The sequence below is a fragment of the Acomys russatus genome, chromosome 11 (assembly GCF_903995435.1).
Source record: "Acomys russatus chromosome 11, mAcoRus1.1, whole genome shotgun sequence".
Classification (NCBI taxonomy): Eukaryota; Metazoa; Chordata; class Mammalia; order Rodentia; family Muridae; genus Acomys; species Acomys russatus.
Window position 1 is genome coordinate 39027558 of NC_067147.1, and position 62178 is coordinate 39089735.

At 51.9% G+C, this 62178-nt stretch overlaps 1 protein-coding gene across 1 annotated transcript; it reads right to left on the reverse strand.

The window, feature by feature from the left end:
• Positions 1-3506: 3506 nt before the first annotated feature.
• On the reverse strand, positions 3507-36961 carry Pald1 (phosphatase domain containing paladin 1). The gene is made up of 19 exons (XM_051153113.1): positions 36726-36961; positions 33569-33671; positions 32045-32224; positions 31232-31396; positions 30071-30231; positions 29849-29924; positions 28902-29053; positions 28511-28610; positions 28156-28260; positions 25238-25321; positions 24786-24917; positions 24246-24362; positions 24003-24158; positions 23516-23698; positions 22284-22424; positions 22015-22086; positions 18726-18866; positions 6401-6556; positions 3507-4008 (listed from the first exon to the last, which is right to left on the reverse strand). The coding sequence occupies exons 1-19, from the start codon at positions 36908-36910 to the stop codon at positions 3856-3858; spliced, it is 2562 nt and encodes an 853-aa protein (XP_051009070.1). The 5' UTR covers positions 36911-36961; the 3' UTR covers positions 3507-3855.
• Positions 36962-62178: the final 25217 nt, after the last annotated feature.

Below are 62178 nucleotides of genomic sequence, written 5' to 3' on the forward strand. Positions count from 1 at the left end.
GAACTAATTTCTAAAAACTGCCCTCTGACTACCACATATGTACTGCAGCACATGGGCACCCCCATACCCACACCACACACACACACACACACACACACACCAAGATAAAGAAGGTCTTTAAAAATCATCTTTTAAAAACTATATAAAAATCACCTCTACCCAGATCTAGCCGATGGACAGGACATTCTCCACAGTTGAGTGGAGAGTGGGGTATGACTTTCACACGAACTCTGGTGCCTCATATTTGACCACATCCCCTGGAGGGGGAGACCTGGTGGCACTCAGAGGAAGGATAGCAGGCTACCAAGAAGAGACTTGATACCCTATGAGCATATAAAGGGGGAGAAAGTCCCCTTCAGTCACAGTCATAGGGGAGGGGAGTAAGGGGAAAATGGGAGGGAGGGAGGAATGGGAGGATACAAGGGATGGGATAACCATTGAGATGTAACAAGAATAAATTAATAAAATAAAAAAATTTTAAACTATATAAATATTGAGCATGAGGCGGGGTGTGGTGGCACATGCCTTTAATCCCAGCACTCAGGAGGCAGAGTCAGGAGGATCTTTGTGGGTTCAAGGCCAGCATGGTCTACAAAGTGAGTCTAGGATAACCAAGGCTGTTACACAAAGAGACTCTGTTTTGAAACAACAACAACAACAAAAAAGACCAAGAGGATCATGGGGGTTGCTAGCTGCCCAGCCTGACTGAAGAAGTCAAGCTCTAGGTTCAGCGAGAGGCCCTGCTCAAAAGAACAGGGCAGAGGGATGAAGTGTCCCTCCAGCCCCCTCCTCTGGCTTCTGCACATATACAAGTACACACACACACACACACACACACACACACACACACACAACCTCATACACACCTTAGTTTGGTTTCTATCACTCCGATAAAACACCACAATCCAAAGCAATTTGGGAGAAAAAGGTTTATTAATTAATCTTACAGCTTGGAGTTCATCATCTGGAGAAGTCAGAACACGAACTGGAGGTAGGAACCTAGAGGCGGGAACCCGGAGGCAGCATCTGACACAGAGGCCATGGAGGGGTGCTGCTTACTCGCTTGTTCCTGTGGCTTGCTCAGTGTGCTTCCTTACAGAACCCAGGACCACCAGCCCAGGGGTGAGATCACCCACAGTGAGATGGATCCTCCCACATTAATCACCAACCAAGAAAATGTACCACAGGCTTGCCCTCAGGCCAATCTAGTGGGAGAACTTCCTTGAGGTTCCCTCTTCATGGTTATACCCCTAAAGGTTGCTAAGCCCCCCACACACTTTTTTCTCTAATTTTTGTTTTAAGATGTGTGTGGATATGTGTGTGTGTGTGTGTGTGTGTGTGTGTGTGTGTGTGTGTGTGTGTGTGTATGTATGTATGTATGATGTATGTGCAGGTATGTATGTGTGTCAGGAAGGATTTCTCGCAGCACAGAAACGTCCCTAGCAGCTGTCAAGGACAGCGACTGTCAGAGAGATGAAAAACAAGCCAGTTTGGACTGTGTGGAGAATGAAGTACACCGGTGATAAGGAAATTTACACAGCCTCCTGGAATCCAGGATAGAGGCTGCCTCAGAAAGCGCAAATGTCCTAGTGATTCTTTGTATACATTTATTTCTTTTTGTCATGATAAAATACCTGACATGATGCAACTTAAAGAGGATTGTTTGGGCTCACGGTTTAAGAAAGGATGTGGTCCGTCATGGTGACCAGAACAGCAGGAGCCACTCACATATCGTCAGAAGCCAGGAAGCCGAGAATAGGCAGGAAGTGGGGCTGGGCTGTAAGACATCAGGGCCTGCTCCCAGAACACTCCCCAGTTGAGTCCACTTCCTCCAAATGAGGCACCATCACCCAAAGGTTCTGGAATCTTCAGAACACAGTGCCACCAGCTGGGGACCAGGTGTTCAGACACATGGGCCTATGAGGAGTATCTGACATTCAAACCAGGTGGCATGAATGAAAAGGAGATGGGAACAGTGCCCAGAGGTGCTGGGCAGGAAGGCTCATGGGTGACTGCAGAGGAAGTTGGGGGGGGAGGGTGACATCTGTCCTCCTTAACAGGCCCTAACTCCATTTTGTGTGTCTTTCTTTCCTAAGATCTGTAACAAAATCTGCAGCTCTGCTTCATCACAAGGCTAGTCCTGGAATTCTTCGTGTGTATCTATAAATGTGCTGGTTGGTTCTATGTCAACTTGACATAAGCTACTGGCATTTGGGAAGAGGGAGCCTTAAGTGAGGAGATGCCCCCGACTAAGACCCAGATTGGCCTGAGGGCAAGCCTGTGGTACATTGTCTTGCTTGATCATTGCTGGTGTTTATTCAGCAGGGGAATCTAGTATAAGACAGTGGGCTGTGACTGGTGACACAGTAGGAGGGATGTCGGTAACACCCACAGCCTCTAAACATCTGCAGTGCCTGTAACAAGGACTTTGCATTCACCCTGCATCTACCCTTACTCTGGAGGAACAGAGAACCATCTCTCTGTGTGGCTTCCATAATGCCTGCCTCACACTAAAGATAACTGGCGAAGAGGCATGTTGCGTGTTTAAACTGTTTTTAATGCTCAAAAGCTCTGTACAAAAACAAAAATAGCTCCCCTCTTCAAAAAAAAAAAAAACCAAAGGATTCCTCACAACACCCCTGTGAGGTAGGTAGGCAAGTATTATTCTCCCATTTTACAGATGGGGAAACTGAGGCAGAGAGGTACAGTGATCTGCCACTGGTCCCAGCATATTTCCAAGTCAGTGTCAACCATGAGAGTGTGAAGGGTCTCCCTCTGGTCTCTGACTCCCTGGCCAGACCTTATCTGAAAAGAGCTGACATGCGCAAAAACAGGCACCAGCAAACCCAGAAGCTGTGAACAGACATCCAGCAGCTTGCAAAAGAATTCAGCTAAGAGGGTCACTACTTCACCGGGCCGGAAACAACTTTGGCCTCTTCAAATATCACAGCTAACAGCTGACAGGTCCTTCCCACAGAAGGACAGGAGCCCAGGGGACTCAACTCTGTCCCCCAAGGAGTCAAGCAGGCAGCCAGGCTCCCAGGTGTTCAACCACTGGTTACATCAAAGTGCTTCCCAGCCTGAGACTCACTGCCTAACCCCTCCTCCCACTGTGTGAAGGAAACTGCTCAGTGGGGTCCCTGAGAAGCAGCCCAGGGATCCTGGCAGAGGATAGGCCTGGAATCTGAGGCCTGACAAGGCGCCAAGGCCCTCCTTCAGCCTCCACTGTTTGTAAGAGTCTCTCCCAAGAGTCACCCTAGATCCTGCCAATAGGTTTCCAACAAACAGATCCTGCCTCTTCACTGCCTCATTGTGGCTTTCACGTTCTTTCCAGCTCCAGCCCCTCAGACTGTCCACCTCTGCCAGCCTAGGGAAGGAGGAAGGAAGGGCAGGAGAGGCGGAGCCATCCTCAGTCTTCCAGGCTGGTGGACACTCATTTGCTGGGCAGAGCTGCCTTACACATGGACCCGCCCAGCTCCCCATCCTCAGCACCTACCTGGGACAGCTGCCTAGGCTGAAAGACTGAGACGCAAGAGCAAGCCAACTGGGGGAAGGGGGTGAAAACATGAACATGGCCGGCCTTCTGCCCACGTAGGCAGTCTGATGCCCAGCAGTGAGAGGGGACAGTGATGGTGACTGGCTGTTTGGAGAGCAAGCTCCCTGGAGGCTGTGCACTTGCTCCTCTGGTAGGTATCTGAGGCCATTACAAAAAAATGGTTGTGCTGTCTACGCATCGTACGGAAACCTCTTTCCAAAGGCTCTCAGGGCCTCAGTCTCTCCAGGACGCTGGCAGGTGTCCGTCTGAAGCAAAGAGAACCTCAGGCCGCTAGCCCACTTGGCAAGGAACGAGAAGGCCTACAGGAAGTCCCCAGCATCACAGGGCTCTGAGTCTCGGCTCTGCTCCTGCCAGCGGTAGCGGAGCCTTGACAGGGGCTGGTCCTCTGTGCTCTCCAGCTCAGGGAAGCCCAGCTGGTTGAGGATCTCATAGATGCCAGCTTTGGTTGCCACCTGGAGAGGGCAGAGACGGGGCAAAGCTTCAGGGCAGGAGGTACCATCGGTACACTGTCCTCATACCACCCTTTCCTTGATGGGTTCTGACCCAGAGCTGCCCTCAGCCAGCTCAGCGGCCACCACAACCCTGCATGATCATCTACAGCCACGCTCTTATGGGGTCACTGACAGTCTTCTCTCCGGGGACAGCATGGGGCAGGCTGTGAAAACACACAAGGCACTGGGCAAGCCTAGGAGACCTCAGCAGCACTGGCATGGCCACTCCAGGGCAGCGAGGCTGCAGAAACAGTATGGATGCCAGAGCCGGCAGTTGCCCTTCCCTTCTGCTCTGGACACTCAACATGGAGTTGGTGGCCCAGTAGCCTAGCCCTTGGCCCCAGGCTCCAGCCATTCCCTACACCTTCCTGGGGACAATTCCACAACCTGGAGTAAAAAGATAAAGCTGTCCTTGCTGTCCCCAGGCATGCTTACCCCTGCCTCTGTCCATCCCAGGAAAGGGGCTCCTTGGAGGTTGATCTGATGTATTTTGATGCTAATTTAAAAAAAAAAAAAAAACAAAACCATTCCACCTAGGCAGGGCAAAAAGGAGATAGGTGTGGCTAAGGTTCCTGGGCTTAGAGAAAGGAATCCTGGGAAGAAAAAAGAGGAAAGATGAGAGGATAGGGTCCTGAGAGGAGGAGAAGGAAGGCCACCATGGTTTAGACAGAAGAAAAGCACATGGCCAGCATGGATGGAGATTTGGCCCAGATGAAGAACATTAGCAAGTATTTGGGATTATGGATGGGAGGTAGCTTGATAGAAATTACTAGAAGCAGATGGCATGGGATTGGGGCAGGTATGGGATACCTGCCCCACTATGAGAAGTAGTTTAGGGAATTAATGTCTGCCCTGCCCCAGGTTAACTAAGGCTATTTTAAAATATAGCAAATGTCTGTGTCTTGACTGATTGATTGATTGCTAGCAGGGCATACTGATAATACAGATAATTAAAAACAACAGGGGCTGAAGTCTCCTGAGTTAGAATCACACTCCTGGCTGAACCAGCAGCTCTCTCCCTTAATGTCCTTCCACACCCAGCCCTAAAATCAGCTAGAGATGGAGCCAGTGTGCCCCCAGCCCCTGGCTCCCCCAAGCTCCTCTGTCTAAGCAGACTGCAAGCAGAAAGTGTCTTTGTCCCCAGGCTGGGTATGTAGCTGTTAGGTAAGTGACTGCCTGGCAAGCAGAAAGCCTTCAGGTTTGAACCCCAGTAAATATATAAACCAACTGGGCATGGTGATAAGCCCCTGCCATCCCAAAAATGTGGGAACAGGAAGATCAGAAGTTCAAGGTCATCCTCAGCTATATAGTGAGTTTGAGGCCAGCCTGGGCTACATGAGACTCTCCCACGTATAGTCTACCCCAGGGCTCGAAGAGGAAGGCAAGCCTGGCCCTACTCCCCAAGGTGGTCTCAATATGGCCTTCTGACTCAGGTCTCCTGACTCAACCCTCACCTTCAAGTACAAAGATTTACTGCATAGGCTTTCCCACACTGACCCCTGAGACCAGCGCCCAGGAGCATCCTTAACAGCCTCTTGCCTCCCTGGCTCTGTTCCCTGTAGTTCTGGACCTGTCTCCATCCAGTCCTGGGCCCCTGCAACTGTCCTATACCCCACTGGCTGAGCTCCTGGCTCCTGGCTCCAGCCCTCCACCCACTCATATCCAGATTAGACCCGGCTGATGGATGACAAGGTTGGCAGGGGCCAGCTTCCCAGCTGAGGGCTAATTACAGGTTGCTTTCCTGGGAGGACAAGAGACCTCTCTCTTGACCACCAGGAGCCAGGTGGCATTGGAAGTCCAAGCCACCAGGGATCACAGAGGTCCCAGGGACCGAGGAGCCAGCAACCAGTTCCCATGACAACTGTGAAGAAGTCCCTGAACCTCTGCACAGATCCTCTTAACCTAAAACACACCTGGCTCTTGCCAGGTCTGGTAGAGGCACTACATATATGACACGGAGTCGCCACCACCTTCCCAGATGACACTAACACTACTGACATTATTCTAGTGCTTACAAAGCCCACGGTGGACGGAGACAGGATCAGGACAAACAACCTTGCCCTTGGCCTTCATAGGGGACAGATGGGACAGGCGTCCAGGCAGTGCTGACCCTGAGACACACAGAGCAAGCTCCCGGTAGGTGCCCTCCTCACCCTCATCTCTCCCTCCTCCATCCATTCATTACCAACTGTCTACCCAGTGAGACCCTAGGCAAAGGAAACAGAAGCTGAGTGGGACACAATCTCCTAGGGTGAGTAGCCCATCGGGAACTCTCAGGGACCAGGGGGAATGATACAGTCCTCCTTGTGAGCCCATCACCCCCAGCCCTATCCGTCTCAGCATCTTCTCTCACCTCCTGCATCCAGGTGCTGAAGGGCCTCTGCCAGGAGCTGGCCTTCTCCAGGCGGAGGTAGGCGTTAAAGAGGATTAGGTAGATGTAACGCTCCAGGTACTGCAGGCTCCGCAGCTGTAACCTCCTAGCCTCCTGTGCCTCTTTGGTGGCCTTTGCCTAGAGAACAAGGATGGTGTCATCAGAGAGATCCTCTCTCTCTCTCTCTCTCTCTTTCTCTCTCTCTCTCTCTCTCTCTCACACACACACACACACACACACACACACACACACACACACACACACTACCTGATCACTGACCAGCAGAGCAGTTTTAAAGGCAGGGCCTCAGATACTGCCTGGCCTGGTCACAGAGGAGACCCACAAGGTCCATCAGTTCCTGGGGGTGGGGATGGGGTCTCAAACCCATTTCCTACTGAGAAGAAAGGCCTCTATTTCCTCTCTGAAGGCTGCGCCAAAGCCAGGTTGTCTGTGGGAAAGCTAGGGACACCTGAGGTATAGATGATGAGATGTCCATCTCGTGGTCCTCTGGGAAGGATTCTATTGCCAACTCCTGTCAACACAGTCCCCAGTGTCCCAGGGCTGTCTCCTCTCTCCCAGGCCCCTAGCACCCCTGTGGAGGCATATGAGGCTCTGATCATGGCATGGCAAGGGACCAATGGCTTAGAGCTGACTTGAGGAGGCGATTTCTACCACCTCCTCCTCAGCCTGGGCTCACAGAAGCGGGAAGTCAGCTCCTTTCTGACTGGAAAAGGGAGAAAGCCCATCTCGGTGTCTGACCCCCCCACCTGCCTCCTATCTGACTTCCTTGTCTATTTCTCCATGGTGCTGGATCTGCAGTGGCAGGGATGGATGCTCAGCCCTTCAAGGTCCACCCTCACGCGCTCTAAGTTTGGGGACAGATAAGAGAGAGGAAAAGGACACCTAAAACAGAAGGGAAGTGAGCCCGGGTAGATGGAGTAGGGACCTCTGACTTTAGCGAGTCTGCGCCCCCCCCCCACCCCCAATCCCCAGCATCTTGTTTAGAAATGGTACCAGATTACATGCTAGAAAAAGAGATGGCGAAACTGGTGAATGGAAAGTTTCCTAGGGAAAATGGAGTCCATGTGGGCAGTGAGGACTTCATGGACCTGACAGTGAGAATGTACACCCAGTGAGGGCAGCAACAAGGTAAAGACAGTGACAAATATGTGTGGAAGCTGTGGTGCGCTAGCCTGGGAGGAAAGAGGATGCCACCAGTGTTATGTAGGACATTAATCCTATGTGTGGGGCTCATGGCATCCCTGCTCTTGAGAACCACGTGGCACCTTAAAATGCAAGCACCTAGGTTCACCCCAGATCAGCCAATGAGGGTCTCAGAGGGGAGGGGTCTGGGCACTGGGATTTACTCAAGGCCAAAGATGAACACCATGGGATTCAGCCTTGAGAGGCACTGAAGGTCTGGGAGTGCAAGTAGCCCGTTAGAGGAAGACACTGGGGGAGAATCGTGTTCAAGAGAAAGGGGACATTAAAAAGGGAATGCTCTTAAGGTTCTCCTCGGCAGAGAAACATGCCAGGGGGCCTCAAGATCTGGCACGTGTAGCCAACCTCTCCTGCAGGATGGTCTACCTCCATACCCAAGTCTCCTCTACCTGCCATAGACACGTTGCCCACACAGGCAAAGGAAGGAGTCCCAGAGGGAGAGGGTCACCATTCCTGTACTATCTCATCCTCAGTAAGCACCCTTGGGCCTTCACTCAGGCCCGAGGAAGCTCTCTGATTCCGAAAAATAGTGTGGCCCAAACAGTGGGGGTTGGGGGGGGTTCTTCAAGTGACAACACTATCTGTGGGAGGGCACAGTGAGCCCCAAGGAGCCAGAGAGGGCTGCTCTCCCAACAGCTGGGCCACAGATGTAAACCCGTCCACGGAAACACACAGTGCTGGCCTACATACTCGGGGAAGACTCCAGGGTTGCCCCCATCCCAGACATGACATGGCACAGTGCCCTAAAACTCAGAGCTGGAGAAAGCCTGCACAGTAACAATTGTGCTTTTGCAGCATTTGAGGGGAGGGCAACTGGCAACACTAGGGACCCTAGGGAGGGAAGCTGGAGAGCGGAGACAGTGCCCTGGCTCCCTGGGAGACTTTGAGACTCACAAGCTGGCTATAGTTTGGCCGTCGGCCTCTTGGCCTCTGTATTTCAGAGACCTGGTGAGAAGGTGCCCATGAGCCATGCTACCCTGAGGACTGATTAAACAGGTCTGAAGTCACCGAGATGGGTCCCACCTGCCTGCCCCACAAAGCAGTGAGGTGGCTATGTCAAGAAGACAGGGGTAAGGGCAATAGAAGGAAAGTGACCTTCAAGGTGGGTAAGGAAGAAGAGGCAGGGAGCACCAGGGAGTTAGGCTGGGGCCAGGAAAGAGGCATGTCCCCAGGGTAGGAATCAGGGCAGCTTGGACAGTCAGGGGCTGGTTAGGTTTGGTTCTGTTTTCAAGACAGAGTTTCTCTGTGTAGCCTTGGCTGTCCTGGACCAGGCTGGCCTCGAACTCACAGAGTTGTGCCTGCCTCTGCCTCCCTGGGTGCTAGGATTACAGGCACGCCACGGCACTTGGCTCAGGCTGGTCAGTTTTGGTTGCTATGAACTTGACCTGGAAAAGGAGCCTCAATAAGGAGTTACCTAGATTAGGTTGGCCCGTGAGCATGCCCGTTAGGAAATCCCCTACTTGAGTTAAGGGAGGTGGGGAAACCCACCCTGAATGTTGGTGGACCATATCATGGACTAGGCCCTGGAATGAATGGAAAGGAGAGAGCTAGCTGAGCACTGCCATGGAGTAATCCAATGCTCTCTGGCCCAACTGTGGCTGTCTTGTGACCACTTGCTTCACATTCCTGCAGCCTTGACTCCCCATAGCGGTAGACTGGACCCTGGGGGCTGTGAGCCAATTAGACCCTTCCCTCTCTCCCCCCCTTCTGTTTTGTTTTTTGAGACAAGGTTTCTCTGTGTATGTAGCCTTGGCTGTCCTGGACTCGCTTTGTAGACCAAGCTGGCCTCAAACTCACAGAGATCTGCCTGCCTTTGTCAGGCTATCTTATCACAGAAACAGGAAGAGACAGTAAGACACGGGCTCAGAGCTTGGGAGAAGACAAGTGGACCAGCGCTGCTTGCTGCAGAATTGGAGGGCTACATACTTTTTCAAGGATTAACTTCCTGTGCACACACACACACAAAAAAAATGTTTTTCTTAGAAACTAGGCAGTGATGGGCTGAGCGTGGTGGCGTATGCCTTTAATCCCAGCACTTGGGAGGCAGAGGCAGGCGGATTGCTGTGAGTTTGAGGCCAGCCTGATCTACTGAGTGAGTCCAGGACAGCCAAGGCTACACAGAGAAGAAACCCTGTCTTAAAAAACCAAAAAAAGAAAAAAGAAACTAGGCAGCAGATGAAAGGAAGAAGTGTGTGTGTGTGTGTGTGTGTGTGTACGTGTGTATAAACTTAAATGTAAACCATGTGGCCAGCTCAGTGAAGCCGTTTGCCTGCAGGGTTGTGAGCTGGCCCCACTGCATGGGTCAGGTAGCCCCCATGCCTCAGTCTGCTTCTCCCCTCCCAGTCTCCTGGATCCTGTTTTCAGACAGACAGGAGTCACTCACAGTGCTCCTTGGAAAAGCCATTTTAAACTGCTTCAAACCAAGGTTGGGATGCCTCGCTCTCACTTGGCAACAGCCACACCACACCAGCACTGTCCCAAGGATGAAGTCTGAAACGCATCCGCTGAAAGGCGTGCTACCACCAAGGGTAGAATTATCTCTAAATTCAGACGCTGTAAGAAGATGATGCCTGACGCTGCGAGAGGGTCCAAGGGACACATCCTGCCTCTGGCCACAGGGCTGTGATTTGAGACAATGGCCCATCTGCCTGTCACAGCCAAGCTTCCTATACTGGCACAGTTCCGGGAGGGGCACCTGGCCACCTCTTGGGCATAAAAATAGCCAAGCTGTTTTTAAATGGCCCAGCAAGCCAGGCTGTCATTAACTGCCATAAAGCTGGACAAAGGCTTCCTGGACCCCTGGGACTAAAACCTAAAATAAAAGAGGCCCAGGATGGATGTCAGGCCTGGGGGGACTGCAGGCTTCTCATACCTCTGGCCTGTCTCGCATGGGTTGTAGGTCTAGCTCTGTCAGTGTGTCTGGAAGTTCTTTGCTGAGCCACCAGGAAGGAGTAAGCAGGAGGCTACGCCTCTGTGCCTTTACCTACTCTATTCCTTCTTCCTAAATGGTCCTTCCTCTCCACCTAGCCCAGCCACTGTCAGCTTGTCCCTTGGGCCCTGGACAAGCCGCTCCAGGCCCTGGACAAGCCACTTCAGGCCCCCTCAGCCTCCTCTGCCCTCAGTCTGAACCTCAAGGAAGGATTTCTAATTGCTTCACCGAGGTGGGTCCTGCCTCCCCCAACAACTATCAAGTCCAAGATTGTCACTGGTTTTCTGCCTATCTGTCCCTCACTCCAAACCCAAAAGGTCTGCATTAGAGCGTGGGGTGCAGCACTTGGCAGGCCAGGGAGCACTTTTTCCCTGTCCATCTCCTCCTGAGGCAGTTTCAAAATGAAAATATAGATTCTAGAAAGATGCTGGGAAACTCTAATACACACACACACACACACACACACACACACACACACACACTTTCATACAGGTGCCCCGCACAACACTCCAATAGATATATCAGTTACCCCAATTCATCACTCATGTCCTAAGTCTCTTGAAAGCCCCCCAAAACTGTTACACTCATAAGTTTGCTATCTTAGTAGCAGCTACCTCCTTCTGGCTGCAGGGACTAATCTCTGGCTCCACATTCAATTCTCCCTTCTTTGATTTACATCTCAACCAGGAACTCCCACAGACTCCCCTTCAAAGCCCTTCCAGAGGCTGCCCTCCCCTCACCAGCTGCTCCTAGCCACCCCATGCCAGGACAGACAGTGCCTGCCTGGCCTCCCTCCATGCCTCAATGCCCTTTCCATAATTGGAGAGGAACGGCTTGTCCTGGAAGACCATCCCAGTGTGCTAAGCCAGAAGGGACAGTAAACAGGCAGATTTTCCTGTTCATGCAAGTATTTATCCCACCTGCCTTCTACCTCCCACTCCCTAAATAAGACACTGCGGGGCCCTGCTGTATCGAGCAGCGTCCTGGGAGCTGGGCTGTGGAAGTGGGCCTATGCAATGAACCAGGCACCCCCAGTGTTAGCTCCCCCCACCCCAGAGAGTAAGAGCTACAAAAGTATAGATGCAGGTGCCAGAGCCAGGGGATGCTGGAACTGACTCTGAGATTCCTTTAAGTCCAGTGGTACCCAGAGACCTGAAAGGCTTCCAGCCCAGCCAGCAGCGGAAATGAGGACTCAGCTGCCACCAGGGGCTGCCCTCTATACACAACAACAAAAACTCACTCATGATCACACTCAACACTCACATATACTCACACACAAACTCTATCTAGCAGCTGCACCAATTCGCTGACTCTACTGTGAGCTGCGTATGAAGAGCCTAAGGACACAGCCCTTTCCCTGTCACACCTTATATGACACTTCAACACGCCCCCCAAGCTACTCTAATGGCAGGGGCTGGGGGCCCCGTAGACTCGTTAGCTACTAAAATGAGGTCTCCCAGGACAGCAAGGACAGCATTGGCCTGCATCTTAGAGGGGCTCAGCACCTGAGTTACCTCAATTTCTGCTTTTCTTAGGAAATGATCTTAGTCCTTGGGGCACTGAGCTGGTCGGTCTCTCTGCCTCCTGGCAGCTCCTGCTTGCTCGGCCTATTCCACATGGCTTCCCCCACAACCCGTCCTCTTACTGATACCATGAGACTGTCCCCTGGGACCTGAGTGCAAACAAGTGATTCACAGATGGGTTAACCTGGGGGCTGGTGGCAATGCTAGGATACCTCACTCAGTAGGGCCTAGACTTCTCATACTGGTCACAGTCACCTCATGTCCACCCTATAGCTTCATGAAGTGGTTCATCTCAGTTCACACTCATGTCACACATGGAGGTGCACCATGAGAGAGGAGGGATTTCCCATTTTCTTACTTCTCTGAGGCCCTAAGTTCTTTTTTATTGCCAAAAACAGCACCCATGCCAAAAGCCAGCATGGGTTCTTAGCGGCTTCTGATTGACGTGTAAGTCGACTTCTGAGGCAGGGGGTCCGAAAAGGACTGGTTGAGGAGGGTGAGGGGCAGAAGCCAAGTTGCCACATACTGTTGAGATCTTCACAGTCTCAAGGCTGTGTTCTGCTGGAAAGACTTGCAATGAGGCAGACGGAGGAGGTACAGCCCAGCTAGGTCCTGGGCTCATTTCCACACCCAGTTGGGTGGCAGCATCCCCCATTCCCACCCCACCCCCACCCCATGGGCCTGCTCCTAGGCACAAAGCTTCCCGGGAACCATCATAAACCAACTAAGGCCCTCCGTTTTTAAACCAGAGGGCAGGAGCTTAACTAAACCTTACTGAAGGTGAGACCGGACTGCCACCCAGTTTCTAGGGATCAGATGATGGAGGTGAGTTGAGGAAGAAAGGCCCCTCCGTTGTAGAGCTGCATCGAGCCTCCCCCAGAGCCATCTAGAGATCCTGAGCTCAAAAGCAACAGAGACTGGGGAGGGGCATGAGGCTGGAGTGTAGCCTCTCCCACCCTTGCTCAGCCGCTAATTCACACGGAACTTTGTGTGGCCAGCCCTCCCATTACATGCACCACGGCCTCATCTATAAACACACATGGGATTCTGAGGGTGTTTTGAAGCTCAGAGAAGGTTAGAAGATGCCAGCCCTAAGATGCATACTCTGCTGGGCATGTGCGAGGATCTGGCCCTGCCTATAGCTGAGGATTTCCAAACACTGTGTGTGTCGTCCTGTCCCACCCCACCTCACCCCACCCACATGGAGTATGGTCCAGCCTTGTAGGTGGGAACATGAGCAGTCAGAGGCAGAAAATCCTCTCCTTCAGCAGAGCTTAGCTCCATCCCACAGCTACATCTGTCGGCCCACATCACCTGTTCTGGCTCCTCACCTCTTTCATGGAACTTGTCCCCACCTGTCCACTCTGATCACGGGTTTTCATGGTGCGGAGAAAGTGTGACTTCTCACAGTTCAGAAATGCCACACGGAAACCCTCTACTCTCGAGAATATGTAGAGCTGGCTGGAACCCCTCTTGTGCATGTATAGAGCTGGCCTGAGCACTGGGCTTCTGGGGTGGCTCAGAGGACAGCTCAGCCCACTGTAATCTCAGGCAGAACACAAGCCCAGGCCTTTCCATATGAAGACTGTGCAGAGGACCTTGGAGGAAGGACTGCCCTTCTTGCTAGTGGAGGGAACAGCCAAGTCTCCTCAAACCTTAAGGCCATGAGAAAGCAGGAATACACATTTCCCAGCACTGGCCTTCACATAGAGCTGACAGACTTTCTACTTCCTGGTCACTAAATGCCCTTTCTGTTGTGAAATGCTGACAGTTCAGATGAAAATTGAGGCTTAAAATTTCTGTTTCTTCCTCTCTTTAAAGATTTATTCTTACTTTTTTTTTTTTTTTTTTTTTAGACAGGGTTTCTCTGAGTAGCCTCGGCTGTCCTGAACTCGCATTGTAGACCAGGCTGGCCTCTAACTCACAGCGATCCACCTGCCTCTGCCTCCCAAGTGCTGGGATTAAAGGCGTGCGCCACCACTGCCCGGCTGATTTATTCTTATGTGTGCATGTATGTCTGTGTGAGTCTACGCCATGTGTGTGTGAGTACCACAGAGGAAAGAAGGAGATCAGATCCTCTGGCTGACCTTACAGCTTCTGAGGTCACAATAGTGATCTGGGGATGGTTGTGGTATGAGTGTGAGCAGAGTCAAACACAGGCTCTCCCCACCCCCCACCATACAAAGGCATACTGTCAAGATAACTGAGAACGGGGTGGGGTGGAGGGGGTGGCTGGAGAGATGGCTCAGTGGTTAAGAGCTCCACCTGCTCTTCCAGAGGTTCTGAGTTCAATTCGGAGCAACCATACGGTGGCTCACAACCATCTATAATGAGATCTGGTGCCCTCTTCCGGTAAGCAGGTGTACATGCAGGCAGAATACTGTATATGTAATAAATAAATAAATAAATCTTTAATTAAAAAAAAAAAAAAAAAAAAAGATAACCGAGAACACCTGCCAGGGCTTGTGCACGTGGCATTGTTGGTAGAGTACCAGCTTGCACACAACCCTAGGCTCCACCGCCGGCACTGCATAAAGCAGGTGCAACAGTGGACACCTGTGACCCCCCAATACTCGGGAAGTGGAAGTAGGAGGACCAGAATTTCAAGGCCATTCTCAGATACAGATGGGATTTGAAGCCAGCCCAGGATATGGAAAAGCCTGTCTCAAAGCGAAAGAAGGAGACAGGTGCAGTGGCACGCCTTTAATCCTAGGACTCAGGAGGCAGAGGCTGGTGGATCTCTCTGAGTTCAAGGTCAGCCTGGTCTACATAGTGAGCTCCAAGCCACCCGGAGCTTCATGAGTCCTTGTCTAAAAACAGAAAGAAAAGAAGCCAACACAAAAATAAGCACAATACATCATTCCATTATTATGGGATGCACTACACACGGCCTGCAAGGCATCATTCCATTATTATGAGCCGCATTAGGCAGACTGCTGTCTCTGTAAAAACCCAGACAAGGAAATCCAGAAAGACTCAACAGGAAACACAGAGCTGTTGGTGGCTGGGGACCAACAGCCACGGGTGTGAGGTTTCTTTCTATGGCCCTGCCCCTGCTCTAACTTCCCCGTGGCAATGGCAGCCATGGACCAGTGTACTACACACACACACACACACACACACACACACACATCTGGCAGTGCGTGAACTGCAGCTCCACAAGCTTGGTTACAACAGAGCAAGGCCCTGAGGTGGCCCAGGTCCCATGTCATTCCAATTCCAAGCCACAAGTACTGGTGCCTCAGAGCTATGGAGCATCCAGAAACTTTGGGATGGCCCCAGCAGTCTGTATTTTGGCAAGCCCGCAGCAGGGGAATCTGAGGTACTGAGGTAGGAGACCACAGCTCACCATAGCTGGCCTTCAGCCTTGGCTGCACCTTGGCCTCACCCAAGCAAATTTAAAAAATTAGACTCACAGGCCGGGCATGGTGGCTCACACCTTTAATGCCAGCACTCGGGAGGCAAAGGCAGGCGGATGGCTGTGAGTTCGAGGCCAGCCTGGTCTACAAAGCAAGTCCAGGACAGCCAAGGCTGTCTCGAAAAACCAAACCAAACCAACAAACAAACAATAACTAGACTCACACACTGGGCATAAAGCAAACTAAGCTTGACTCCAGGAGGGGGCTCAATCCTCAGATGCTAAAAGCCCCTCTGAGAGTCTCACAATCCCCTACTCTATGGTAGGTAGCTTTAAGAACTGTCCTAGGGGATAGGCAGATGGCACATATCGGAAGATACTTGCACAAGTGTGAAGTCTTGAGTTTGAATCCCCAGAACCCAAAAGGAGCCAGCAATAGCAGCCCTTGCCTTTATTTCCAACATTACTATAACAAGATGGGAAGGCGGAGCCCGGAGAATCCCTAGAAGCTCATGGCCATCTAGCCAATGAAAGATCCAATCTCAAAATGAAGTGGGAAGAGCCAGAAAGGTGGCTTGCTCAGTAAAAGCATTTACTGTATAAGCCTGATGGCCCAAGTTCATATACACACTATGAGTACGTAAGTACGTACGTACACACACACACACACACACACACACACACACACACACACACACACACACACACACACACACACACACACACACCCTCACAATGTTTCTGTTGTAGTTCCGTGGCAAAACATTTACCTAACACCAGTGAGGCCCTGGGTTCAATGGCAAGGTGTTAAGGAGGCATTTATCCTAACTTGGCTCACTGGGGCCACCTAGTGGCCACACAGATAACTTGCATCTAGCTTCTGACCCCCACCACCGCCGCCGCCGCCGCCGCCACCACCACCACCAAGGACTCTGGGATGGGGCTCATGGAGATAAGAGGTCAGCACCAGACAGTGAGAGACTCAAAGGTAACAAACTTAGAGGAACATGGTGTAGAGGAATATTAATTCAGAACATGGCTGCTCTGACAAGAGATCACACCCAAAGATCTTCTAGGTCTGTGTGATTCGACCGGAATACAAACATGCCTTTAATCCAGGAGACAGAAGCAAACAGATCTGAGTTCAAGGCCAGCCTGGTATAGAGCAAGTGTCAGGTAATGAAAAGCTTAGGTCCAGGCATGGCGGTGCATGCCTTTAATGCCAAATGAAAGTAAAGTTAGTTTGTAGAAGGAAGCACCCATGTTTGAAAGTGACATCTAATTGAGTGGCAGAAAAGGGGACTAATCAGAGAAGATTTGAAAAAATAGTATACACCTAGCTCTCATGAGAAGAGAGAGGACAGGGAAGCTACTTAAGAGGCAGTTTTACCAGGACAGTAATAGAGAGATGGCTGCAGAGAGAGAGAACTCAAGTGAAGACAGAAAATGAGAAGAAAAAGTAATAAAATAAAATAAAATGAGAAGAAGCCAGAAGATCAGAGCAGTTTGCTGAGTTAGTTTGAGGTCAAGCAGAGCAATTCCGGGCCAGGGGAGAGAAGCCATATTGAATAAGTCATCTGAGAGAAGAGTTTGAGCCAGAACAGCTGAGTTGGACCAGCCAGCCCAGAGCCCAGAAAGAACAATTAAGGGTGAGCTTATTAAGCAGAAAGTCTCAGGGGCTGAGAACATTCTAGGCCTAGGTTAGACTGTACGGAGCCTAGAAGCTTTCAGGACTAGGACTAGGTTAGCAGAAGGAGCCAGTAAAGCTCCCAAACAACAATTGAGCCAGGAGAATAAAATTACTTTTACAACCTGGAGATGGAGTTGTGCCAAGTCAGTTTTGAAACCTCCTGGTCCACCATGCCCTCCCCATGTGTGGCAGCCTCTCTAGTCTGAACTTTGTCCCAGTCTTACCCCCACACTCCCAGCCTGCCTCCAAACAGGGGCCTACCCTCTGACCCAGTCAGGATCTGACCCCCATGACTGCAAGCCAAGGCTGTTCTGGATTATTCTGGTCAAGTGTCCCCAGCAGAGGCTGAACAAGTGGCCTGACACAGCCATCATCTTACAAGCCACAGGCAGAAGCTGCCCTGAAAATCCTCCAGCCCTGGCGTACACTGCCACCCTCGGTACCAGGCAGCACTGCCCCTACCCACCTGCTACCGGGCTGAGAAGCAGGCTTCTGTCCCCACGCAGCTGCGAGTCACCACCTGCCTGGCCCTCAGGTCTCCTTAGGCAGAGAAGGGAACACTGGAGACCCGGGCAGACTCAAGGGCACATTCTTCCTAAATAGCTGAGGGCCCAGATTCATATCTTAACTCTGAACCATTCTGGAGACCTTATTTTTACAACTTAGTGAGTTATTAAAAAATAACTTGGCAGAGCTGTTACACAGAGAAACCCTGTCTCGAAAAACTAATAATAAGAATAATTTTTCTTTTTTAAGCTTGGGAGGACTGGCAATACGGCTCAGTGGGTAAAGGTGACTGTCACCAAGGCTGACCACCTAAATCTATTTTCCCCTAGCCCCATAAGGTGGAACCAACTCCGACAAGTTGTCCCTGACCCCCACACTCAATTTGTGCATACAAGTAAGTAAATATAAAATAGAAGTAATATGTATGTAAAAGTATATATGTAAAATAGCATAAACATATAAAATAAAAATAAATGTATGAATACATGCAAAATAAAATGTGTTAAGTATACATAAAATAAAACGTGTCTGAGCAGACAAAAAAATAAACCTAAATGGAGACCAGACCCAGATCCCAAATGGTGTACACAAACCTGTCCTGGGGTACCGCAGCCTCACTATGCAGTCTTGAGCAGTATCCTTGCCACCTGTCAGTGACACTGCCACCCCACCCTACCCCACCCCCGCCTGATTCTGCTTGCCTTCTGGGACCCCAGAATCACACACCATCCCACAGGAGTCTCAGGTGTTCCTCTCTACTCCACAGCAGGCTTCTAATAAGTATGTTATCGCAGGGGTAGGTCAGGGGGGAGTGGCTTCAGGCCGCTACTTTCTGTATCCAGATCCACATTCCTTTCGAAGAGGTGGGAAAGTGACAGACAGACCAAAAAACAAAAACCAAACCAAAAACCTAGGAAGAGCCCACAAGAACCCCGCTGCTACCCCAAACCTGCACCACCAACCTCCCCCACCCTCACCCCCAGCACGTGAACCGCAGCCCATCCAGCGACGGCGAGAGTTGGGGCGCCGGGAGCCAGGAGCTGGGAGCCAGGAGCCGGGAGCCGGGGCGCCAGGCTCACCTGTCGGTAGGTGCAGATAATGACCTCCCGAAGGTGGTAGTGCATGGGTGTCATGGTCTCGCTGACAGTGTCCAAGGCCGCATCCACCTCCTTCTTCACATGGTGGCCATCCGGCAGCAGCTGTACCACCTGCATCACCAGCTGCGGCCAGAGGAGGGGGTGAGTGGACAGAAAGCAAAGGAGAGCCTTAGCCTGAGCTCCCCCTTCCCCTCCTACCCCCCACCCCACCTCCAGGGCCGACCTGCTACTCAGGCTGGGGCAGTAAAGGGATGTGGCATCCCATAGACCCCCACAACCACATTTTCCCCCATTCATAAGCAAGATTTTGTTGAGTTGTTCTGGGATTCTGTAATGTACCTCTCAACGCATACATTACTCTCTGTGTATATGTGATATGTGTAGGTATGTGTGTGGGTTGTGTGATGTACATGAGTGCATGTGAGGACAGATGCATAGACCCGTGCTCCCATGGAGGCCACTGGGGGACATGGGGTGTCCTGCTCTCTCTCCACCTTATTAACTTTGAGGCAGGGTCTCTCACTGAGCCTGGCTCTAGGCTGGCCTCCATCAAACCCCAAGGATCCATCTTGTCTCTGCGACAGTGCTGGGGTCACATGTTCACAAGGCCGTGCTTGGCTATGACATGAATCATTCCATTAATGTCCTGTCCTTAAGAAAACACATCAGGGTCTGGGGAGACAGTTCAGCTAATAAAGTACTTGCTGCTCAAGGCTGACAACCTTAGTTCTATCCCCAGCACCCACATAAAAGGCCAAGCAGAGGGCAGGGAGGAGAGACAGGTAGAGCCCTAGGGTTCATCAGTCAGCCAGTCTAGCTGAACTGAAGAGCCCCAGGCCAGAGAGATCTTGCCTCAAAACAAAAACAAAAACAAAACCCAGGTAGCCAGTTCCTGAAGAATCACACTCAAAGTTGATTCTGACTTCCATGATTTTTTAAAAAGAGGCTATCAGGGTAAAGAGATGGCTCAGCTGCACTGTACCACTGCAGTAGAGGACCCGAATTTACTGTGTTGGGTACCTTACAAAAAGCCTGTAGCTCCAGTTCTGGGAACTCTAGTCCCCTCTTCTGGCCTCCACAAGCATCTGCACTCATGTGGACATAGCCTCACAGAGACCCACAGGTGCACATAATTAAAATAATGTCTCAGCCAGTGAGTGGTGGCAACACTTAATCCCAGCACTCAGGAGGCAGAAACAGGGGAATCTCTGTGAGTGCAAGGCCAGCCTGGTCTACAGAATGAGTTCCATGGCAGCCAGAGATACATAGTGAGACCCTGTCTCAAAAGAAATTATTTTTTAAAAATGTGCTTCAAGTCGGGCATGGTGCCCCATGCCTATAATCCCAGCACTCAGGGAGGCAGAGGCAGAGGGATCTCTGGGAGTTCAAGGCCAGCCTGGTCTACAAAGTAAGTCCAGGACAGCCAAGGCCACACAAAGAAACTGTCTCAAAAAAACAAAAACTAAAACAAACAACAAAAAACAAAACAAAACAAAAACCCAAAAGTGTATAGCAAGTACTAAAGTGCTGAGCTGTCACCTGTCACCTCAGTCACAGTTTAATGAAACACACACCCATAAGGGAATTCTCAGTCTTTTACAGACATTAACAGCAGGACTAGGAAAGCCAGACTCCTACAACAGAAGGCACACACAGTGCTAACAAGGAGAGCCAGGGAGGTGATGTGAGAGCCAGGGAGGTGATGGGAGAGCCAGGGAGATGGAGATGATGGGAGAGCCAGGGAGGTGATGGGAGAGCCAGGGAGATAAGGGGAGAGCCAGGGAGGTGATGGGAGAGCCAAGGAGGTGATGGGAGAACCAAGGAGGTGATGGGAGAGCCAGGGAGGTGATGGGAGAGCCTGTCTTTAAAAGTTCCAGGCAGTCTTCAAACTCACTGTGTAGAGTTTGGCCTAGAACTCCTGATCCTCCTGCCTCCTGCCAAATGCTGGATTAGGGGCACGAGACACCACTCCCACTCAGGGTATGTGATGCTGGGTTTAAGCCAGCACTTCACACATGCTCAATATACTCTATCTGAGACGCATCCACAGCCCCTCATTTCCTTTATGTCTTCCTATTGCGGTGGTTGGAATCCAGTCCAGGGCTTTGAACATGCCAGGCAAATATTGCACCACTGAGCTACACTCATTTATCTAGTTGAAACAAGGTTTCACTGTGTGGCCCTATCTGGCCTGAGAGCTGCTATACAGACCATGCTGGCCTAGAGTTTGATTTCCGTTACTGTTATTTTTGTCACATTAAGGCAAAGAAAAAAGAGGGGTTGGAGAGGTGTTTCAGCAGTTAAGAGCACTGGCTGTTCTTCCAGAGGTCCTGAGTTCAATTCCCAGCACCCACGTGGTGGCTTACAACCATCTGTAATGGAATCTGATTGCCTCTTCTGGTGTGCATGAAAACAGAGCAGTCTACCAAGAAGAGACTTGAGCATATAAAGGGGGAGGAAGTCCCCCTCAGTCACAGTCATAGGGGAGGGGAGTAAGGGGAAAATGGGAGTGAGGGAGGAATGGGAGGATACAAGGGATGGGATAACCATTGAGATGTAATAAAAATAAATTAATAAAATAAAATTTTTAAAAATGAAAAGAAAAAAGAAAACAGCGTTCATAAACATAAAATAAATAAGTAAATATTTTTTTAAAAAAAGAAAAAAGCATGAGCATCAACCATAAAAGGAAAAGTCGTTCGATAAGCACTGTCCAAAGGCCCAGAGGTACACATGATTGGCAGTCTTGACCTCATTCACATAAGTCAGGGCAGCAGGACTGCCAGGAGGACAAGTGGCAAGCATGTGGCACAATTACCAGGTGGATAGAAACCGAATGTGAAGCCAGCCACTGGGTCAGCTCTAGGCCAAGTGTGCAAAGAGGTGTCACCTGTCTGAGATGACACATGGCGTGGGGCAGGTAAGTGTTACTGGATCTGAAATGTTAATGGCTGCCCAGCCCGGAGCCTCTGAGCTGAAGCAATGAGGGGGACAGACCAGAGTAGGCTGCAGCCCTACATGGGGCACCAACCACAGCTGAGATACCACAAAGAACCCAACACCCTAGCCAGGCAGGGAAGGGTCCAGCCCCCATCCACTATGGCCGTTTGCAGAGGTTTAAGAGTCAAGCTGTTCTGAGCCATAGTCTCCCCATCTGGGAAGCAGAAAGCCAGGCTCACCCAACCAAGATGCCAGCAGGACCCAAGAATTTCAGCCTGCACATCAACTCCCAGGGACCAGGGGAAAGTAAAGGGGGGGGGGGCATACCCACCTGAAACTCGCCCTTGGTGAACTTGGCATCAGGCACGCTCACTAGCTCCTCCTCACCCACCTCGGGGCAGCCCTGAGGGATGACAGGGCTAAGACGGGGCCTTGTCTTTATTTTAATCCCTCCCCACACCTGCTGAGGGTCTTTGAGGACTGATGGGAGGGGGTCCCAGGATGGCATCAGGCATGACCTCTGACCCTCTACACTCACCATAGCCAGTACCCACTCCTGCCTGGGATGACCTCTGACTTCACACTGAAGGCCACACCTACCCCGATGTGCCAGCAGGCCAGTACAGCCACCACCATGGCAGTTGTGGTCCGGCCCTGGCCGTTGAGGCAGCTGAAGACAAAGCCTGTGCCTGGGTCCTTGGTGAGAGCAGCCTGCAGGGCCTCAAGCAGCCGGTCAAAGTCCTAGAGCGACAAGACCATAGTGTGAGTCTAGGGGTGTCAATGGCTGTCCAGACTCACAGAGAGGACCCCCATCCAGATGGTAACCCCAAGTTGCTTTCTCCAGGTGCCCCACCCACCACACACACAACCTTGTCCATGTGCACACGTAGCTCACTTAAGTTACACACGAGAGCACATATGTGTGAATGGCTACATTGTTGTGTGTGCCCATAACTGTCCCCATCCCAGGCACCCCGGACTAGGCATATGAGCAAACACAACACATTTCTGGGACTATGCCAACCCTCCACATGGGTCCTGCACAGATGTTCTCCACCTGGTGGGTCCTGCACAGGCATTCTGGGGACTTGGTGCTGTGTCTCTCTGCCTGAGAACCAGGTCTTATCTGAGCTCATTCAAGCACTTAGAGAACAGCCACCAGGGGGCAGCACTCCACTGGCTATGAGCCCAGAGAGAGCAGAGCAAAAGGCAACAGCAGGGACACACAATCAATGCGACATCCACAGGCCACACAAACCAGGCACATACAGTCCACAATACACCTGAAACACGAAACACACAGACAGCTGCAAACACATATCTATCACAGGCCTCCAGCTGCCACGTGAACATACAGTCATTCAGCTGGATTCCACAGGGTTTTCTCCATGAGCTCCGGCCCCCCCCCCCCCCCGCCTATGCCCGCCCACAATCCCTGTGGATAACCATGAACACACAGGCCACAATACAAGACAGACGCCATGAACCCCATGGGAACCTACACCCAACACCACCAAGGCACCATGCATCAGATATTTCTCCAACAAACACGTGAGCACACGCCCTTCCCAGTATCATATGGGGCCAATGCCTACAACACGTGACACACACAGCCTGGACCCACAACACCAAGCATATGCACACAATGGATACATGACGAACGGACACACGTGCCTGCACATAAGCACACACACACAGGATGGGAGCATGCCTCTGAGGCCACATCTGGACCCCATTAGACAATCCCCTGGCCTCACTGTGGAGCGGAGCCACTTGCCCCAGGCCAGAGAAGAGGAAAGAGAGAGCTAGTCCCGAGAGACCTGGCTCCTTACCTCCTCTCGGGGGGCGCAGAAGTCTGGCACAGGAATACGGTGGTAGGTCAGGGCAAGGCAGGCCCCCTGGTGTTGACTGAAGACCTCCTGTGTGGTCAGGCACTTCTGGAACCTGGGGGTGGTAGGGCTCTTGGTGCCGGGGGCTGGAGCACTCAGGTGGGCCTTCATCTGGGCCTCCAAGGTCTGGACAAGAGCAAGACAGAGGGCGGAGGCCACTGAGACAGGCCTGAGGGGCAGGGGCCTATTGGAGCCACGGGTCAGAGCCAAGAGTCCCAACCTCAGGTCAGAACCACCCCAGAGGCAGAAAACAGTAGTATGGGGACCTGGGGACAGAGGAACAGAAGGCCTAGAACAATGGTCCCCCTCCTAAGCCTCAGCTCCTTCAACCACGTAACTGGAGTGTGGAGCCCTCTGGCACTCTCCCTTGGCACCTTTTTTTTCCCTGAGTGGCTTCAGTGCAGACTTTGCGAAAAGACAGCAACCTCACCTCCAGCTGCTCCGGGGCCAGGGTTGGTCCGGGTGGCCACAGGCTGTGCATGTGACCGTCACACTCCAGTACCAGCTCCTCCCTCAGGTTTATCCAGACCACCTGCCGTAGCTTCCTCTTGGCATCAGACAGGTAGGCCAGAATGCTGCCTAAGGCCTGAGGGATGAGGGACCATCAGGGCCAGGGCTAGCCTTTCCCCTGCACCCCGCCCCCATGCTTGGAGCTGGGCCTGGGAGCGGGCACCTTGGCACTGGGCTGGGCGGTACCATAGATAGGCATGCGCGGTACACGCCGGAAGTTGGCTACGTCCATCTCTCTGATGGTGCTGAGTGCATCCGGGGAAATAAGATCATCTGCTTCCTGTAGGAGGACACCAAGCCCAAAGGCCATTGTCACCAACCACATCCAGCCTCAGTGGGAAAGTGGGGTGGGGGGGTGGGGGTGGGGAAGGAACGGTTGTCATACTGGATGCAGGGCATACATGGCTGGACACCTGCAGCCTAATTGGTGTCCTGGCAAGGATGTGGTGGTGCCTGCCCTCTAGAGAGGCACCAGATCGATGTCCAACAGTCCAGTCTGACTGTGCCAAAGCTCTGGGCTTTGAGACTAAGGAAAAGGTACTAGGACAGCAGCCAGGTCACAGTGCCTGAACATGGCACATTATGCTCCCACGAGAAGCCTGCCAGCCTCCTGGCTGCCTTCCCCAGCCCTACAGGAGATCCAGAACTCCGTGAGCCAGAGACCAGCCAACCCAGCCCACTCCAAGGACGCACAGCCACTCACCAGGGAGCCCTTGGCGATGAGGTCCCCAGGGACCATGGGCCCCACAGCATTCAAGGACATCACTGGCAGACGGTACAGCTCAGGGTGGGTACACAGCCATCGACTGAAACTGAGGGCAAAGGCCAGGGGGTACTGCGCCCAAGGCCAAGAGAGATGGGGCATTGAGGGGTGTGGGGCCACCCTGAGCCCTCCCTGACTAGCCACAGAAAGGGAATCCCAAAAGATATCACTGTGGTCCAGGGGGAGAACAAATAGATGAGCAAAGATCAGGATGTTCGCTGCCCAGACCCTGATACAAAGCCTAGGCCTGGGTTGAGAGGGGAAATGGGGTGGGGGCTCACCTGGACCCCCTCTTGCCCCTCCCAACCTTCCTCATGGACCAACACACTACGTCACTTCATTCCCCGGCCCCCAGGGTCCCTGTTGAAGAAGTGAGAGGACTGCTGCCTCACCTGCTCATGCAAATAGTAGTTAAATAGGATCAGATAGAAGTACAGCTCCAGGCTCCACAGCGCCCTCTGTTGGACACCACTTTCCTGAGGACGGGGAGGGGAATGGAGAAAGGGGGTGTTAAATGTGGGGCTGCCCCCTAGCTGGGTCTAGAAGAGCAGAAAACTCCAGAACTGGCACTCTCCACTCTGCCAGGCTGGAAGTCCTTTCACGTGTCTATCCCATTTGCCGTGATTTGTCTGCAGCACGGAACTCTGTGGTGACCACCCTGGGCACGGGTGGCTCTGGTGTAGATGCTGCCCCTCCAGGCTGGTTCCCATAGGGACAGGAAGCAGGGGTGAGGAGTGGGCAACAGGATGACTACTCGACACGGCATGTTCTATTTCCCCTGAGCTGAGGCCAGCATGCGCACACGCGCACGTGCGCGTGCACACACACACACACACACAAACCCTTTTTGTTTGTTTGTTTTGTTTTGTTTCTTTTCTTTCTTTCTTTCTTTCTTTCTTTTTTTTTTTTTTAAGACAGGGTTTCTCTGCGTAGCCTTGGTTGTCCTGGACTTGCTTGTAGACCAGGCTGGCCTCAAACTCACAGAGATCCGCCTGCCTCTGCCTCCCGAGTGCTGGGATTAAAGGCGTGTGCCACCACACCTGGCTTGTTTTGTTATTTATCTAGACAGGGTTTCTCTGTGTAGCCTTGGCTGTCCTGGTCTCACTTTGTAGACCAGGCCGGGCTCAGGCTCATGGAGATCCTCCTGCCTCTACCTCCCAAGTGCTGGGATCACAGCTGTTCGCCTCCATCACCCAGCTCCTTTCTCTTTGAGGGAGGCCTTCCTTTAAAAACCAGGAAACATATACATGTGAGTACGCGTATACACACACACAAACACACACACACAAACACACACACACACACAAACATGGGGAGAGGTATTCCAGGGGACAATAGATAGCAAACGATAGGACTCCCCTCTCCTAACCCCAGCCTGCCTCCTCCAGGCAGTGGGGTGTAAGAGAGAGTCCCAGCCCTTAGCCCTCAAGTGTCAGTTCTCCAGCCAGGTCAGCAACCTAGAAGGCAAATGAGATCTGAGTCGAATTGCCTGAAAGAAGGCTCAGGGCCTACAGTAAAGCTGGGTGCCGCCGCACCCCCTTTGGAAATCTGTACCTCCAGGGGCCTCACGGGTTTTTCTGTAGAAAACTGGAGAGTAAGTATGCTAGGTGTGTGGCTGGATGGGGGTCAGTCTCAGGCCCACCCTACTCTACGTTGCCATGGCAGCACAATAGCTCTGCCATGCAGTTGACATGTGTGAGTCAACCACAAGACTATGCCAGTGAAACAAAGATGCAGCGAGAGCCCTGGGCCCTGAGCCAAGCTCTGATGGCCCCTGACCCCTGGTCTAGACTAAGGGATAACGCTGGGCTTTGATGACTACGCTGCAGACGCAAGAGGCGAATCCAGATAACACTCGATGAAGTGGCTCCAGACAAAATTACAGGATGGGGGGGTCCTAAAGCAGCTCATGTGTCAACAGCTGGGGCCTGTCTGGTGACAGCAGCAGGTGACATTCAGCCCTTTGCTAAGTGTTCCATGCCTCTTTCCTTACCTGACCCTCAGCAGCTTTACCGGCTACTGAATCCTCACTTGCCCCCACGTGGCAAATAGGGCAAATGAAGGCACACAGTCGGTGCTCACGTCCCTATCCTTTTAAGTGACAACCCCAGGACTGTGACCAAGCAACAGGGTCAGGAGACCCCAATTCTGACTCACCAGGCCCACACAGGTTGACATGGGTCATAAGTCTAAGTGACAGGGCCATTAAAAGAAATCTTCTCAATGACAAAACCCAGGAATTCACACTAAAACCAAACGCATGGGCAGCTGCAGAGAGAACCGCCCACAGTTGAAGAGAGGCCCATAGGCTCGGGCAGCTCCCGGCGTGAGGTACTGTCACTTTTCCTGTTTCTGATTTCTAAGTTTTCCCATCATGAAAAGGTTGTAAGGCTTTAGATTCTTTCCATATGCTGTACACAAACATTGTCACCCCTTCTCTTCCCCGGAGCTCAGGACAAGAGCTGTGAGCCAGGCCCACACTACCCCCCTGGAGCTATGCAATGGACAAAGCCTGTTCCTTCCATAGGGGCTCCACAAGGCTCCTTTGCAGAAACAGTTTCTATATGGACCTTGAAAGCACCCCCGCCCCCCCCGGCCGCCGCCGCCCAGAAACCCCTGAATTAAAGACTGGGTCCTGGAGTGACACTGTTGGAAGGTGACAGGTTCCTTAAGAGGCGGGAGCTCTTAAGGCCACTGGAGATGTGCTCTAAAAGGGAACTTCAGGATACTGGCTGCCTCTTCCTAGCTTTTTGTTCTCCGGCCATGACGCGAGACGCGCTGTCCCAAACCTCATGCCCACGATAATGTTCTGGCCAGAAGAACAGTGCTAAAGAGCCGCAGGCACTTGCTTGCTTGCTCAGGGAGCTCTCCTCTCCTCCCTCCCTCCCTTCGTCTCTCTCACTATCCCTTCTCACTCTCTGCTGACCATGCAGCCCAGGCCACACAGTCCTCCTGCCTCAGCAGCAGCATGGGTTCATAAGGCTGCACATCCTCGGCCTAGCCTTTCCTTTTTACAAGCCGAGGGCCGCAGCCCGACGCTTTCATGATCCTGATGTGAAAGTGACTTAACGTGATGATCTGGGAAACATCTAAGTCCAGAGGTCTCAGCAGGCCCCTTCTGTCCCGTCCTGTTTATTCTGCAGCCAAGGGGCCTGCTCAGAAAAAACAAACTTCCCTCTTCCTCATCCTTTCCACTGATCCAGCTGCCCACCCCACCCCCTCCAGAAACTACTGTACTGGCGGAGAAGCAATTGGGCTGGGAAAAAAAGCCAGTGTCCGGCAGAGTCCAGCATGCTCCTGGCCTCCTCACCTGCTCTGGGGTCCCTGGCCTGAAGCCTCCTAGCTTCCTCTGGTTCTTTAGGACCTCTTCCCTCAGGTCGTGCAATTCTGCACAGGCAGCGACAGCTCGATCCACCTAGGACCAGATCAGGAGGGACAGGGAATGAGAGAGACAGAGAAGACTGTCAGAGAGACTGAAGGGGTGTGGGGGAGGAAGAGACCCACCCACACACCAATGAAAGGAGTGACCATCCCCTCCTGACACCCCTCCACACTGACCCCCCGACCCCGAGCCCCGATCCCCCCCATTCTCCCAACCCTTACCCCCACTTCCCCCAGCCCCCCTACCCCCATCCCTCTAGCCCCTGGCTCAGCCCCTCACTCACCTCCTCTATTATCTTTTTCCCCTGGGGCACCTTGCCGATGAAGCCATGGATCACCTGAAACTGCTCCATGGGCAGGGTTTTGGTCAGCAAGGAGCCAGCCCTGACAAGGTTGAGAGTCAGGCATGTATGATCAGGGACCACCGCGCAGCGCTCTGCCACCCATCAGCCCCTGGGAGACATTACACTGCAGGTTCCTTCTGCATTCTACTTGGGGAATGAAGACCCAGAAGGGTCCAGTGCCTCTCTCCAGGGCATCAAGCACATGGGTGGCAAATAATAAGGCAACGATGCCCAGTCTTCTGGATACGGCCCCATCATCCCAGGGGCAGCTTCACCCTTGCCTCTTCCTGTCCTTCCAACCCCTTTGGCTGCCGGGACTTTGGCTACTCACTCTGGTTGGGAGGTGGTTCTACTGTAGTGGAACAGCACAAGGGTACCCAGAACCATGCCCAGGTTGGTCCTCCCAACACCCGACTGACAGCTGAACAGGAGGGCAGGGGGAAGACCTTGGTTATCTCGAAGCCGCAGAAGGCTGGGGGTCTCCTGTAGGAGGGAACATGAGAGACTATCAGGCAATAGCGTCATGGGAACCAAAACCCTGAAGCTGAGGCTGAGGCCCTCTGTCAAGCTCATGACATCTGTAGCAAGCTGAGGTCAGACAAGAAGCACAGCCTCTGATGTCAAGGGTACAGCCAGATCTGATCCGTCTGCTCCCAGGGCCTCAGGTCCTGCCCCTGCCCAGCCTCAGGGGAAAATTCAGACAACAGGCCAGGAACCGCACTGGGTCTGGAGTAGCAGCTATTCAGAGGGTCCCAGGCCCTACACTGACCTGACCCTTCCCCATAGAACACAAATTAAGGCACTATCCAGAAATGGGTGGGAACAGAAAGCCCCACCCCACCGCTGTGCCCAGGAAATATCAGCAAACAAGTCTGTGGGGCAAGAATCTCAAGCTTGACTGAAGAAGGGAGGAAGGAAATGTCTAGAGAGGAGGAAAGGTCTCCAACATCACACAGTGAGTGTGCAGCTGAGCCGTGGCTAGAGCCAGGTCCTCCAGACACTCATGATGAACTCTGGCATTAAAGGATTGCAGCATGTGTGTTCAGTTGCACATGCGCACACACAGACACACACGGCAGAAGCATGCTCTTGTACACACATAAGGACACAGACGCCACCCCCCACACCCCAACATACTGAACCCCATATACAGCATGGATTGTACCTTCCACAGATGATGGCTAAAAGTCACACCCACCCTGAGCATCTCCATGGAGACCAACTAGTGGCACCTGTTCCTCCCAGCCACTCCCAGGACTCCCCCTAGGTCCCACTTACCCGGAGGACACTGACAAAAGCATCAAACTGGGCTTCCAGGGGGGCCCCTCGCTCTGGCAGGGGGAGGCGGTGGTATCTGCCAAGTGAAGAGGGCAGCCCATGAGCCAGGCAATGACCCTGAGTCGCGGCTAAAGCCCTCCTTCCCAAAGCACAGGCCTGATGTACAGACGGGGAAACTGAGGTAGCAGCTGGAGAGCCAGAGAGGACATCAGCTCCAGGTACCTGTAGGTGGGCTGCAGGAACAGCGGCCGCTTAAACACCTCCTCGGTCACGTGCACATCATCCTCACCTCGGATGGCCACGGTGTGCGGCTCCCCACGCAGGTCACCTGTGTTGTGGTACACGTGATACGCATTCTCTCTCAGCCGGGCAAAGTCATGGATCTAGGGCAAGACGCAGGAGTCAGAGGCGTTAAGACCTGACGTCCCCTAGGTCTCCCCAGTTGCCCCCAACAAGCTCTGATGACCAGATCACACAGAGTTCTACACGTAGATTTATTTTCCTCTAAGAGGGGTCAGGCCCGAAGACAGCCAGGCCTGCCTGCACGTGACAACTGTGACTTCTATGGAGGTTGACCAGGGGAGGGCTCTGCCCACTGAGCATCAGAAATGCGCTAAGCCAACCGAATGCCAGGGCACGATGAGGACCCACCAGCTAAAGCAGTAGTGAGGAGGGGGTCACAGGTTGGTCCCCAGGAAAACCTGGGCCCCCCTTCTCATGCCTCTATCTCTAAAGCACTGTGACCCCCACATTCCACTCATACACATCTGTGGACTGTCAGCTGTCTCGGAGCCCCCACCAAGCCTCTGAACCGTGAGAGAGAAGAGGAGGTCTCAGAATCTCAGAGACAGGCTCTCAGCAAATCCGACTCGTCAGGGCCCCACGTGACGAATGAGGAGCCGAACTTCATCATGGGCCTCCTACCCTAGATCATTTCTTATCCCTTCCTAAACCAGGACTGGGCAGTGAAGGAGACACAGGGTGGGAGAGGGACAGAAATAGGCCAGCTGGGAACAAGAGGTCAACTTTGCAGCCAACCACTCACCCAAACAGGGCACGAAAACTCCATGGAGACTGTGGGTCAGTGAAGGCTGAGTGGCTCCCACCCCAGAATGGCTTTTTAGAGGCATGTCTGGAGAGCTGGACCACAGGATGGAGAGGCCAGCTAGGGAGAAGTGTTCTCATCACATAACCACTCACAGGCCTCACCTCTTTTTTTTTTTTTTTTAAAGATTTGTTTATTTATTATGTATACAGTGCACATCAGATCACATTATAGATGGTTGTGTGCCACCATGTGGTTGCTGGGAATTGAACTCAGGACCTTTGGAAGAGCAGTCAGTGCTCTTAACCTCTGAGCCCTCTCTCCAGCCCCACCCTCACCTCTTTCCGGATAGCCAGCTCCAGACTCTCAACCTTGACCCCTGGTCCAGAGCCCCTGAGGTTCTCGTGAAGGCTCTCTTTGTCTCGAGGTGTGTAGGACACAAAGTCCTCTTCAGCACGCAAGAACAGCACAGGCTCCTCCCGCACGCAGAAGATGATGCACTCCTGGCAAAAAGAAGCCATCGCCCCTGTCCCACACAGAAACCCACCCCCTGTCCAACTTCTATGCCTTTGCCCAGACAGTTCCTCCTTCATCCAGGGTGGAGGGGCAGACCAGTCCTTACAGCAGGAATCCTAAAGAAACTGATGTTCCCTCTAATTGCCACCTGCCCCCAGCTCCCCCTCAATCAGCAGGAATCACCTTCTGTGTTGCATTTTAACATGTTAACATATCAGTAGGTCTGTTTTTTCTCTCTGGGTAAACTATACATCACCCAGGCAGAATCATTCTGGTCATTTCCACAGGCCCACAATACCCAGCACAGAGTTCTGGGAAAACCAGTTGCCTGATAAAGACCAGCTGAAGAAAGACTGAGCTAGACCATCATGTGGCCATCTTTGAAGTTGGAAAGCTCTCTTGTCACCTCTCATTTCCTTTGAGGCTCTCAAGAGTGGGGTATACAAGAGGCTTCTGACCTTGGGCACCCACACACACCCACACACACACAACAGGACAAAGCAATAAACACTCTTCAGTTTCTGCCCCAAAGTTCGAGACACAGCCCAGGCCACACTCCCCTCTCCAGCCCACTCTAGGAGACTCAGAAGTCACCTCTTACCATGGAGGGCCAGCCTGGAATATAGCAAGCTCACCTTGTGCCCATCTTTCTGGAGTTTCTGCAGGAGCCTCCTGAACCCCAAGAGGCTGGGCTGCCCCATGCCAAACACAGGGAGGTCACCCCGCACCTGCCGGAAGTTGGGAGCCCCACAGCTCCCCAAGGTGCCCAGTATGTCCATCTTCTCAGTGACATCACGCACCAGGAAATAGCGGCCCTGACAGAGAGAACCACAGCAGACCAATCAGGGACCCGAGGGTTTCTCCTCAGGCAAAACTATGTCCTGGGCTCTAGGGAACAGGGATACAGGAACTGGTATGGGGCTGGAGACACGGTCCTGCCCTCAAGGTGCCTGCAGGTTCATGGGAAGACATTTGTGATGGCAGTGCTGTTTGGTACAAAAAAGCCAGAGAAGGCTTCATGTGGAAGGTGGCCTTAGGGCCAGCCAGGCCTTGAAATGAGCAGATATTGGAACTTTGGCCAGAGCTGGCTCCAAAAGGGGCTCCCCTGGGAGACAACAAGACACCTTAAACTCTCATCAAGGCTCTTGGAAAGGGGGGTCACGTCTGGGTTAGGACAGAAGATAATGAAGACAGCTCCTCACTGGAGCCCTTCCAGTTCCAAGGACGCCAGATTTGGGTGAGATGGCCCACAGTGACCACCAAGAAACAAAACAAACAAACAAACAGAATACTGGCTGGTCAAGCGTTTGTTCCTGGGCAAACCAGAGCCCTGGGTCATCTCCCATGATCCCTGCCTGACAGAGAAGGAGTGAGACCTGTACTCCCAAAGAAATCCAGAAGCCCCCACAGTGATTATCACAGAGCCAGCAGCGGCTAGTCATTCCTACAATGCTCCCCAAATTGACCATGGGACAACAGTACCAAACACCACAGGTTCTAAAACAGCACGGGACTGTTGAATTTTTACCTCCCCCCCCCGCAAGACACATGGAGGAGAGGGGGTAGGGAACAAAAAAAAAAAAGAAGCTAAGACCAATAAGTTTTAAACCTCTAAAATGAGAGTTTAAAACAACGCTTCTCAACCAACCTGCGGGCAGCAACCCTGTTAGCAAACCTATGTTTCCAAAAAATATTTACATTATGATTCATAACAGTAGCAAAATTATACATATGAAGTAACTTTACGGTTGGGAGTGACCACATGAGGAACTACATCAAAGGGTCGCAGCATCGGGAGGTGGGGGGGGGGGGTGTTTGAGAACTGCTGCTCTAGAAGATGGAGAATGTTAGACAGGGATGGGGAGCAGGAGTCAGAGTCCGGGGCCAGGACCTCAAAGGGGAGAGGGGAGAGTGGGCTGCATGGGTGTTAAGAAGAACTGAGGGGCTGGGGCATGGCTCAGCAGAACCATCAGAGAGGGGCTAGGGATGTGACTCAGTAGGAGAACGTTGGCCTAAGCATATAAAAAAAGTCCCTGAGTTCCAAAGAAGAACACAGAGGGGTGGGGTAGGGGGGAGAAGAGAGAGAAGGTGGAAGTGGAGAGGAGGCAGAGAAGGGGTAAGGAGGGGGAGGTGGGGTGGGCGGGCAGGGCTGGCCTCACCTGCACTAGGTAGTGCTCAGGGGTGGCATCTGAGAGCCTGCCCATCCTGTAATGGGCCTTGAGCAGCTCATCATGGATCTGGAACTCCTCCTTGCAATTGTACCTGCCAGAGGCACAGTGAAAACTGAGTCAGATGACCTTTGTTGGTCCCTTAGGCTGTCACCGGAACCCAAACAGAACTCTGGGCCACCCACGCAGCTGCCCCCTTCATCCTCCTACACAGAACATCCGGAGCTCTACACTTCTCAGCCTCCCTTGCAGCTAGCTGAGGCCCTGTGACAAAGCGCTGAGGAATGAGACCGTGAGGGAGTAAGGTAGGGCAAATTCTGGACCACTCCCAAAGGGAGTGCCTTCTAGTCTTTTGCTTTTTGTTTGTTTGTTTTGCCTTTTTCAAGACAGGGTTTCTCTGTGTAACCCTGGCTAAACCTGGACTTGCTTTGTAGATCTGGCTAGGCTCAACTCGTGGAGATCCACCTGGCTCCGCCTCCCTGAGTGCTGGGGTAACAGGTGTGCATCACCACGCCTGACTTGTCTTTTGCTTTTTTTTTCCTCCCTGGCAGAAATAGAATAGGCGTTCTGAAAGACAGAGGCAATGCAGACCAGGAATTGTAGCAAGACCCTGGGGGAGCCTGGATGGTCATGAGCTGCAACACCAGCGTGGACACGCAAACAAGAGGTATCCGTCTTGATACCAGCATTCTGTGTGGGCAGTACTTTATTACGGTGGTCTAACTGAAACCCTGATTCGGACATCTCCATTGTACCCCTTAGGCTGTGATGGGAACAGTCTCCCCACTTCCACTCCCAGAGTCCAGTGCAGTTCAGCCTACAATAGCTGAAGGGCAAATCCCTACCCAGGCTGTTTACAGGTCTTCCGATTCCTCAGACCCCATTATATATTATCTGCAATAGGCTTGACCACACACCAGCTGTTTAAACAAGCCTGTGGTGATCTGTGTAGACAGACAGTCAGCCAGGTAAAGGCACAATCCCTGAAGGAGGATGTCTGGCACAAAGCTACATTGTCATTGCGCCAGTGCACAAGACCCGCCTGGGGGCTCCGTACAAAATAGCTGCCAGCAGGAACGTAGGGGGCAAAGTGGGTGGGGTGGAGGAAGGATGCACAAGCAAGGGACCTGGCTCTTGCTCTGCCTCTACACATCACGGTGGCCCACCCTCTGCCTCCTTGAAACCCATTTTCCTGTCTAACTCAGTGTTCACATCTATCTGCCGTGATGAGGACTCTGCAAACCTTTCCTACAAAGGGCTGAAAGCAAACACCTTCAACTCTGTGAGCCGGGCAGGCTCTGTTACAGCCTGGCGATTCTGCCTCCGAAGCACTAGGGATCAGCAGGTGATGGACAAGAGGATGGGTCTAATGGGGGACCAATAAAACTTTATTTACATCAGCAAGTGGTGGGTCAGATTTGGCCTGCAGGATGCAGTAAGTTGGTGCCTTGAATGGGTGATCTTTAAGGTCCCTCCCCTCCACCTCCAACACTCTGCAACCCAAGGAAGGCTGCCTTGCAGCCCATTCCTGCTCCGCATTTTCAGGTGGCTAGTAACTGGGCCATATAACCCAGCTGCCATCTCTGTTTATGCTGATGAGGAAACTGAGGCCCAGAGAAGGAACAAGGAGCCAGAGCCAGGCCCCAGACCTGTGCTTTCCCAAGGCTCCCTTCAACGCTCAAACTGACTTCCTTCCTCCATCCCTTACTCCGTTTGTTTAGTTGGTTGACTTTGGTTTTAGATTTTTTCCCCCCATGCTTTATGTATGAGTGCTCAGCCTGCCTGTACACCTGCAGGCCAGAAGAGGGCATCAGATCACATTATAGATGGTTGTGAGCCACCATGTGGTTGCTGAGAATTGAACTCAGGACCTCTGGAAGAGCAGTCAGTGCTCTTAACCTCTGAGCCACTCCAGCCCCTTGGTTTTGTTGTTGTGTTTTTGTTTTTGTGTTGTTGTTGTTGTTGTTTTGAGACAGGTTCTTACTATGTAGCCCTGGCTATCCTAGAATTAACCATGTTTGACCATCTGGCCTCAAACTTACTACCTCCCAAGTGCTGGGATTAAAAGCGTGTGCCACTATGCTACCCAGTGACGCAAATTGACTTTTCACTGTCTGTCAAGTCAGTTTTGCATGACGTTTCTTTTCTGTCTTCACCCCAAGCACAGTAACTTGTGGTGACTGCTGCTATCCTGCCAAGCCCTGGGGCAAGGAGCTTGATCGCTCCCTCCACCCGCAAGCTTCTTCACAGTAAGGCCGGGTTCCCAGGTCTCTGCCCGTTGTTTCCCAGGTCTCCGCCCGTTTCCCAGGTCTCTGCCCGTTTCCCAGGTCTCCGCCCGTTTCCCAGGTCTCTGCCCGTTTCCCAGGTCTCCTCTGCCCGTTAACTGCTGTGTGGAACATAATCTTCGAGCACCGTGTCCTCCTTCCTGCATTCCACAGAGGCCCAGAGATGAAGAAGCACATGGACAGGAACCATGAGAAGAACGAGGCTCCAGCTCCCCAGCAGACAGACAGACCCACGGTCCCCGCCCCCTCCTCCCGTCTCCACGCTCAGAAGTGCCCACTCCTTCATCCACACAGATGCCCATCCTTCCTGACCCTCCTGGATGCTTCTGTGTCCAGGTGGCTGAAAGCATGCCAACAAGAGCAAACCCCTGCCTCCTCACTCAGTGTTCCTGAAAGCCCCGACCGGAGCACAGAAGAGGGGTTCCTAGCTTTCCAGCCCAAGGTGCTGAAAAACACCCACTACAGTGGGGGCATCACGATGCACACCTTTAATCCCCAGCACTCGGGAGGCAGATGCGGGTGGGTCTCTGTGAGTTCGAAGCCAGCCTGGTCTACAAAATGAGTCCAGGACAGCCAAGGCTACACAGAGAAGCCCTGTCTCGAAACAAACAAACAAAATAAAGGGGGAAAAAAGGATGTTTCTTTGGCCATTCTTCTTTCTCCAGGTACTGTGCATATGGATAAGCCACAGGGCTCTACTACCAGGCTGCTGTGTGACTCCAGAAATACTGCTTAACCTTTCTGGGTAAGGCTTGGTGTTTTTATCTACAAAACTGGAAGCAGTTTGTGAGCATTACGTGCACGCAGGTTCCCCGCAAAGCTGTGTCTTCCAGGAACATGATCACATGGCTCCTGATACTCACGTGATCACAACAGGGGCCACCTTGTTGGGGATGATGGACTTGGCCTTGCTGTTGTGCAAGCCTGTGGTGTGGAAGGACTGCACACTGAGTGAAGGCCTGCCGTCCATGGAGCTGCTGTCCTGCAGGCCCTCAAAGGAGGTGCCAGCTGAGACCGTCTGCTGGGCTGCGCTTGCTGTTGTACCCATAGCCTGCCAGTAGCCTCAGGACCCCAGACCTGCAGGTGAGAGGGCACACAGTTCAGAGAGTCAGAGGGGGAAAAAAGAAAATCAAAGCAGGCCACTCCTGCCTGGCCACTCAGGAAGAAGCAATTCCCACCATGGCTGTAGACACAGAACTCTCGGGACACCTGCTTTTATGCCTGGCTCTGCTGACACTTTGGGAGAGTTCTAAACAGAGAAACTTAAGGGCCAGCTCCAACTGCTTAAAGGGGCTTCTCTCAGGGCCTCATGGGACCATCTGTGTCCCCTGTGTGCTCTAAGGAAGAAATGGAAGCAGGCTGAAGCCAAGCAGAGGAGGGAGCCAGGGACCTGGGAAAGCAAGCCAGGACCCCAGACAGTGGAGGGAAGAGCAGGCTGTGCTGGCTACTAAGAAGGACTGGAGAGATTAAGAGGTTAAGAGCACTGGCGGCTCTTTCTGAGGACCTGAGTTCAATTCTCAATACCCACACTGCAGCTCACAACTGTCTAACTACAGTCCCAGGGGACCTGATGCCCTCTTCTGGCCTCCCTAGGCAACATACACACATGTCATACACAGACACATACATACAGGCCAAATACCATATACATAAAAATAATTAAAAATTTTTTTTAAACTTGAATATGTTCAGAGAAGGGCTGAGGGACTGAGGTACAGCTCAGCCACAGAGCATTTTGGGGAAACACGGGGTACAGTCAGAAAGGGCTAGCTATCCAATCCAGAGGTCATGGTGGTTCAGGACTTCCAAGAGCAGGTAGAGAGGGCTTGGATGGGTACGGGCTGCAGGGCATGCGTGTGCCCCTTCCATGGAGGTCCTGCTCTTCTCTTCTGTGTCACTGTGATAAAGCAGGCACACAGGAAAACATTCTACCCACGAGTTTCATACAACGAGGCCAGAAACACCCAAACTAGGTGAGCTTCCATCAGAGGAAGCTGTCAAAGAAAACAGCAGCCACAGATAACACCACTGTCTGATCGGCATCATGAGCCTCCAGGAGAGGGGGTTAGCGCTTCCTCACCCAAAGAACGCTAGGCGCCCTGCATTCGAGGGAAACAGGTCTCTCTAGTCTGAGATTAAAGACAAACCTCTTTAAAGCAAGTGAAGGAATATCTCACAGATACAGTGGAAGAGCTGGGGGATAGCGTGAGGCCTGAGGTCTGCTAGGAAGAGCAATGCTGGTTGTCCCACATGGAGGGTAGCAGAGACAGCAGAGAAGATCATGGGAGCTTCTAGGAACTCAGTGGCCACAGGCCCCACACATGCCATAGATAATGCTATGGGGGGAGGGGTGCTAATTCTGGTAGCTTCCCATACCCTTTTACCCTTGGGGAGATAGCCCACTAAGTAGCCTAAAACATGGGAACTCTCTCATTGCAAATCATGGCTACTCTCTGCTCCTAAGCACACACACACCCGCCCCCTGCCCCTACACCACCCTTTATCACTGCAGTGGCATGCAGAGATGTGAACCATGGGGTGATAGAGTCAGCACAAAGCCAGGCCAAGTCAATCTATTGTTCCTAGGCCTGACTTAGAGCTTACAGGGCCCAAGCAGACTCCCCTGTACCTCCCAACCCTGTATACAGAGGCTCCTCCCAAGAGCTGTCTCTTGTCTTGGGCATTCAAAGAGAAACTGACCATCTCCTTTCCCCTTCTAGAACCTTCTTCAGCTCTTGACGGTTCCTGTCCCTGAACAAAAAAGGCTCCCCTTTTCTTTAGCTTCATCGTCTTTGAAAACTAGTAGCCTCATGACAGTCCTGTGACTGTCCACACCAGTGTGTAAGAGCTCATGCCCCTGGCTCTTAATATGCTGCCAGGTTCTCCAACCCCTCAAAGAATGAACTTCGGGCTAGAGATGACTCAGAGGTAAAAGCACTGGCTGCTCTTCCAAAGGTCCTGAGTTCAATTCCCAGCAAGCACATGGTGGCTCACAACCATTTATAATGAGATCTGATGGCCTCTTCTGATGTACAGGTGAAACACTGTAAAATAAATAAATAAATATTTAAAATAAGGAAGCAGGCAGCAGCCAGGCGTGGTGGCGCACGCCTTTAATCCCAGCACTTGGGAGGCAGAGGCAGGCAAATTGCTGTGAGTTCGAGGCCAGCTTGGTTTACAAAGTGAGTCCAGGAGAGCCAAGGCTGCACAGAGGGACCCTGTCTCAGAAAAATAGATAGATAGATAGATAGATAGATAGATAGATAGATAGATAGATAGATAGATAGATAGATAAACAGGCAGCTCACAAAGCGGGCCTTCTGAGCGGACCCCAGCTGATGAGAGAACTCCTCTCTCTCCAGCTGTCAGGCTCCACACCAGAGTTTCCCAGGCCTCCTCCCTGCAGCCTGGGCCAAAGGAATGTGAGTGCAAACAGCTCCAAGAAAAGGACACATTGGGGGGGAAATGGGCATGAGTCCACAGCAGGCTGGCCACAGCTGCCACAGGCCAAGCCCAGCCCCATTCCCACAGCACAGGCTCTACCCTACCCACCCTTTGCCTCTGCCTCCTCCTTGCCTTGGGCTCACAGACAATGGCAGGCTCCAGCTCCTGCAAGGAAGGGCAGCCAGCAGGCAATTCAGATGTGCACAGCTGGCTGAAGAAGCAGCATCCTTTGAAAACTGAAGGGGCCTTGAAGAGTATAGACAAGAGAGCAAACCCAGGGCCCTCACCACCAACCCTCATCCAAAACCCTCTCCCCACCCAGCCATAGTCCACCTTGCAACTTAGGAGCCTCCGTTCCTCCCATGACAGCTGGGAGCCTCAGACAGCTTCCTCCTCCTCTGGGTCCTATTATACAGTGACACAGAGGGTTTGAAGGTTGCTAAGGTCCGTGGTCCTGGTAATTATAACACTGCTGACCACAGTGGTCAGCATGGCAGAGCTGTGGGTGGGCTCTCGAGGCTCTGGTAGGACATCTTGGAGGTGGAGGGCTAGAGGGTGGGCCTAAAACAAGGCTGTTGAGGCAGCCCATTCACCTAAGTATGTAAACAGCCTGCTGTGTGTTAGGATAACAAACTATCCGGGGTTTAAAAAAAAAAAAAAAAAAGCTGACAAAGAGTAAAAGTTTCGTTCTCGCCTATGACTCAGTGGCTTCTGTCAGTGGTGGGCTGACACCATTGTTTCTGGGCCAGTGGAGCAGCAGACACACGTGGTGGAGGAGTGCCAACAGGTAGACCTCCTGACAGACAGGCTTTCTCTGTGTAGCCTTGGCTGTCCTGGACTCGCTTTGTAGACCAGGCTGTCCTAGAACTCACAGCGATCCGCCTGCCTCTGCCTCCCAGGTGCTGGAATTAAAGGTGCACGCCACCACACCAGGCACAAAAGAGCTTCTTAGAGATAGGCAAGAGCCATGAGGACATGAGATGACCGTGTGTGTTCCTTCATCTTTGGGGACAAAGTTTTAAAGACTAACTAATCAAAGCCCTGGAACTCCCAGGCTCTCACACAGCAGGCCAAGTGAAGTCCTGTGGCTACTTCAAAAAACAAGAACAAAAAAAACAGGTCTGTAGTTCTGTTTGTTTGTTTAATAATCTATGTATTTATTGAGACAAGGTCTTTTTACATAGCTCCCGCTGGCCAGGAACTCACTGTGTATGTAGTCCAGGGGAACTCATGTCATCTCCTCCCTTAGCCCCCGACACACACACCCCCAATCAAGCCCTGGAATTATAATCATGAGCCACCCCAAGTCCAGAAGACGTTTCTCACCAAGGTCAGCACATGATCACCACGTGACTAGGCATGTCCACTTACAAGGCTCTAGCAGAGAACAAGTTTGGGGTGGGATGGCTCCTCTATAGCCTCAGGACTCAGGTGGCCAGTGTCTGAAATCACTACTCGCGCCCATCAACTAACAGACAAAGGAACAAGATGCTGCAGATGTGTCGTGAGATGCACTCGGCAACGGAAGTTATTTTGGAAGACACATCACCTTAGCAGAGTCACAAATATCATAGGAAGAGAAATAAGCCAGGTCCCGAAGACCTGTTTTTGTTACCCCATGGCAGCCCATGGCAATCTAGAAAAGGCAAGAACAGGTCTTAAAGAAAAGAGGCTCAGGGCTGTGCGGGGCCTCAGTGACACCTGAAAGAACAGAGCTGCCCTGGCTTGTTCAGACCGGCACTTGGCCAGCAGACATCAGCAAAGCCAACTGAGCTCTCAGGATCAGTGAGTACCATGCACCCAGCACCTGCAACCAGGGACCAAGCAAGAGGCCATCTTAGCCTGCCACAAGGTGAAAAGAGCTGCTCCCACAACACACTTCCCCACACTCTAACCAACAGATGCCCAACTCCTGCAAGAAGCCTCCTAACCCCCACAGCATTTGCAGAGCACCGCAAAAGCCAAAAGCCCCAAGCCATCCTGCATGTTTCCTAACTCCAGACCAGGGGCTTGCCTCAAAGAAGGAGCAGAAGACCGAACTGCCCCCAGAAGGAATCAGCTCAGAGTAGGCAGGGCAGTCCCTCCATTGCTGCCTACCCTGCCAGGTAAGCCACTGTTGAGGAGCCAAGGCTGCCATCTGGCAACAAGCAGACACAAAGCCCTGGAGTCCCGTCTTGCTTCCACACCAACAGTGAAGCCAGAACATCGGTTTTCCTTTTAATTTCTCTGTTGCTGTTAAATTTCCCACCCCTAACATGCTAACGTGGTTCCTTCAGGAATGACTTTTTTTTCTTTTTCTTTTTGGAGAGGGGGCGGGGGTTGAGACAGGGTTTTCTGTGTAGCCTTGGCTGTCCTGGACTCGATTTGTAGACCAGGCTGGCCTCGAACTCACAACGATTCAAGTGCCTCTGCCTCCCGAGTGCTGAGATTAAACGCGTGCGCCATCGTGGCCAAGTTTTTTCAAGTGTAATTATGGTAGAGTTTCAAGGCTGGGTACAGGTCATGGTGCCTCCCCTTACTGCACCAGTTCCTGTAGCTCTGTTCCCAGTCGGCACCATCCATCCCCCTGTGGAAGGCCACTGCTACAGCCCAGCAGACTTTCCTGTGAGCAGCAAAGGAGCCTAGGAGGTGAGCAACAATGGAACAGGCAAAGAGGGACTCCCCAGAGGGCTCATCTTGGAGAGGGCTCATCTTGGTAAGGGGAGTGTCCTCTCTGGCCTGTGCTTATGTTCCCCACTTGTGCCCCTTGAATTCTCTCCTTCCCACCCATTCCTCTTTAAAGCCAAGACAGCATCCACTGAAGACTAAGTGAAGCCTTCAGAGGGTTGGGAAGGAGAGTGCTAACTTGTCTTTTTGTTTTGTTTTAAAGATTTATTATGAATACAGTGTTCTGCCTGCATATACATCTGCCCACCAGAAGAGGGCACCAGATTTCATTATAGATGGTTATGAGCTACCATGTGGTTGCTGGGAATTGAACTCAGAACCTCCGGAGGAGCAGTCAGTGCCCTTACCCTCTGAGCCATCTCTCCAGCCCCTTGTGTTCCATTTTTATGGTGCTTAGTGTTACGCCTAGCGCCTTGTTGAAGCTCTGGGTTCCACCCTCAGCACTGCATAAACCAGGCATGGAGGGACACACCTGTAAGCCCAAAACTTGGGTCAGTAGAGGCAGAAGGATCATGGTCTCTGGGAGACTGTGGCACAGGTCTTTAATCTCAGAAAGGCAGAGGCAGACAGATCACTGAGTTCGAGGCCAGCTTGATCTACAGAGTGAGTTCCAGGACAGGCAGGGCTACACAGAGAAACCCTGTCTCAAACAAACAAACAAACAAAAAAAACAAAAACAAAAAATTCATGGTCAGGGGCTTGAGAGAGAGCCCAGCAGTTAAGAGCACTTGCTGTTCTTGCAGAAGACACAGGTTCAGTTCCCAGTCTCGTCATAGTGGCTCACAACCATCTGGAACTCTAGTTTCAAGGGATCTTGGAACCCTCTTCTGATTTAGGAGCCGTAGGCATTCATGCAAGCAGAACACTCACACACATAAAAACAAAATAAATCTTAAAAAAAATTTTTTTTTTTAGTTCATGGTCAGCTAGAGATCCTCCTTCTTGGCCTGAGCCACACAGCAAGTGGCTCTTTGGTGGGGACTGTCCCTAGGAGACCCTTCACCACACCCTGAGGTTCCCACCCAGGTTCTCAGCCTAGGACCATCCTTAAGTCAAATCAAAATGTCCATAGTGAGGGCCAGTGAGATGGCTTCAATGGATAAAGGCACCTGCTGCCAAGCTTGAGGACCAGAGTCTGAGCTCTCCAGGATCCACACGGTAGGAAGAGATTCTCTCACCACCATGGGTATGCTGTCTGTGCAGTGTGTGGCTCCTGCTCTCTCTCTCTCTCTCTCTCTCTCTCTCTCTCTCTCTCTCTCTCTCTCTCTCTCTCTCTCTCTCTCTGTCTCTCTCTCTCTGTCTCTCTCCTGGAAATCTCTCCAAGCTGGCCTCGAACGCACAGAGATCCCTCTGCCTCTGCCTCCCAAGTGCTAGGATGAAAGGCGTGTGCCACCACTGCCTGGCTTTAAAGTATTTTAAATGCCCAACTCCCCATGGAAGATCAGGGACACCTACCTAAGCATAACGCTACCCAGGACCTAGATCTTTCTTGCACATTCTTGAGCCATGTGACTACACTCTAGCTAACAGGATGTGAGGGACAGCATCCCGTGCTGAATTTCAGAGTCCTTCCATATGAGAGCTTTCCCTCCTTCCTTCCGTCCTGTGGCCTGGGACACAGATGTGACAGCAGACATTTTGCAGCCATGTTGAGCCTACAAGCTTGTGAAGCCACAACCTAGGAACGGTAGCCATCCAAGATGCTGAGGTTCCCCATTGGAGTAGAGCCACCACAGCAGGCCTGATCCCCAAAGTCCTGAGCTTGGACAGGGACGGAGAAATAAACTTCCATCTTGTATAAACTGTTATTTAGCTTTTCCTATGACTTACAGACAAATCTAATCCTGACTAAATGCGCCCTGTTATTTTTAGGCTGGACCCTCGGTGACCACAGACCAGATGGTCACAGGAATGAAAGTTTCCCTCTCTTGCACGACACTGTCAACCTTCCCTGGTGGTGGATGGGCAGTGCTGTAGACAGAGTCTATCCTCAGGGTATGAGGTGGGGGGGGAGTCACAGCAGCGGGTGATGACAGAACACATGGCTGGTCCCCCACCAGGATCTTGGGAGCAATTGAGGAGACACAGACATGAACATACCTTCAAATCACCTCCGGCCCCAAGCTGCAGGGTCTCAGAAGTTCTGAGCAGGGATCACATCCCTATAGACAGAAAGAAGCCTGGTCCCTGCTGCTCCCCAAGACAGAGGAGCATAGAGCCTGTCCTTGTCCCTCCAGGAGCCCTGTAATCCATGAGAGCCCCCACAAGGCAAGAAGTAGTCATCAGGGGGAGTGAGGCTCTCCCTTACCCGGGCCCCTCCCCGGGGCAAGCTGCTCTGCCCCAGGGAGAGCTGGTAGGCAGCAGTTTCCCAGAAGAGCCAGCAACTCCAGAGAAGCAGCTATTCCCTTGGCTTCCATCCTCAGCAGCGCCCCCCCCCCCCGCACCCCCTCCCCAGTACTGGAATGAACGCACACCTAGGAGACCTCAGAGAGCAGAGTGAAGACAGTCTAGATTCTTGTCTTTTTGCTGTTGGCATTTAGTTTTGATTTTCCAGAATGGGGGTTTCTCTGTGTAGCCTTGGCTGCCCTGGACTCTCTTTGTAGACCAGCCCTACCTCTGCCTCCCTACCACGCCCAGTTCCAGTCTAGATCTTTTAGGGTCAGCAGAATTCTGTACTGTCTTGGGGAACCACGAAGGCACCACCAGCCCACTTTCCTGAAGGCTACCTGGACCTCAGATGGCCAACAGCAACTTAGACTCAAGCTCTGCTTTCCGCTCCAGCAGCCCCTGCAGGGACTCCAGGATCTGTTCCTGTTCTTTCCAACCCCACAGCCTCTGATCTAAATTGCCTTGTCCAGCATTGAAAACATCCCCTTCTGGGGCTGGGGCAGCAGCTGAGTGCTCTCCTAGCACACTCAAGGCCCTGGGTTCCACACACAGCACCACATAAATGGGAGTGTGGTGGTGCTCACCGGTAATCCCAGCACTTAAGAGACGGAGGCAAGAGAAACAGGAGTTCAGGGTGATCCTCGATACATACCAAGTTCAAAGCTAGCTTGGCTATATAGGACCCTGTCTATAATAATAACAATCATCATCATCATCACACACACACACACACACACACACACACACACACACACACACACTTCGCTGCCCCACGTTCAAGATTCTAGGCAAAAACACACTGTAACTGGAGAAGCCCTGTAGTTTATCTCAGCCTTGCCTTGCTTTTATTTATGTTTTTGATTTTTGGTTTTTGTAGACAGGGTTTCTCTGTGTAGCCTTGGCTCTCCTGGCCTCACTTTGTAGACCAGGCTGTCCTCAAACTCACAGAGATCCACCTGCCTCTGTCTCCTGAGTGCTGGGATTAAAAGTGTGAGCCGCCACCACCTGGCTTGCCTTGAAATTTCTTTGTAGGCCAGGCTGGCCTTAAACTCACAGAGCTCTGCCCTCTTCTACTTAGGATGAAAAGTATGTGTTACCACATCCAACACAACTTTAAAATTTTTTATTTTAGTGGCGCTCTCCTCCCAGCAGCTGCCTTTTCTCACTAAGCCATCTTGTTGGTTCCTCAGCCCTGACCTCCTGCCGGGCATTAGGGTCAGGCAGTCTAGCCTCTCTGTGGGCCATCTTTGTTTCCACACAGACAGTGAGGGGATGGACCAGATGGGGGGCTTCTGTTCATCTGCTGGCTGAATCCTTCAAGCAAATCAACATGTGCTGACAATGCAGTGTGCAGACAAACACACAGGGAGCCATGGAGCTGGCTTCCGGCTCAGGGCGGAACTGCAGCATCTCTAACCCCAGACCCACTTCAGAGACGCTCCTGGAAAGAGACTCTAGCAGGGACAGCCAACCTTTATGTCTTCTCTGGGCCACAATGGGTGAAGAATTGTCATGGGCTACACAGGGGTGTCCAACCTGAAGTTTACAGTTGTGAGTGCATACAGACATGTATTGTGTGTGACACTGGGACATACGGCTGTCATCTACAAAGTGCACTGTTCAGAACTGTGCAATTTAGTTGTCAGAAAAGAAAAAGAAAATCTCGAAACCTGGTGGTGGACCACAGTTATCCTACACAGAGCAGCAGGCCTCCCAGGACACAGGTTCTTCCTTGCTTCTGTGCTGTGGCATTCTTGGGTTCCACACAAGGAGTGCCACCCCTGCCTCCACTCCCTCCACCCCTAACCACCAGAAATGCCCCAACCCTTCCTACTCCCAGCCCATGCTCCAGCACCTACAACAAGCCTCCCCAACCCACACCCCCAACCCCAGAAGCCACTTAGCTTCTCACAGGACACAGAGAGGCTGCCAGGAGGCAGAGAGCATGATGGGTAAGGGGAGCGTCCTTCCCAGGACCACAGCCTCCCAAAAGCTCCTGGAAGCAGATGCTCATGCCCTAACAATAGAGCTAAAAATAGGCTGATCCATCTTGAGGACAGCGGCTGAGTGAGTGGCCAGCTGCAGGAAACATCTGCCCCAGCTTCAGAACAAATACAGGGAAGTCACCACACTACAGGGTTCCCTGCTGGGGACCAAAGGACTGCTGGAGTCATAAAACTGCCAGGGTGGGAAGGGAATGCTGAGAAGACAGTTCAGTCTCACATCACACACACAGACACATTCTCACACACACACACACACAAACATACACACACACAGACACATTCACACACACACACAAACATACACACACATACACATGCAAATATATAACCATACAAACACACACATATACACACAAACATACAAGCACTCACCTACACAGACACATACATATACACACAAACGTAGAAACACTCACCTAGACAGACACAAACACACAGACACACACACATACATACACAAACATACGCTCACATACACACACAAACATACATACACAGACATACACATAAAATTCCGTATTTTTAACTATTACATGAAGTAGACAGTGCCTAAAGAACAACACCCAAGGTTGACTCCAGTCTCCACACACTTTCAGGTCTATACCTAGAGCAGGGGCTCAGACTGGATGGACCCTTCCTTCCCAGGCTTGCTCCTCAATTCCTATCACAGGCACAAACACACGTGTATGAACCCTCACAGTAGAGTCAGACTCTTTCAGGCACCGACATCTATCTTAGAACTGGAGCCAAAGGTGCTTTTGAGACTCCATTCTGTTCCGTTCACAGAGAAAACACTGAGGCCCAGGAGGTAGCCAGAGAGCCACCCACACTCACAGTGGGCAGTGGGACAGGGGCAAGAATCTCCTACCCACTCGCTTGCCTGCCCAGGTCCAGGGAAGGCCCTATTATGGGATGCACACCTGTTTCCAGCAAGCGGCGAGAACAGATTCCCATCAAAAAGAGTTTGGGAAGAGCAGAGGAAGAGCATCCCTGAACCGGCCCAAATGCCTCCTCCTGCCTATGGTGCCCAGAACCCACGCAGCACCAAGATTGCAGAACAATGCACTCACTATTCACCGTGGCAGGACCAGCAACATCAACAGGCCTTTGTAGACCATCAGTAACAACAGAAATAGGGAGCAGAGGAACATACCACGGCAAGGCAGGAACCAAGTCTTGGAAATCCCAGACAGGCCCAGACAGCCTGAAAGGCACAGGACCTCTCTCCAGCAGCCTCAAGGCTTATTCCACATCTTCCTGCCTCCCCCACCCCCACTTCCCATCCCTCAGAGGGTCCCCCAAGTCTCTGTAAGCAGGGGCTCGGGGCTAGCCAGGTATATCCCAGGGCCTGGCCAGAGTTTAGCACAAAGGGGTCACTAGACTAAATAAACCTGGGGCGATTTTTACAGAACAAAAGGGCAGACTTACAGGCGCCTCTCATGAGAATTATCAAAACACCACAGGTGAAGTTTTAGCCTGGGGTGGACAACACAGTGCCTGCACCACAGAGGGCCACCAAGTGGAACTACACATCGAAAATGACAGGCAGAGGTATGCTCAGCCCTGAGTCCCACACAGCTAAGGGCTGTGAGGAAGGAACACAGAGGCTACAGGTTGGGGACAGCAGAGGAGTAGGTGTCCCATTTGAGACTATACCCCACCCACGGGAGTCAAGCAGCTTGCCCTTCTCAAATCACACACTTCTGTCTCTCAAGCAAGAAAAATGACCAAGCCCCAAGCTCCACACACACACATACACACTCTCATTCACACCCACCAGAAATGTGTGAGGCTCAGAGCAGGATTTGAAAGGTCAAGCAAATCTTTCTGTTCTCTTGCCGTGTGTGTGTGTGTGTGTGTGTGTGTGTGTGTGTGTGTGTGTGTGTGTGTGTGTGTGTGTGTGTGTGTGTGTCTGAGGAGGAGGTGTTTTGCTTCTGTTTTGGTTCTTACTGTTTGCAAGAGTGTGTGGTGATGAGTATGAGGTCTATGTGCACAAGCAAGCATACAGTGGTCCAAGGCAGACACTGACGTCACGTGTTTTCCTCAGTCACCCTCCACTGTAGTCAATGAGTCAGGGTCTGTCAGTTGAACCCAGAGCTTCTGATCTGACCAGTCTAGTTAGCCAATTGTTTTTTTCCTGAGACTCCCTGACTGTCTTCCAGGAAGGCGGTGTAACCACCAGCACTGGGTGCTAGGGACTCAAACTCCAGCCCTCATATGTGCAATGACAAGCATTTTACCTGCTGATCATCTCCTCAGCCCTGATTTTTTTTTTTTCCCCAAAGACAGAGTCCAATGTTGCCTAGGCTGTCCTTGAATTCCCTATGTACCCAAAGATGGACTTGAACTTCTAATCCTCCAGCCTCCACTTTCTAAATGCTGGGATTACATTTTTGCACCACCCCAACTAACCAAACAACATTTGCTTTTTGTTTTTGTTTTTGTTTTTTGAGACAAGGTTTCTCTCTTGTAGCCTTGGCTGTCCAGGATTTATTGACCAGGCAGGCCTTGAATTCACAGAGATCCACCTGCCTCTGCCTCCTTGAGTGCTGGGATTAAAGGCGTGCACCACCATGTCTGGCTTAAACAACAAATTTTTAACACTGGCCAGTATAATGTGCTCTATCTGGGTTGACAGGAGACAGGATAAAAGATATGACATCTGGGGAGACATCTCAGTGGGTTAAGTGCTTGCTGCACATGTGAGGGGACCTGAGTTTGATGCCTAGCATTAAAAAAACAAAACAAAACAAAACTGGTACACCTTTTATCCTGTCACGAGGGACACTGAGACACAGATCCCTGGAGTTTGCTAGCTGGCCAGTTGGCTTGGCTTTTTTTTGTTGTTTGTTTTGTTTTTTGTTTTTTTTTGTTTTTGGTTTGGGAGACATGGTTTTCCCTATGTAGCCTTGGCTGTCTTGGAACTCACTCTGGCCTCAAACTAAAAGATCCACCTGCCTCTGCCTCCCTGAGTGCTAGCACTAAAGGTGTGCACCACCACACCTGGTTATTTGTGGCCACTTGTAAAGTCAGAGCTGTCAGTAGGAAAAACCAGACTAGAGCAAACCTGCTCCAGACACCATGAGTGCACAGGTTCTCAAAGCATAAAGACTATTGAGGTGATAAATGCATTAGTAACAGTAATTAGCAGGTGGCTGGGTGTGTGGCTCAGTCAATAGAATGCTTGCCTAGCATGCACAAGGTCCTGGGTTCAACCCCCAACACCACATAAACCTGGCATAGTGGTCTGGAACTTGTAAGGTGGAGCCAGGAGGATCAGAAATTCAAGGCCATCCTTGGCTACACTGGGAGGTCAAGACCAGCCTGAACTGAGTGACCATGACCAGCTAAGTGTGATGGTGCACACCTGTAATCCCAGCACTCAGGAGGTAGATGTGGGTGGATCTCTTATGAGTTTGAAGCCACAGAGAGACCTTGTCTGGTACTTGCGGAGCTGGGGGTGTTGTGGGGGAGAGCGAAATCTGCGAAGCTGTCCTCTAACCTTTATACCCACACCACAGCTTGCTTGTGACTCCCAGCACTTGGGAAACAGATACAGGTGAACCTGTGCTTCAAGGCCAGTCTGGTCACCAGCACTACATAACATAGTGAGGCCCATTCTAAAACAAATAAATAGACTCTACTGCTGCTACTATCAAAGGAACGGTCCCCAAGAGACTAAAACATCCCTTTCCACCCACGAACAGGCTGGTGAGCCTTCCCCACACACTTGAACCAAGAAGAAATGGACTCCCAGCTGGCTTCCCCTGGGCCAGACATAAAAGGGCCCTGGAAAGCTGAAACAATGCACTCCAGCTGCAAGTGCACACACTACACACGTCTGCAAGGAAACTGCTCAAAAACGCTCGTAGTGAGTCCGGTCTCTGGGGGACAAGGACATCCCAGGTGATTTTTCTCATCTTTCTAAATGCCTTTTTTTTTTTTTTTAAATCTTCTCTGATATTTTTGAGGTTTTTTTGTTTGGTTGGTTGGTTGGTTAATTGGTTGATTTGGTTTGGGTTTTTTGTGGTGCGTGGGAATAAAGCCTGAAGCATCATGCATTCGAAGCTAAGGTCTCCCCGACTCCCAGTTTCCTTCATTCCTCCTACCACAGGCATACCCTATACACACTAAGGCTGTTGGGACCAGCAGGTGGGTTCAGTATCAACTTCATAGCCAAAGATACGCTGGTACCACGCCCAGAAGTGGGTCCACCCTCCAGTACGACGGACAGACTCATAAATGCCTTCCTTTAGGAAAAACCCTGAAGTCAGCAGGCATTGAGTTTTCTGCCAGCTCCGGAGGTCTGGCCACGGCCTTGTTTCTCTGTGCCCCATTTCCTTCAGGGTAGGGAAGGTTAAATGAGGTCATTCTGTGCTGTCCTGTCCAGGTCAGCACTCTTGTTCACATAGGCAGCCGAGGCTCCCTAGAAGAAATGGGCCCCAAGGGCAGCCCTGCAGTTTCCTCACCTCACACCACAGGCCTGTGAGTGTAGCTCTGGACCACAGTCAGACAGCTTCCTTGGACCCCTCTGATGGAACACTCCAGGCAGGAAAGGTGGATGGCTTATTTGACAGGAAGTGAACTCGCCGGATGAAAGACAGGCCAGCATTCCATCGGGAAACCCCACCTGCTAGTGACCCATGGGGTCATGGGAGCTGGGAGTGTGTGGGTACACGGATGCTGAGAAGGAAATAGGATTTACTGCAACAGGCAGGCACAGGGCAGTTCCCTGGGCAGGGAAGTGACTTCACTTCACACTCTGTCCTCTTGGCTTCCGCCTCTGGCACGGAAGGGACTTAACCCTAAGAAGGCTATGTTTCTCCAAATCCTGGCCAGCTCCACACAAGCCAGGGGAAGAAAATCCAGACTTTCTCCTTTCCCCCCACACCTAGTCATCCCCGATTCACATATGAGGAAACTGAGGATCGGGGAGGCCAACAGCAGCAGGCCAGAGACTCCAGCATCTTCCCAGGACCCTGAGCTGCAGGAGGCATCCACTAGCCATCAAGGAAGACTCCTGAAGAAGTCTAGAACAGCCTAGAAAAGAAAACACTGGTGTCGTTGATAGGTATCCTCTGCCAGATGAAATGGGCCAACTCAAGCTAAATTAAAGTATAAAGGCAGGTGTATTAGGGGCAGTTCCACTGGTCCCTCAGTCGCTTAAATAGGCACCTCAGTCGCTTGTCCCAGGTCTGAATCCCAGCAGTTCAGAAGGAACAATGTTCAGGGCTGTGCAGAGCCTCCTAGGAAATCACAATGATACTTGGGACTTGAACAGAGGGTAGGAGAGGGATCCCAAGTGCCTCAGGCATTGTACCAAGGTGTCACATGTCGCTCTGTAAACATGCTGCCCAGACTCCGCAACAGTATGGGGGCATGGCCACAGCCTGAGTCAGCTGCAGCCCATGGAAAGGAGAAAGCAGGTGGAAAGGTAGCCTAGCAAGGATCTGAAATTTCTCTGGAACAGGAAGCTTGAGGCTTGGCCCCTTCATGCTACCACCCCAATAGCTCGAAGAGGAGAAAAAGCAATTCCCATAGCAACAGCAGCCCAGGCTAGGTCTACACCTGACACCAGCCAGATCAGGGTGCTGAGTGGGCAGGCCTCCAGACTCCAGCCTCCACCCCAGCACCTTGCAGCCATGACTGAAGCACTCTGTCCTTCTGGCCAGAGCCTGTTAGACAAAAATAATGCTGCCTGGGGCTGGAGAGATTGCTCCGAGGTTGACAGCACTGGCCGCTCTTCTGGAAGACCAGGATTCAATTCCCAGCACCCACATGGCAGCTCAGTCTGTAACTCCAGTCCCAAGGGATCTGACGCTCTCTTCTGGTCTCCTGGGGGCGGCCTGCAGGCATGTGGTACACAGATATACACCAGGCAAAGCACCCAGACACTGTGATGGCCGCTGTTGGTTGTTAACTTGACGACATCTGGAATGAACTAAGACCTAAACACACCTATGAGTTTTTCTTGGTTGGATCATTCAAGGTCAGAGACCCACCCTAAATCTGGGCTACAGCTGCCAGTGGCAGCCCACAAAGGACAGAGTCAAAGTGCCCAGCATTTAGCCTGCTTAACCTCACTCCCACTGGCAATTTCCTTCTTTCGACTGAGGTGACAGAACATGTTTCTTCAGGATTTCAAGGTATACTGATAACCAGCTGAGACACCCAGCCGCATGGATGAAACAACTACCGGCCCTCAGAGCCCCCAGCACGAACCTGAGCAGGGAAGCCCAGCCCAGAGTGGCCAGAGTGCAGGATGTCCCTCTTGGCAGGACATTCTCTGAACAAACAGTGCCAGGAGTTTTAGGATGGTGAGGACAGATAAACAGGAAGAGGAGAAACCAAACCCCATCTTCCCCCTGCAGCCTGGCGCCCCTCCCTGCTGCTCCCTTGGCCTAGAGTTGGGAAGGGCAGACAGAGGCCTGGGGACTGGGCTTAGCCTGCCATGGTTTGTCTTGATGAGTTGGGTGAGCCTGGCATTAGGTGGTGCCACGTTAGTCTGAATTTGGTTCTAGTATTCTTTGCTACCCATGTATGTGTGGTAGCTAGTGGTATACAGGGAACAGCATAGCCACAGATGTGTAGAGCGCTGGCTGATGCCTAGGTGAGCATCATTATTATTTTAAATGTTTGTTTGTTGGTTGGTTTGTTTGTTTATTGGTTTTTCAAGACAGGGTTTGTCAGGCTCTGAGTTGTTCTCCACCGCAGCTGCATCAGGTAGGGACACCTGGGCCTGGAAAGACAGGCCTGTCTCCCCCTGGGCCATGTACAGATAGATGGCAGAGGTGACAAGGATTCCAGGCAGGGACCTAAAAGCCTGCTTTGGAGTCAGGATCACAGAAGAGCCTGAGCTATGCAGTCAGGTAAACCTGGCATCCAAGCTTGCTCAGCAATGTGACCTTGGCGTCTGACCGAGGCTCTCTCCCCTGTTGGGTGACAACACACAGGGAAGGGATGGCACCTGATAAATAATGCAGCCATCATCCTCTTCCCTGGTGCTGGCTCCTCACTCAGTCCTCAAGTGTGAAATGCTCAAAAGAATAATTAATTAGCCGGGCGTGGTGGCGCACACCTTTGATCCCAGTACTCGGGAGGCAGAGGCAGGTGGATTGCTGTGAGTTCGAGGCCAGCCTGGTCTACAAAGGGAGTCCAGGACAGCCAAGGCTGCACAGAGAAACCCTGTCTCGAAACAAACAAACAAACAAAAAAAAAAAGAATAATTAATTACACAGGGCTGGAGGGATGATGGCTCAGCAGTTAGGAGCACTGGCTGCTCTTCTGGAGGGCACGGGTCTGATTCCCAGCACACACACGATAGCTTACAATCGCCTGTAACTCCAGTTCCAGAGGATCTGATGCCCTCTTCTGGACTTTTGTGTGCAGTAGGCACATGCGTACCACACAGACATACGCTTGTACACATAGAATAAAAATAAATCTTTAGAGCCGGGTGTTGTGGAGCACACCTTTAATCCCAGCACTCGAGAGGCAGAGGACAGTGGATCGCTGTGAATTCGAGGCCAGCCTGGTCTACAAAGTGAGTCTAGGACAGCCAAGGCTACACAGAGAAAACCCTGTCTCAAACAAACAAACAAACAAATAAATCTTTTTTGTTTTGTTTTGTTTTGTTTTTCGAGACAGGGTTTCTCTGTGTAGCCTTGGCCATCCTGGACTCACTTTGTAGACCAGGCTGGCCTCGAACTCACAGCAATCCACCTGCCTCTGCCTCCCGAGTGCTGGGATTAAAGGCATGTGCCACCACGCCCGGCATAAATCTTTTTTTTTTAATTGAAAGAATGGCTACATGGAGGCAGAAGGATCCTTCATTCAGGGCCAACCTGGGCTACCTAAATAAAAAAGGCTCTCTCACGAACAAAACAAGGAGAAAAATTATGGTCCAAAACGGAACAACAATCTGGCAGGTGCTCCCACATGGAGGAACCCTAAGGACACTGTGCCGTTGGAATAAGCCAGCAACATGAGGAGGCGCACTGTGTGGCTCCATCTCATGCCATCCCTAGAGCAGTCCATCATGGAGACAGGAAGCAGGACAGTGGCTTCCAGGGACTGAAGAAATGGTGTCTAATGGGCACAGTTCCTAGTTGAGAAGATGAGCAAAGGCTGGGGCCGGGGCACAGCTGGTAGGGTATTTGCCTGGCACAGACAGAACCTTGGTTCATTCTTTCACGCCACATATATGAGGAATGGGGAAGGGGGGTGCCCAGGAGGGGAGGAGGAGGAATTCAAGGCCAGCCTCTGCTACATAGTAAGTAAGTCGGAATCCAGCCTGAGCTACATGACAGCCTGTTGAAAGACAGGCAGGCAGGCAGGCAGAGACACACGGGACATGGAGACACAGACAGACAGACCAACCGACCAAAGCCTGACCACCCTCCCTGCTTGGACCAGGGAGAGAGGCAGAGGAGGAGGAAGAAGGAGACTATTTCTGAGTGGGCATGTCTATTACCACAAGACTCAGAAGTACAGTCCCCTCCCCGACCCCAGCTTGACCTGGAAGTTGCAGCCAGGGTGGGGGTGGGGAAGACCAGAGAGTCCAATAGACTGAGTGACACTTCACTTCCTGTTGAGGCCCTCTGGAAGCTCCTCAGCTTCCTTCTTGGTAAAACAAAGATTCTGGCCATCAGTGAGCAACTCACCCCTGGGCATCTCTCCTAGAGAGGTAAGCACTCCGGGTCCTCTGAAGACACAAGACAGCTAGCTTTATTCCAATGCTCAAGGTTAGAAACAAGGCTCACTCACGTCCACCCCTGGAACAAGGGGACCTGATTTGTGGCTGCTCTTGCAGAGGACCCAGGTTTGGTTCTCAGCACCCACAGGCAGCTCTCAACATCTGTAACTCCAGTTCCGTGGACCCGGTGCCCTCTCTGACCTCAATGAGCGCCACAAACAGACATGGTGCACAGACATACACAGGTAAGCCCTCATATACGTTTAAAAAATGAACCATGCTAGAAGCTGGGCATGGTGGCGCACGCCTTTAATCTCAGCACTCGGGAGGCAGAGGCAGGCGGATCGCTGTGAGTTTGAGGCCGGCCTGAACTACAAAGCAAGTCCAGGATAGCCACGGTTAACACAGAGAGAGACCCTGTCTCGAAAAACAAAAACAAAAACAAAAACACCCACCCTAATTATAAGTACAACCTTGCACTGCTGTGCAACCTGGGCTGGAGTCTGTCCCCATTTTACCACCAAGTCCCTTCTCCACGAAGGCCATATGGCACCATCACACACAAACACAGAGAAAGACTGTGGCTCAAGCCAGGACATGGAGTGGGGAGAGAAGACGAGGCCACCTCATCCCCACAGGAGCGTGGCCATGCCTGACTGAAAGGGCCAAGTTTCCAAGCCAGCCGGACAGCGGTGGAGTGGAGAACATCTGTGTGTGCTGGGCAAAGCCCATGGCTGCCGTGCCAAATCCCGACTCCCACAAGAAGTGGGCTGAAGAGGTAGCTTCAATAGTACCATTCTTCTGCCCACAAACCAGCCTGTGAGGAGTCAAGGGTGACCTACTGAGACAGACATGCAACTGGGCTTAACTGGGAGGTCTGGTTACGCCAATCCACATACCCAGTCCCAAGCCCTTGATATGCACAGTCTGCCCACGGTGCAGGTAACAGGGGCAGTGGCAGGAGAGGCGAGGGTAGGGCGGCACTGGGACTGATTGGCCCACTTCCCCACCCCAGCAGGGCTCCCAGTGAGTGGCTAGCTTTCTAGTGTCCTTCTATGCTATGCGTGCTTACATAGGTGTTTGGTTTTTTTCACAGTGCTAGGGAAGGAGCCCAAGGCTTTATGCATGAGAGCCAAGTGCTCGACCACTGAGCCCCACTCAGAGCACCTCAGTGTTCGTCTCCTGGCTAAAGAAAACCGGAATGTTAAGGTGCTTGGGCCCACTGCGCATATGCAAGGAACGTGAAGCAACTCGTACTTTTCTATCTCTTTGAAGGAGGAATCTCTTTGAAACGGAATCTGGGGCTGAGATGTATCTTGTTGGTGGAGTATTTTCTTAGCAGGCACGAAGCCCCAGGTTCAACCTCCAGTGCAGCATAAGCTGAACAAGATGGTAAGAGCCTGTAATCTCAGCACTTCGAAAGGAACGGCTAGAGAAGAGGGAGTTCAAGTACATAATAGCCCAAAGCCAGCTTGACAGACTTCAGACTCTGTCTCACCAGTTTAAAAAAATAAAATAAAATAAAATAAAATAAAAGCCAGTCAGTCTACAAAAACCCACCCATGGTATCATTACAGTTATATGAAATGTCCAGGATCAGAAAATCTATAGAGACAGATCGTGGGCTCACGGGTTGGGTTGAGGAGACATTATTAACAGTACAGGGTGTTGCGGGGGCGGTGGTGGCACACACTTGTAATCCCAGCAGAGGCAGAGGCAGAGGCAGGTGGATCCCTGTGAGTTCAAGGCCAGCCAATGCGGACAATGGGAGTCCAGGGCAGCCAAGGCTACACAGAAAAACCTTGTCTTGGAAAAAACAAACAAACAAATAAAAAAGAAACCAAAAAAAAAAAAAAAAACAAAAAACAGTACAGAGTGTCTTTAGGGGTCCGTGAAAATGCTGTGACAGGTACACCATCAGGGAAGATGCTGAGTAGAAGCTACTGAACTGAACCCCTCAGGGGGTGAGGTGAACAACATGGGAATTGCTGTTAAGGCAGGTGTAGTAGCACTCAGAAGGGAGGCGGGAAGGTCTTATAAGAAGTGGGGCGGGGGAACCCTGCTTTCAGCGGCTGATTGGAGAGCACCATCCACACAGACTTAACCACCTCAAGATGAATCACCATCAGGCAGTGTGTACAGGGCAAATGCTTCTATCCTAAGTAAGTTTGGGGCTACCTGAGCTACACAGGGTTCCAGGCCAGCCTGAGCTATATAACAAGACCTTGTTGGAAGGAAGGAAAGAAGGAAGGAGGGAGGGAGGGAGAGAGGAAGAGAGGGAAAGAAGAGAGGGGGAGGGGAGAGGGAAGCAGGCAGGAAAGGAAGGGTTCTCTCTCAATGATGCCGGTTAGGCAGTGCCAGGCTGTGGGATTTCTCCCTAAGAGCTCCCCCATCCCCCCTTGGTGTCCTTAAATTCCAAGTTGACCCCATCTGAGCAAGTGGGTGGCTACACCTAGATGGTCATCCCAGGCCAGAACCCCACCTGAAAAATACTTCCCACAGTATTGTTCCCGACACTACACTGAATTACCAAAAACTGCGCAGCCGGAAGAGCAAGCAGGGCGAGTGAGGGCTGTGTCTAGGGCAGTGTCAGGGAGGAAGCATGACCAGCCAGGAGATTCAGAGTCCCCAGAACTAAGTGTTAGGGATTTGGTAGTGACATCCATGCTAGCAGAGACCCTTCCTACAGAGGTGCAGGCAGGCCTAGACCTCCACCCACACACATGCCAGACAGCATTCCTGCGCTCAGGCCCCAACCAGTCACTCCAAGCAAAGAGCCAGCTAAGCAAGCAGTCTCTAGGGCTTCCAGGAAACGCCAGCACCTGCTCCTCCTCCTCAAAGACCCCAAGGTTCTGACACCCAACCAGTGGCTCTCCTTCTGCAGGGCTGTATTCCTTCTAGTAATGCCTCACAGAGATGAGAAGTAGACGGGAACCCTGCTGCTGACTAGAAGGCACCTTCACACAGACCAGGGCTTTCAACTTAACCACCTCAGGATGAATCATCACCAAGCAGTGAGTTCAGGGCAAATGCTTTTCTGTTCTAATGACTGGTCAGGCTTGGAGCAAGCACCTTAACCCACTGATCCCTCTCAGCTTCCTAACCAGTTCATTTTATGCTTGAGGAAAGTCACTAAAGAAAAACGGACTAGCCTCGCCATGGCACACACCTGTAATCCCAGCACCCAGGGAGGCAGAGGCAGGCAGGTCCCTGGGAGTTCAAGCCTGGTCTACAAAGCTAGTCCAGGACAGCCAGGGCTACACAGAGAAACCCTCTCTCAAAAAATGAAAAGGCAGTTTAGTTTGTTGTTGGTTTCCCCTCTGGCTAGCACGTGCCTGTAATCCCAGGTCTTGAAGACCAAGGTAAGACAAGTGCTGAATGTTCAAGGTCAGCCTGGACAACTAATGAGTTCCAAGCTAGCCTGGACAATAAAAGCAAGATTCTGCCTCAAAAACAGCAACAAAAACAAAAAAACACAACAAAAAAAGGGAGGCTAGAAGGACAGCTCAGTCAGTAAGGTGGCTGTTACAAAGCACAAGGGTCTGAGTTCAAATCCCCAGAACCCCGTGCAAAAGCCAGATACAGTGATGCACACCCATAATCTCGGCACTCCTCCTGTGAGAAGGGCGCTGCCAGTCAACAGAGACCCTATCCAAAGACCAACATCAACATCTATGGTTGTCCTCTGATCTGCAGGCACACATATATACGCACACACATGCATACTCACATGTAAATGTGCAAACACAAACTCATGTACACACACGCACACACTCGCGCACATCCACTCACACATGCACACATACAATCTCACATACACACACACACACACACACACACACACACACATTCCATGACCTAAGTACTCATTACTCACTGGAGGTAGGGGATGTAAATGCAAACACAAAAGGCAAGACCGGAGAGAGCTCAGCTGATAAATCACCTTTCTTATAAGCATGGGAAACTGAAGTTGAAATCAGAAGCCAGGTAAAGAAGTTGAATGTGAAAAAGAAAAATTAATCCCAGCACTCAGGGGGCAGAGGCAGGCAGATCAATGTGAGTTCAAGGCCAGCCTGGTCTACAAAGGGAGTCCAGGACAGCCAAGGCTACACAGACAAACCCTGTCTTGGAAAACCAATAAATAAATAAATAAATAAATAAATATGTTGAGCATGATGGTGCACAACTGTTATCCAAAGGCTGGGGAGCCAGATCCTTGGGCCTCACCAGCCAGTCAGCCTAACCTCCTTGGGAAGCTCCAGGCCAGCAAGAAATCCTGTCTCAAAAACAAGGTGGGTGGTGCCTGAGGGAGGAGGCCCAAGGAATGACATCTGAGGTTATCTCCTGAACTCAGCCATTCATCCACACGCATGCAGAGGAGTCTTTGTATTCAGAGTGAGCAGACTAGACCACTACCCAGCCCACAGAGGGGAGGCCTGCCCCACACTTCTCTACAGCCCTATAGCTAAATTCCTGAAGTAGCCTTTTGTCATGGCCATCGGGGACCCTGAGCTTACGGATAAGCTGTGTGGGAGTCAGGCCAAGCCACACACACAAGAAGCTACAAAGGTGCAGGACCCTTCCCTTGCCCCTACACACTCAGGTGCCATGACCGTGGGGACAGGCAGAAAACCTGGGAGCCAGAGAAAGGCCAGCCCACACAGCTGACCACAGCTGGCTTCAAAGCCTTCCAAATCCTACCACCAGAGTGAGGCACTGGTGGACGACCACCCCTGGGAAGGAAGCAAAGGGGTCCCCAGATGGAGGGCTCTGCCGCTGCCAGTGTCGGTCCAAGGGTGGACATCCACTGACTCCTTAGTGACCAGCAAAAGAAGGGTTAACTCAGTCACGGGGAGGGGGGGTGGTGGTCCTCAGTCTAGGAAAAGGAAAACTAGGGGAAATTCCCCCTCTGCCTTTCCAAAGAAAATCTTCCAAAACACTCCAGTGTCCCTGTCCCCTACTTGGAGAGGGGAACCCCAGGGGTACAGCCTGGATATGGCACAGCAGGGGCCAGAGGTAAATAGAACAAAGGCTCCAGGCCATCTCAGGACACGGGCCACCCTCCCCACGGAGGCTGGTTTCTCCAGGGAGTCACAGGCAGCCATTTCCAAATCCTCTCTTCTTTGGGAACTGCTGAGAGGCCCCAGAGCTTCATATTGGCCCCAGCTCCAGGCCAGACTACAGCCCTGTGCCACAGAAAGTTCACAGGTAATATATGAATAGCCGTTGCCATCTCACCTCTGCCCCACTACACCTCCCTGGGGGATAAGCCATCCAGCCTTTGCCAAGCCTACCTAAGTGACCCAAGGCCACCGTGCCCTCCAGCTCCAACCACAGGCAGCAATAGCCTGCACATACATGTGTGCCTTGCTGGCCTCCTAGCCGATCAGTCTAATCCATCCCTAGATGGATTATGTGCACACGGGTGTGGCCATATGTGAAGGCCGGAGGCTGACATTGGATGTCTTCCTGCACCGCTATTGTGAAGTTTTTTGAGCCAGTGTCTCACTGAGCCTGGTTCTCAGCAGTTTGGCTAGGCAGGCTGTCCCAGCAAGCCCCGGGAATCCTCTTGTCCCCAGCTCCCCGTCACTGCACATGACCTTTAGTGGGTTTTAGTGATGGAACTGAGGTCCCTGTGCCTGCATGGGACCCCACTTTACCAAGCAAGCCCTACTCCCCGACCGCTACATCCTCCGTACTCCACATGGAACCCACACTGAAGAACCGAGATCAAAAGGGCATTCAGTACCTGCCCCCATTCAACATGGTGGAGCGTTGGCTTCTCTGGTGTCACCAGCCACCCTGCTGGAAAATGTTACCATGATGAAGGCTACAGCACACGTTGTCTCCCGTGAGCCAGGACTCCAGCCATTCCGTATGTTCTTTTGACATTCTTACAGGGAAACCCCTCTCCCAACCCCGTTACATATGGAAAATAATGCACAGAGATGTTAAGTGCGCTGCTAGGGGTCACACAGGAATTTAGAGCTGGTAGGCTGCTACAGAACTGCATTTTTCAAGTGGAGGGGAGCCGGTCAGGGTTGGGATTGTCTCTGAGGGATGTTGCTCACTCATTTTTTTCTTTCCCAAGTCTGGGACAAAGGCTTTTGCAAAGTGGCAGAGCCAGCTGCAGGCAAGCTCCCAGCTCCCAGGCCCACCCTATGCCATGCTGGCCACAGGAAACATGAAAAGCCTGTCTCCCAGCGCCTTGTTCTGGGCCAGGGAGAGGCAGCGCTGCCCACCGGGAGGCCAAAGCCATGATTTGGGACTATTCTTAGCAAACCCACTGGCTCCCTCCCAGAGGCCCAGCAGGCAGAAGGCCCAAGCTTCCACACACCCAGCCTGCCACTTCCTGACCCTTTCAGAGGACCCCCGGGATGAGGAGGGGCTATGGGCAGAGAGAGAAGACAAAGGGGGCTGCCACTTCCAACAAAGAGGTGCCCGGTGTCTACATGCCCACTTGCCCAGGCTCCCGGCCAAGCACCTAGCTGCCAAAGAGACTCTGGGCCAGTTCTGGTCATAACCTTGCTGACTGATGGAAAGTCACTAACTTTCCATGAATCGTCTCCCATTTAATCCTTCAGGGAGCTGGGGTTTAAGATGAGGCAACCGAGAAACATTAGGTAACTGTGGAACGTCACAAGAGCATGTGGTGTCAAGCTGTATCGGGGCCAGGGCTGGCTCCAAGGTGCCAGGCTGGGCAGAGGAGGAACACAGCCAGAACATGGGAGACTGCTCTGTCTAAGCCAGAGGGAGAGAGAACTTTCATCCCAGACCCTCCATGTACCTCCTGGTAGAATACAGAGACAACTACCCAGGGCCCAAGGGCTCATTTAAGTTCAGCAGGAAAAACCAAGAGCCAGACTCTGCTGGGGCAGGAAGCACACCGGTGGCACGGTGTGACAGCAAGGCTCATAAAAGCCCCAGAGACACGAAAGGATACCATCAAAGGCTAAAGAAGCTTTTGCTGGTGTCCGGGGCAGACGCTTAGCCCTGTATCTGATGGGGCAGGAGGTCACATGCCTTCAGAGTAAACCAGAACACTGAGGGGCTGGAGAGATGGCTCAGCAGTTAAAAGCACTGGCTGCTCTTCCAGAGATCCTAAGTTCAATACCC

Coding starts and splice junctions, on each gene's coding strand:
- Pald1 (XM_051153113.1), bottom strand. CDS start 36,910: ATGGGTACAACAGCAAGCGCAGCCCAGCAGACGGTCTCAGCTGGCACC. Junction 29,054..29,848: donor CTTTTGTCAGTGTCCTCCGG/GTAAGTGGGACC, acceptor TCCCTCCTACAG/GAGACCCCCAGCCTTCTGCG. Junction 6,557..18,725: donor TTATCTGCACCTACCGACAG/GTGAGCCTGGCG, acceptor CTTGTTCTCTAG/GCAAAGGCCACCAAAGAGGC.